Genomic DNA, 71,329 nt, shown 5'->3' with positions numbered 1-71,329 from the left:
ACAGCAGTTGTCAGAAAAGTAGAGCAGGTGACTTGAATAAAGCAACAAATGCCTGAAAAGTAGAGCAGGTGACTTAAATAAAACAATAAGGCTTCAATTGAAAAAAAAAAAAATCGAAAAGCCTTCACTAGCTCCTTCTACATAATTCAGTTAAATCTCATATCTAAAAAGTCTTAAAAACTAATTATGGAATACGATATTTTAGTTAGTGCATATGCCTGAGCAATCTTATTAGAAATCAACTCAAAGTGACCCAATAGATACCAATGTCTAATGACCTGATTTTTTATTGTTGCTCTGAGTGTTGTACAAACGCTGCGCGCATAAGAATGCTCTTGATTTCAGCCAACTTCAATATACAAACAAACAAACATAACAAAAGCTTTGTAACAAGTGAAAGAGTCGCCTGACATTGAAGAATAGCCACAAGGGACATACAAATGTTTGATCAGCATCTATTGTTGTCGATGGCAGGAATCTGGCCAAGTCACATCAGATGGCATTGTACATTAAACGCGGACATGCAACATAAGTCTTACTTCACCGTATATATGAGACTCGCATAGTAGAATGCTCAACGCAGCCAACATTGCCGTATAAATTTTTGATATGTCTGACATGGCAGTGATTTACTAATTTCACAATTCACGGAAATTTTCCAAGCAGTTACAAGTTGTTTCAGTTATTTGTATGAGTTTGTGTGTTTGCATATTTCTATGGTCCAGTAAGGCTATACAATACAGTAAGCTCGAAACACGAAATTTCTTTGTTCGCAAATATAGCAATAGTAGCATAAGGTGAATGGTGAAGGTGCAGGTCGGAATGTGAAATGAAGCACGAAGATTTGCTTATATCACATCGCTACCACCACCATTATTACCAACCAATTTCAAGAATGTCAGCCTGATATTGATGGCATTGTATGACAGACACGTTTTACAGCATTCGTACAAGACAAAAATTTATAAGTCAGCAAAGTAGCTAAGAAGCTTTCAGTTTAAGCTAATAGATACATTATACCTACGCGGGCTTTTGCGCACGATTTCAGCAAGTTATAACAAAGAGTATACAGTTAGCTGTCAGAAATTCTGTAGCTCTTTGCGATTCTTTGGTTTTCCAAACAATTCTATCACATTTTATTAAAAAGAAATTTTATAGAAATTTTTTATCTGCTTCTTATAAGGTACTGAAAGGAGATGAGTTGTTCCTATACCCATTTTATTGGCTAATTTGAATATATGTATATATATACTATATATACTATATATATGTATATATACTATGTATGTATATTAATTATATTGTCAAAAGTGTGTTCAATAATGTACAAAAGGTTCGAATAAAATTACTCAATCTTTATTGAAGAAATAAATTCGCAAAAAAGTCCTTTTTTACCTTGAAACCCTAACCCCTCGCTTAAACTTATTTAATTAATTTTTTCATTTTTGAAAAAATAAGTTATTAAAAATATGTTAATAATTAATTAATATAAATTTTAAAAAACGTGGCAGGAGGTGCAATAATAATTGTCTTAGGAGATCACATGCCAAAATTTATAATTAAGAAGGGTAATGTATGTGTTTTCACATTTTTTTAGTCTTTTGTTTAATTTTGTTTTATTATTTTTAAATAGGTGGCAACATTTTTTTCAAATCTTTATTAGACGTTTTTGTTTTTTTCCTGTAGCATTGATAACCATTTTTTATGTGCTAATTAGTTTTAGGTTCGTTTTTTTAATAGGTGGCAACATCTTTTTTTTAATATTTATTTTAAGCTTTTGTTTTTTCCTCTAGCATTGATAACCATTTTTTACGTGCTAATTCGTTTTAAGTTCATTTTTTTTAAATAGGTGGCAACATTTTTTAAAATTTTATTTTAAGCATTTTTAGGTTCATTTTTTTAATAGGTGGTCACATCTTTTTTTTAATATTTATTTTAAGCTTTTGTGTTTTCCTCTAGCATTGATAACCATTTTTTACGTGCTAATTAGTTTACAGGTTAGTTTTTTTAATAAGTGGCAACATTTTTTTTTAATTTTTATTTAGTGCTCAAGAGATCAAGAAATATAGTGCTTTTGGGTTACTAATTCCACTTTAGTTACATATGCATAATTATACTGTTCGATTATTCGAAACTTCTGTTCCAATAGCATACTTCACGGCGTATGAGTAACAGTGGTACTACATATGTTTGCTGGAGCTAGTTATACTTGGCGTATAAGCATTGTGAAAGTTAATGAAAGCATAAAGATATCTGTTAGTGCCTAAATTATATAAAACAAGAAAAGAACTGAATTTCAGTTGTGCCGCAGCTATAACAGGATTCACAAAAGAAGTTTTCCTTACAATAACCTGATTTTGATCGATCAGTTTGTATGGCAGCTACATGCTATAGTGGTTCGATCTAAGCAATTTTTTCATGATTGCACCGCAGCCGTGGATAATTTATCTATGCCTACTTTCAGAAATATATGTTTGTCAAATAAAAAGGTTTTCCATACAAGAACTTATGTTTTAGTGATCAGTTTGTATGGCAGCTATGCGCAATAGTGGTCCGATTTCAACAATTTCTCCAGAAATTGTACTGTTGTCTTGTAGAAGAATCCATGCCAAATTTCATGCCGATAACTCGTCGAATAAAAAAGTTTTCTATACAAGCCCATGAAAATCTGATATCAGCATATTCGGCTGAATCTAGAGTCCAATATAATAGCTAAAAGATGCGTATAATCGCTGAATCAGTCTGGATTTGCCATTCTACATTATAGTTAAACGATTTTTGTCCCTAAATCGAGAATATTCTGAGTTTAGTCCCACAATTTTAATACGAATAAAGATTCTGTTGCCTAAAAAAATTATTGAAACTTATAGATTGATTTAATAATAATATTTAAGGGCAAACACTGCAACTACACATACAACTATATTAACACTTGAATATCTAATGTAATTAGCTGCATTTAACTAATTACAGCTGTTTGCATTCACAGCAGCCGTTGGCGTTAAATGTCAATTATGTGCTTGAGCGCCAAAGGGTCGCTATAATTCAACCGAAAAACAGCCAACAACATAACCACTGACACATGTGGTGGCAACTATACACATACACACATGCCACTAAGTACACATTTCTTTATAAACACGCTCACACGTGCATATAAACAGCCGCGAGAGTGTGTGAACAAACATTCATGCGCCTTCGTGTATGTAAATGTAGAGCAAACAAAAGTCTAACACAAACAAATAATTTGTCCCACTTGACTTGTCAAAGCGGTGAAATGCGATAAATGAGCGCCGCCGCAAACTCAATTAAAAACCTACCGCTAAAGCACACTTGAACGCTACATCGAGAGCCGTAAAAATATAAGCAAACCTATTACCTCTGTATGTGTGTGTCGGTGTTTTCGCTTTGCTGCTGGCGATATACACAAGGTCAACAGTACCAATGTAGCACGCAGTGCGCTTAAACAGAGTTAACTTAGTACCTAGCATCGTTGTGTGCTCATGGAGAATGGCTTTATATGCCATCATTCCGAGCTTAGTCGTGTAGCTGCTGCTCTTTTATAAACTAATCATGTGTGATGCTGTGCACATTAGCATATACGTTCGTACATTTACATATGTACTTGTGTGTTTGTATGTATGAGTATTGAAACTATTTGCATTGATATAAAGTTGGAATGCCTACATACACACACATACAACCAACTACTTGACCTTAACGCGATGTCATACAATGCGTATGAGTAACGTTGGCAGGCATAGTAGTTGTACTTGGCGTATGAGCAACATGAATTGTACTCGTGGGTATTACCAATTCGGCTTGGCGTATGAGTAACATTCCACATACCAAACATTACATACATATGTATGTATGTGTTATATGCCTAAACCATATTCCACGAAGCAATTTGACCGAATGGTTAACATACATGGCGTATGAGTAACAATGTTGTTACGATATACATACATACATACGTGTCATATGAGCGACGTGGAAAATGATACCTAATGACGTATCGTTCGAAATAATCTAAAATAAATTCAACTGTGCCAGAATAGCCCCAAGGTTAGGTAGTTTTAATTTGGGTTAAGCTAAATATAGCAATTTTAATATGAATTAAGCGCGCACAATTTGCTTAAGGGGTTACATATAGTCAGAATTTTCAAAAATTCTATTATTATACCCTGAACAGGGTATATTAAGTTTGTCACGAAGTTTGTAACACCCAGAAGGAATCGTCGGAGAACCTATAAAGTATATATATAAATGATCAGTATGTCGAGCTGAGTCGATTTAGCCATGTCCGTCTGTCTGTCGGTGTCTGTCCTGTATATATATAGAACTAGTCTCTCAGTTTTAAGATATCGTTTTTGAAATTTTGCAAACGTCATTTTCTCCTCAAGAAGCTGCTCATTTGTCGGAACGGCCGATATCGGACCACTATAACATATAGCTGCCATACAAACTGAACGATCGGAATCAAATGCTTGTATGGACCACTTTCACATTTGACAAGATATATTCACGAAATTTGATATATGTTATTTTTTAAGGCAACAATGTAATCTCTAAAAAACTTGTTTAGAACGGATTACTATAGCATATAGCTTCCATACAAACTGAACACATAGATACTAACAGAAATACACCTGTGAAGGGTATTTAGCTTCGGTGCAACCGAAGTTAACGTTTTTTCTTGTTTTTTATTTTAATTTGTTAATGTACATATACATATTTAAGAATAAATACATAAAATTTCATATGGTTTCGGTGAATATTTTCGAAGTTACACGCAAATTTGAAAAGGCATTTCAGAGCGCTTGGAAATACAAAGCCAAATTTTAAACGCTTTTTCTTAAAATGAAGTTTTCAAAGTCAGTGACCATCATTAATCGAAAACGGCTAAACAGATTAGTCTCAAATTTTAACACGAGCTTCTTAAATATATTTTTCAGTAATTAATCGAAAATTTGTTCTCACCGATGAATATATACATATATAAATTTTTTGTTCAAGGCCGAAATTTTGGTAAAAAATCGATTTTTTTTTTGAAAAACCGCCATTTTATCAAAAAAATGTATTTTGCTTATTCCTTCGATTTAATTACTAGATTTAACACTACTTTAACGAAATCTGTTTTAAAGTTTTCTCAGAAAATTCGCTTTTTCGGCCTTCTAACTTCATACAACCCCTTAACTTAGTTTTAAATCACAAAGTTGACAAAATATTTTTTTAGAATTTTAATAAAAGTCAGCTTTATGCTTCAGTTTACATGATATCTAACGTAATATCAATTTGTTTGCGCTAATATTTCAACAGAATTCAGTAAGATGTTTATTGCTGCATTACGCAGACTGAATACTACTTTAGGTTCAAAATAATCATCTACATATTTCATCATTTCGTATTGAATTACTCTTCAAGTAAGAGCTAAGCGATTTTGTCGGTGAGGGGATCAAAGTTGCCTGTTTTCATTAACTCTAAAATTTCTCCTATGGAATTTGGAATTCCTGTCAACTTGGCTGCTAGATAACTCAATATGATATTTATTTTTTAAGGCTTCCATTTGTTGGAGTTTCTTTTACACATGTTATTGCTATTGCATCAGATACCTAAATATCTGTATAGAAGAAATGCTAAAATGCTTGTCAACAAAATCATCTATCTATAGGCTGAGATAGGTAGATGGTGGAGTATCACTTTAAACCGTTAGTAAAAGTCCTCGTACCGTCCGCTATGTTAGCTGGATGTCTAAAATGAAATAACTGAGAAATTTAAAACTTGATCTGACAAAGGCGCAGCATTCGAGAAATAAGTGTTAAGAAACTTTAACGGCGCTTATGCAACGAACATCAGATAAAATTGTTCGGAATGTCCCCTGACATCTCCTACAACTATACTTCAAAACTTTGTTTAGGAGCTCTTATGGTTCATTCTGGGTCAAAAGGACTTTATAATCGCACAGTTCCTACTACGTGCCTAGCACTTACCGAGTTCCTCTGGGCGCTGACGATCTAGTAGTGAATCGCAAGAAGTCAGTAGGCACCTAACTCATAAAGTAATCGGTTGTCAAAAGTATCGAGGTGAGACATCACTTTCCTACTCTACGGTCAGCCAGCTCAAGTCTAGTATCGCCGTCCTACTTTCAGAATGAATTGTCATAATTCTGTAAGATTATGTGCTCCGGTGCTGTGAGTATGCTACCTTAATGACAGCCACTTCCGCAACCTGAACCAGGAGTTGATAGTCATGCCAGTCTACTTCTCCACCAATCCTCACCGCAAGTTTTGATCTAACCGCAAAAAAGCCAACATTTCCTCTCCTCCAATGAATCATCCCCATCCACATCTTCCTAGAAAGTATGATGTGGAGAAAAGATTGGGAGAGCTAGCTTCGACAATTTGGTAATACAGAAAATTTGGAACCAATTTAAAGTATGCAAAGCAGAGTGCCATCCATGTATTCCATTTATCTACATATTATTTATTTGTTTTATTGGAATTGAAATCTTCGATCTTGAAGGGGTTTTGACATCCAAAATGACACCACTAAAAGACCACTATTTAACTCAAAAACTGTGACATTGTTTACTTTTGATGAACTCCCATGAGTCGTTAAGCAAATTTGGTTTTCGAAAACAATTTGTCTGCACTCGTGAAATTACTTTGCCCGCTATACATTCATTTGCTCATTTATGAAGCGTAATCGCTTAGCATTTCCCACTGCAGCGCCGAGTTTATTAATACTATCCGCTTGCGTCGCATCTTCCTTATATCCGACACTAGTCACTTCATACACACACTTTCATTTTTAAAGCATTTCCAAATTGACCTTTTTCTCTTGACCCCAATATGCACGCAGTTATCCATGCTTTAACGCTTTGCACTCCTTGCCGAGTCACCATTCACCAGTTGGCAGCAAAAAACACATTGACATTGTACTCAAAAGCTTACATGCGTCTGCAGAGTGTAACGCTACGTAAACAAATAAGTATATGTGTGTGTGCGAAGGCAGCCACGTGCGTAGTATCAGTGTCGCCCGCCTTAATCGCCAAACTGGCGCGGTCAACCAGCCGCAGAGACAACCAACAACACCACAGAGTCAACTGGAAATTTCCTCAACAATTTCTTGCGAATATATTTGCGTTGATTTCTTTCGTTTCCTTTCGCTATGAATTGTATATACATATATTTATGCCCTGAACAGGGTATATTAAGTTTGTCACGATGTTTGTAACACCCAGAAAGAAGCGTCGGAGACCCTATAAAGTATATATATAAATGTATGTTGAGCTAAGCCGATTTAACCATGTCCGTCTGTCTGTCTGTCCGTCCGTCCGTCCGCCTGTATATATACGAACTAGTCCCTCAGTTTTTAAGATATCGTTTTGAAATTTTGTAAACGTCATTTTCTCTTCAAGAAGCTGCTCATTTGTCGGAACGGCCGATATCGGACTACTATAACATATAGCTGCCATACAAACTGAACGATCGGAATCAAATTCTTGTATGGAAAACTTTCACATTTGACAATGTATCTTCACCAAATTTGGTACAGATTATTTTCTAAGGCAACAATGTAATCTCCGAAAAAATTGTTCAGATCGGATTATTATAGCATATAGCTTCCATACAAACTGAACACATAGTTACTAAAAGAAATGCACCTGTGAAGGGTATATTAGCTTCGGTGCAGCCGAAGTTAACGTTTTTTCTTGTTTTTTTTCACATTTCTTTATGCACTCAAACGCAAAAATCATTGCTTTGCCGGTCACAAAGCGGCCGCAATGTAGTAATACAACACACAACAACACAGAGGGATACGAGTTGAATGCGCAGGAAGTGCCGCTTACAAGAAAGATGATGTAAGGCATATTATAGGCTTTTAACTTAAGTGTCACTTTACTTTAGCATCCGCAAATTTATGATATTTTCGAAGCAAGTACAGAAGTTTGTTTACAAGGAAGCTTTTCGAAATTCGGCTTGAACGAGTTGTTGCCCGCTTCGGTGGGTTCAAGGCCAGTTCCAAATAAACAAAATAAAAAAGCAACCAAAAATTGTTGACGTCATATTGTGGCAATACTTGTTCATTATTTAAGCGTATGTACTGGGTGCTTTGAGAAATTGATGATGTTACCGTGAGCTTTGAGGATTTTTCCTAAACTATTGTACTCATGAGCGCATGTTTGCTAACAAAAGCTTACCTTTTGAAGTTGAACGGTTTATTTCGCATATGAAGAGCTATTACAGCTTTCCATTTATGGTGTAAATGGTAGAGTCCCCATTACAGATGATCACCATAACTTCGAATTTGATTGAAGTCTAAAGTGCACCTGAATCACCATTTCTTCCCAATACCGTCAGACTATTTGAATCAGCGAAAAAATATTTATTATTTTTTGTTGTTTTGTGAGAAAACATTTTTAACTGCACTCGCAGTCTCGACAACACCTACACTTCCATAAGTAAATGAATTGCATATGCAATTATATATATGTGACCTGGTCTACGGAAAGGGGGCTTAGGTGTCAAAAAAAAGGAGAACAATTAATGAGATAACGAGAAACTGACGATTATTTTTAACAGCTTTTCCCAGAAAACTAGTTTTTTTACACGTTAGCTCCCTTTTCGTAGACCAGGTCACATATATGCTGGAAACTCTAATCGATCTTATGCTGGGTATAAGCTCTCTCTCGATTACTTTCAGAGCTGGATCGTCCATGCCTCTGCACCATTTAGCAGGACGGAAATAATGAGTGACTTATAGAGTTTTGTGTTTGTTCGTCGAGAAAGAACTTTACTTCTCAATTGCTTACTCACTCCGAAGTAGCAGCTGTTGGTAAGAGATTGGTGTTAATGCTGGTTCCAAGATAGATGAAATTATCTACGACTTCGAAGTTATGACTGTCAACAGTGACGAGACAGCCAAGTCGCGACTGCGACGACAGTTTGTTTGATGATAAGAGATTTTTTGTTTACTACCAGACCCATTTGCTTTGCATCCTTACCCATTCTGGAGAAAGTAGAACTAACAGCGTGGTTATTAAGGCCAATGATATCAATATCATTGGCGAAAGCAAGCATCTATACACTCTTATAGAAAAATTGTACCTTCCCTTTTTAACTCTGCAGCTCGAATTATTTTTCCAAGAGTAGATTGAAGAAGTCACACCGTGTCTGAAACCTCCTTAGGTATCGAACGGTTCGTAGAGGTCCTTCCCGATCCTGACGGAGCTTTTTGTGTTGCTCTACGTCAGTTTGCACAGCCGTATTAGTTTCGCGGGAGCACCAAATTCAGGCATCTTCTTTTCTTGCTGTCAAAACCAGCTTTGAAATCGACGAAAAGGTGCTGGGTGTCGATTCTCTTTTCACTGGTCTTTTCCAAGATTTGGCGCATGGTGAATATCTGGACAGTTGTTGATTTTCCAGGTCTAAAGCCACACTGATTAGGTCCAATCAGTTTACTAACGGTGGGCTTTAATCTTTCACACAATATGCTCGATAAAACCTTATATGCGATGTTGAGGAGGCTCATTCCACGGTAGTTGGCGCAGATTGTGGGGTCTCCCTTTTCGCGGATTGGTCAAAGCACACTTAAATTCCAATCGTCGGGCATGCTTCGTCCGACCATATTCTACAAAGTAGCTGATGCATGCTGCTTAACAGTTTTTCGCCGCCATATTTGAATAGCTCAACCGGCAATCCATCGGTCACGGCCGCTTTGTTATTCTTGTGACGGGTAATTGCTATTCGAAGTTATTCATGATCGGACAATAGAACGTTTGCTTTATCGTCATCGATTGGGAATCAGGGTTCGCCGTCTTCTGATGGATCGATGACTGCTGCGATAAGATTATGGCGGCGAAAGAGCAAGAATTGTTGACAATTACGCAAATGCGAAAATCCGCCATCTTCCACGCTTTTTCAGTGCAAGACTATTTGAGCCAAATTTTGGCTAATATTTATATCAAACGGTCTCCGCAATATTGGATATGTTATTTCAAAACCCACCAATTCACTGAAATATTTCAACGATCACCTTTTTAAATATGTATTTAAGTAATTATTTAATATAGCTGACAAAATGAGCACGACCATGTTACCTTTCAGAACTACTATGTTTAAAAATACCATAAAGAGCAATGAGGTCATAGCAACATCCGCTTACAATACCGATCAAAGTTGGAACGGATACAGATTTCTACCGAGCTAAGAGCTCTTTATAATATAAAGTAGGCAAACTGATTCTTTGATTCTGATCAAAAATGACGACTGTGAGAGAAGAGTTGAGAGAGAGCTAATAAAGACTACATCAGAAATAAATACTTCATTTCTTTGGTTTTGTATTACAAATAATTTCATTTTCCAACACATTCTACTTGTTTAAACTTTTGCTAAGCTGTCCAACTGCCAACTCCGTAAATTGTAGTTATTTCAGTCGAGTGTGGGCTCCGTCACTAAAAACAAGGTCAGTCCTTATATTCAAGCACCACCACATGCCCCCTCTCTAAAAAAAAATTAGTGAGCAAAATACGAAACTCTGCTCGGATACTATATGCAAGCGTCAAAAGTTTCATAACAACAATGTTAATTTCTCCATTTGCCACACTCATTGCATTTATGAATTCTTATTTCATACAAACTGCTCCTTCTTTGAAAAGTTTAAGCTACATAAAACAAGAAAAAACTTTAACTTCGATTGCGCCGAAGCTATAATACCCTTCACCATTCAATTTGAAAAGGTTTCTGATAACAACTTTATTCCGATCGTTCAGTATGTATGGCACTAATGTTATCCAAACTGAACAATATCTTCGGAGTTCGCACCAATGACTTAGACAATAATCCGTGCCAAATTCAATGAAGATACCACGTTAAATGGAAAAGTTTTTTTTACAAGCACTTGATTCATGACATGTTCAGGGTATAAAAATATGGCATATAAAGTTGCCGCCACATTCAAAAACAAAATGCATCAAGCCGCAGAAGACGAAAGTTAATTAAGCAGCTGCAAGTGAAAAGTGTTAGCAAATAATCGCACTGAGCGTGGGTACTATCCTGTTAACATTTAACTCTGCTCTGCCCCCGCTCACTCGGAACGCCTTAGACACTCCATTGCGCTTTAAGCGCGACTTTACGCGCGCACTGCCAGTAGCGCCATTTAATTACACCGCATGAAATAACCACGAAATTAATTCAAAAACTTTGCAATTTATTTGCGCAACGGCGCGGCAAGAAAACCAAACGAGTGGGCTACCAGTGGCTCACCACTAAACCATGCATCGGATACTTTGCGCTCTTGACAACTACGGAGCGGAGTATGTTTATGTAAGCAACGCGGACGACGAGCCAACGAATAAAAGTAGTGCATTTAAAGACGTGAACTTTTCTGCTGATTTATTTATTTATTAACACATATGTACTACCTAGTAAGTTACGAGGTGTGTTCAAAAAGTATCGCGAATTTTGTGTTTTTTCAAAAATTATTTATTTATTCATGAATATCTATTTTGTCCCCTTCAAAGTAATCCCCATGAGATATTATACACTTGTGCCAACGGTTTTTCGAATCTTCGAAGCACTTCAAAAAATCATTTTTTTTTATCTTCTTCAGCTCCTCGTTCGATGCCGTCTTTATCTCGTCAAGAGAAGCGTTACGTCGTCCTTTCATGGGCCTCTTCAGTTTAGGGAACAAGAAAAAGTCACAGGGGGCCAGATCTGGGGAATACAGTGGCTGCGGCATCATTAGTGTGTTGTTTTGGCCAAAAAGTCGCGCACAAGCAATGATGTGTGAGCAGGGGCGTTAACGTGGTGCAAAAGCCAATTTTTGTTCTTCCACAAATCCGGCCGTTTCTGGCGGATTGCTTCGCGCAAATTGCGCATAACTTGCCAATCGATATGTTTAGGTCCTCAGCAACTTCTCTAAAGGTGATTCGACGATTGGCCAATACCATTTTCTCCACTTCATTAATTTTTTCGTCTGTTGTTGAAGTGCTCGGGCGTCCGGCACGCTCTTCGTCGTTCACATCTTCTCGGCCTTCTGAGAACATTTTGTACCACCGATAAACGTTGCTTCGGTCCAAGGTAGCTTCTCCGTATGCCACAGTCAACATTCGGAATGCATCCGCGCACTTAATTTCGTTTTTCACACGAAATGGATGATACAGGTTCTTTGATCCATTTTTTTGAATAGGTAAAAATCGAAGACGATCCAAAATACGTGCAAACAAAGCAGCTGTCAACAATTAAATGAACATTCAAAATGGCCGAGCTTGTCGGCATAAGTGAGAGACATGAGTACCAACATAACGCCACAAAAAATTCGAAATTCGAATATACGTAACCCGCGAAAATTCAAAATTCGCGATGCACTGTTCTCCTTATCTTCACCTCATTAGACTGTCTGAAAGACTCTTATGTCTGTCATTTTAAACTGCTGACTGATGTGCTGGACGCCTTTTTGTGTCGAATTTGTGCATTTTCCTCGCGTTATTTACTCTGCCTCTGATTCGTCTAAAAAATTTATAGCTTAGAAAGAGATAGTAGATTTATATTTTCATTGAAAGCTTCATTCTCGTTGTATCAGAGCATATACGGTCTCGATTAGTTTCTGCTTTTAGACCAGGTTGGACCAAGGAGCAGAAACAAATGTCGGGGTTATGCTAGTGAAAGAGAGAAAAATGAAATATTTTCTGTCATCAAACAAAAAGTCGTCGCATTCGTGACTTGGCTTTCACATCACTGTTGACAGTCAACATCGAAGTCGTAAATACCTTCGTCGATCTCAGCATTAACACCAAAAACAATGTCAGTCTCGAAATCCAACCCAGAATAACTCCTGTCAACAGGTGCTACTGCGTACTGAGTAGGCAATTGAAGCATAAAGTCATCTATCGACGAACATAAACTAAATTTTACAAGTCACTCATCATTCCCATCTTGCTAAATGGTACACAGACATGGATGACAAACATCTGATGAGTCGACGTTACGAGTTTTCGAGATAAAAGTTCTGCGGAAGATTTATGGTCCTTTGCGTATTGGCAACGCCGACTCCGCAGTTGATGGAACGATGAGCTGTACGAGATCTACGACGACATTGACATAGTACAGAGAATAAAGAGACAGCGGCTACGCTGGCTAGGTCATGTCGCCCGAATGGATGAAAATACTCTAGCTTTGAGAGCGTTTAACGCAGTACCCGCCGGGAGAAGCAGAGCTTGAAGGAGACCTCTACTCAGTTGGAAATACCATATGGAGAAGGACCTGGCTACACTTTGAATCTCCAATTGGTGCCAAACAGCGAAAAGGAAGAACGGTGCGGTGTTGTATACTCGGCTATAACCGCGTAAGTGGTGTCTACGCCAATAAGGAAGAAGATATACGAAAAAGTTGTGTGGTATCAAACTATTATAAAACATTTGAGATAACTTGTGTGATCAAGAGACACATTTCGATGACGATTTGTCGCACTGAAGACTACAAAAATGGGTTCCTTTTTTGGCAATATAAGCCAACCAACGTTTGATTAAATTTTCCCTACATTTGTAGGGCCGCCTCGGCGGTGTGGCCTCTGTACCTTCAATAAATTTTGATTTTTTCGGTTTCGCCTCGCTAGATTGTTGGACAATTTCGATTTATAAATCCATATCTCGTCACCAATAATATACCCGAAATACTGCGTTTGACGAATGAAGGGCTCCCAGCACTGTTGTCAAGCATCTCTCTTTGGCGACTTCTACCCGACGTCGATTTTGAAAAGGATTCAGATATTTTTGTACGAGTATAGCACTGATATGTGTACACTTCATTCCAAAAATATTTCTGAAAATACATATAATGAGACAACTCATAAGAGATTTTTATATCCTATGTTAACTCTCTCATGTCAACTGGACTATTTTGAAGAACTGTTCCTTTGACTTTTTCGATATTATCGTCATTAAAATAGGAGACGACGACTCGCATGAGAAGATTACATTGAAAATACAAAATTTCAAGCAAACTAATTTTTCCACATTTTTTGCATGGTAAAAATCGATTTGGTGTCGATAGGAACAACTCGGACCGACCTATGTAATAACGTCGAGATCTTACGCAGAAAGCATACAAAATACAACTTGTGCAAGAACTGAAGCCGCTCGACCTTCCCAAGCGACATCGCTTCGCTCTATGGGCTCTAGAAAAGTTCCAAGAGGATCCGAAGTTTTCGAGTCAAATTTTGTTCAGCGATGAGGCTCAATTCTGACTCAATAGGTATGTAAACAACCAAAAAATCCACAAACAGCAGTTTGGTGTGATTTGTGGGTCGGTGGAATCATCGATCATATTCGGTCAATGGCGACCATTTTCTTGTCATAATAACCGACTATTTGATGCCTAAAATTGAAGCTTGCGATCTTGGCGACATTTGGGTTCAATAAGGCGGCGCCATTTCCCACACATCGTATCAATCTGTTTGATATATGTGTTGAAAGAACACGATTTATTGACGTTTTCACGTTATGGGCTGGTCGATTGACCACCAGGAACGTGTGATATCATACCGTTAGACTTTTTCTTGTAGGGATATGTATAGTTTAAAGTCTATGCAGACAATCCCGTTTCGATTCAGGCCTTGGAGCAAAACATTACGCGTGTCATTCGCTAGCTACCAGTCGAAATGCTCGAACGAGTTATCTAAAATTGGACTCAATATTTTGCGGCCCAACCTGGATAGTATTCTCATCTTGATCCAGAATTCTTTTTCGTTAGTTTTACAGCTTCATCTCGAAAAATGATTAGAGCTTCAAGTGGAACAGCATTCGACTATGAAATATTGGAATTTCCCTAGTTGCTTAAATGAACTCTGAATAACGAACGCAAAACAAAAGAACCAAAAATATACCTACAATATACTGCAAGTGGATGTTAGCGCTTTGACCTGCTCGGGGAGCGCAGATTGAAACTTTTCATTTATACAGTTAACTCTACCCACGCATCATATACATACAAATGCACATATGTGTCACAGCAAATATGTATTTTAGGTTGAACATCAGCCGGCCCCTTAGAGGCGACACTCAGAGTGTGGCCGCCGGCAGTAAATTGCATAAACAGCAAAGTAACGCGTTGCCGCCACAGATGCTGTGCACACAAGCGCGTATAAATCTGTCGTCCATCGTGCAACATGACACCATAGTGCGTACTTTGTGCAACATATGGTGTTATTGGATGTGTCGCAACTTAAGTGAACGCCGGAAGAGGCGCTCTGATACTTAGAATTGTCAGTGTAGGCGTGTGTGTGCGTGAGATCTTTCATCGTTCGCTGCTCGCTGTATTAAGTGACACACATTTAATAAGTTTATTTTCTGTCAACATACCTACGCTTGACTACTACTACAGACAACGACAACAACAACAACAACAACAGAGGCAACAAGTTTCAACAAACAAACAACTTAAAATGCAATTAGTGCAACTTTCACACAAAACTGTTGACGTTGAAGGAGACTAACAGCGAGACTAAGTTTATGCCACAACTTGGCAGCAATGATGGTTTGCTCTCGTCTTTACTTGCTTTCGTCTTGTTTTACTTACACCCGCAGAGGTTCGCTGCAGCGGTTAAAATTGTCTCAAGTTAGGCATGTATACATATATACAAACACATATACTTGTATATACATTCATATAAAGAGCAGGTGTGCATAATGCCTGACTGTACTTGCTACCTCCTTGCGGTTTCGAAAGGTGGTGAACAATATTTTTCATACTTATACGTAAAAATTCAAAAAGATATAATGTAATATATATTCAAGAAAGTATGTGCATATAAGAGCACCTACACATATGTATACAAAACGTGTCGAAGAACTATTGCATTTCGAATTGGGTCAAGGATTTGCTTTATTTGTATTCATCGCCTCAATTGCTGAGTAACTCATCTTCCACCTCGAACTAATTCGCTCATAAAGTGGTTTGCATAAAAATGATTTTGTTGCCATATACTTTATACCATTTTGGGATATCATATAGATTTCTATTGAGCATTTTCCGTGCGATTTTTTCCAATGTTATATGTATTGCCTTTTCGTCAGTCGGAAAGAGGTATTTTTATAGTAAATGATTTACCAGAAGCTGTGGGAAAACCTACTCACGAGAGGGAGGCAACAAAGCGGCGAGGGAACAATACAGCGACCAGCACCAAATGTGCATAGACGACGACGAAAAACCTTGGGCAAGATAGCTAAGAAGAGGAATACGGGACGGTCTTCCGTAGGAGCAGTAAGATACTTAGATCCCTCCTACTCAAAGTCACTCCAAAACAACCAGACAAAACTGGAGAAAAGACAGCCTCAAGGGAAGCTCCGGCCACACAAGCGCAACCGGCAAAACAAGGAGAAGGGAAGAGCTACCCAGCTGCCACAAAAGAAGGGCCTCAGAACATCTCGAAATAACAATATATTACCCAAATGAGACAAGCAGAAGACGATGGACGGTAAGAACAGCACAGCTAGATGAAATTTTCAACGTCATCAAGAGTTACCGCAGAAACTGGTTCTTACAGAAAATTAGAAAAAAGATACACTTAAACATACGCATTCCGACCCCCGAGTCAATAACCTTGAAGCAGCGACAAGCCTCGAGAAACAGTGCGACCACGAAATGAAAACGACGGCTAGTGGGAAAATCTTTTGCTTAAGAAAGCAAGGAATACCCACGCAAACGAAGGAATGGTGAAGGAAGTGCAAGTTAGAGAGCGAATAATAGGCTCAAACGACAAACAGAGGATCATAAAGCCTGCAGAAGGTAATAGCTACGCTGTAGTCCTTAAGAATATCCGTAGCAAGGTAGATCTTAAAGAAGATCAAAGGAATCCGGATATTAGAATTGACAGTCTACAAAAGCCAGCTTCTCCGAGGCACTCAATATAACCCTTAAAGAATCTGCAACTGTGACTGACCTTCAAACAAAAGCTGCTATAGAGATTAGAGACCTCGATTCCCTGACAACAAAAGAGGAAGTAGCAGGAGCTGTAAAAGAAGCGCTACAGGATCCCATCGAAGACTTAGCATAAACATAACAGCACCTAACATAAGGGAGCAGGAAAGGGTACATATAACGCTCAATAGGATAAAGTTGATGTACTGATTTGTACCATCACGATTGTTGATGGTTTGAGTGTTCAAAAATACAGTTGTTTCAGTCGATGTGTGAGAACTCGCTTTATCGTGGTGAAGAGTGAAACGTCTTCGGCGGTTCGTTTTCCTGATTTTTGGAAAGACAACTGGCAATCTAATGGTTGTATACCACTCGGATTTAATGTTCTGTGTTATTCTAGTGGTATGGTTGCGTCGAGTTCGGTTTTTCCAAAGAAACGGGCAATTGCTTCTCAGACATGCTTCGTGTGCGAACAACTTCGGTTGGATTCGTCTCACCGCTATCATTTTTTTTAACCGCTAACAATTTTTTAAACGTTTGACAAATTGTATGGAATCCAAAGTTAAAAATTTTACATATGCTATATAGTTACTTCAATCTTACGATAGGCCACATGACGATCTTACAATATTAGTTTGCAAACATTTTCCGGAATAACAACTGATTTTGAACGACCGTTAAAAAAATTTACCTAGGAGTAATCTACGGTCTCGATTGAATTCATCACCAAAAATTTAATTAAGTTCATCGGAGTACTGTTGCTGAGATAAGCCGCATCGAAAGTTGTAAAAAATAATAGCACAAAAATGTTCATGTTTAAATTCCATTTTTTTTTTAGCAAAGACGAATATTTTAAATTACTGTAAAACACAAAAGTCGCTCGTATGAAAAAACGTTCTGAGATCGTCCAAAAAAAATATGTCAAACGGTACGATAAAGTTGTAAGTTGTCACATTGGAACACTAGGGCTGCTAAATCCCCAAATATAAAAGCCAACCTACGTATATTCTCGCTCGAATCACTCCGCCGTTTATATTTTCTACATTTGACGCTTCTGTGGTTGTTTTAGCGATAGAAAATATACATATCTCAAATACTTATGAGAAATGCTTCCGAGCTTGCAGTCTTCAACCGAATAAAAACTTGAAAGTGTTCCGGTTAAGTATATTCGAAAGAACGGATGCTTGACGCTATGTCATAACATCCATTAAACGTTCTGTGGCGGATCATTCATTTATAGGAGAGCAAAGCGAGTGCAACAAATTTGATTTTCTACAATATTCTATGTACTCAGTATACTATTTGAAAGGAGTAAGTCAGTCAAGCATTACAAAAATCTATTTTTGGGCGTAAAATATTAGTTCCTAAAAAGATAACTAAATTCTAGATTAAAAAAAAAATTTGGTCGTAAAATATACCATGGAATTCTAAAAACATAATTCCACTTTTCTATTGAAAATAGTAAAAAATATTTCACCTGTCTAATCCTGCGGCGTAGAAGTGTTTGGACCAGTCAAATCAACACGTGCACCTTTAACCTCGTTTTTCTCTAAAAATTACATTTTTCAAATCAACGAAGATGACACGCAGAGATCCATTTATTTGTTACCTGTAGCTTTACATTACGTCTGATAAATTGTATATACATATACTATATTTTGGTACTATTATTGCTACTTCTTCGTAAAGAATTTACTGCTTTTTTTGCTAACAAAAATGGAACCTTTTGCTTATATCAATTCTCGCTTATTATGTGCCTATTGAACAGTGTCCGACTAAAACTTTAACCATTGCGTTGAGAGGACTCTTACTATCAGCACATAGTTCAATATTCTCCTCCAATATTCCACCATGAAAGATCACAGCAGGCGCTGATTAATGACCAACTCTTGCTGGAAGCACGAAAGACGCATAAATCCAGGGCGGAAATGCATGCGGACAACGGAGTACCAACTCGTTCCCAGTCTGATGAAATTGAAGCAAGACTGCCTTCTCTAGCAAGCTCCTCAGTTTTGAATTTTTCGGCATTTCCGCTGTGATCAGTCATCCAAATAAGTCTTGGTATCCGGTAGTTTGATACTATTGCCAAATTTATTAGACACTAATTGACTGGTCTTGGTCATCGCTAGGTATTACCGCTCTGGTGTCGAAGTGACTACAAACTTCTTTGATGGCAAGCTTTGACTGAAGGTCAAGAAGCCAACGAAAACTTTCCTCATGCGAGTCGTCCATCTACCTCTGTTAATCATACATACATTGACAAAGTTAAAGAAACTTTGTTCCAAAGCCTTTGTGTTGGCATCAAAAAGATATTAAAAATTTCTTGGGAATCGACTCAACACATTTTGATTAATGTTTTGACCTGTATACCGTCACGTTTCAGCACGATTGTGACTGATCGTCATTTTCATATTACTATCGCTACTATTCGACCGTGATATTAAATTAATCTCGACTTTTTATTAACACACCCGTAGTAATAAAGAGAGAAACACATGCAAACATATAATCCCGTGAAATAACACCCGGTAAAAATCAAAGAATTTGTTAAGCGCATAAGCAATGTAACCAAGTTAAATGTTAGGCAAACTAACGAGCAAAGCTCATTAGCCAGTTGGTTGGAGGGGCCGCTGGTACTTTAATTAGCGCACTAAGCAATGAACTATCAGTCGCCGGCATTTACGATGGCAATACCTTGCGACTATATGTGTGTGTATAGGCTTTTCATGGCTAGCTGATGGCAGCGACAACGACTTTCTAATGATGTCACGTGTCGTTGGTGCTGTTAATTATAATCACCATCAAAGTGCATAAAAATATTTAGTTCACGGATGATAGGGGAGACTACCTAACTTATGCTAATAATTTTCACATTGCTCTTTCGTTCTTATTTCTCGTTTAACGCTCTGGTTATTACAGAATTTAATGCTAAGCAAATACCGCATGAACCTTGCTGGCCTCAACGTTGCCGCAAAGTCCTTGTGGCTTATGAAAATTTCATATTTGGCAGGTGGGCGGACTATCGGTGTGGTATGGTCACATCAAAAGTATATATGTATGAAGCAATTTATTTGAATTTGTTTTCTTTTCTTACATAAATGAAATTCACGCAAGTGAGGCAAGTTCTCTGTTCTTCTCAAAGGACCTCCGTTTGAAGGCGAGCTAAAGTGAGAAGGCGAACCAGGAGGGTTTGGCACCCACCACGTAAAAAACGCCCCCCATGAAAAGAAGGAGAAAGTTTCTTACGAGAGACCCTCATTTTAGTGACGAACACGGCAAACGCATTCAGGATTACGATTTAAGTGAATGTCCGGTCCCTTAATTGGGAAGGTGCCGCTGCCACAGTTCTTGAACATACCGCTGATTTGTGCGCATGCCCCGGCGGAAGAGTTGGACAAAGTGACCATAGATGCCCTCTATGAGTGCTTGGAGCGCCCCTGCTTCCGCCATGATGTTAAAAACGTGCTTGGCGACTTTAACGCTAGGATGGGCAAAAAAGGTATCTTTGGCACAAGGGTCGGTAAATTCAGCCTCAATGATGAAACATCCCCAAATGGGTTGAGGCTGATCGACTTCGATAGATTCCGAAATATTGGTAACTGTAGTAAAATATTCTAGCATAAGAAAATTCACCAAGTCACCAGGCTGTCTCCGGGTCAAAAAGCCACCAACCAGATCGATCATGTTGTGACAGAGGGAAGATACGTCTCCAGACACGTTTTAAACGTGCGTACGCTCCGCGGTCCTACATCGGCTCGGACGACTTGTTGCCCTTGTTGCAGCCAAAATTCGCACCCGCCTCTGTGCAGCAAGAAACGGACGTCAACAAACACAAGGAAGGTTCGACGTCGAGGAGCTGCAATCACAACAGACAGCCGAACGATTTTCTCCTCGACTTACACTCCTGCTCTCTGAGAGCAATTGTCAGCAACTCGGTATAAGGGAACCGTGGACGGCATTTCGCCTCCTTTACGTACAGCTGCAAACGAAACCATTGTTTTTCGGAAAATGCAAGAGAACAGCTGGTACGACGGAGTGCCATGTCGCAGCGGAGAGAAAACAGACTGCCTACTTCGCAACGTTACGATCGACCACAACACGTGCGGGATGGGATAGATACAGAGAGAGTTGAAGAGGGAAGCGAGACACATTTGCTGACTGGCGACGAACAGAAGGTTTCACGACCGTAGCATACACTTGTAGAGGTGATCTAGAGACTCATGCCTGGAGCATACGGAAATTATGGGGGGAACATAAGAGTTCAGAACAAGAAGCATTCGTTTTAAAAAACTGTTACTAAATTGAATCCAAATTCTGAACGAAATTTAAGGCGTTAATGGAAAATTGTTGCAGAAAATGCCACGTTCCAGTTCCAATTTCATCGGAAACACAATGACAAACGACTGTATTAGAACTTTTCAAATAACAAAAATACCATTTCCGTAATTAAACAATTCTATTTACGAACAATTTTTAGGCAAACCACAATACTTACTAATCCTCGATGGCATATACTATACATTGCAGCCGTATGGCAGCACTATGCCCGAATTGTAGTTTGTGGTTAAGTTAGCAAATTTAATCAAATCTGTTGTGCAGACAAAGTTGTTGTTTTCCTGTTCGTTGACGAATGAAATTACTGACAGTTTTTGTTGCTAGCACCAAACTTGTAAGGTTTTTCATAACACTGCATCTGTTATTGCTGTTGTTGGCAAATAAAATTTCACTTTACTATTCCCATGTCGACTGCATGCGAGGTTAAGAAGTGCAACATGAAAACACACAGCATCAGCGAAAATGGAAAAAGTCATGAAACATCTACAACTACAAGTGCCTGAGATGAGTATGTCGCAGTTGCCGTAGAAAACCCGTTGAAACTTTATTATAATCGTATTTAAGTCAGAAGTGGAATCCATATCAATGTAGAACAACAAACCGTCCGAAAATCTACATATATTCTAAAATCTTGAAGGTGGTAAACGGTTATTTGAAAAAGTACCTAAAACTTTTCTCTAACTAAAACTAAACATTTGTTCTACAAATAATACTTTAAAGATATTAGCTTGCAAGGTTCTGAAGGTATCGGGACAACTCCTACAAGTAAAGTTCTCTCTCAACGAAAAGAGACCAAATTCTACAAATCACTCATCGTCCTCGTCCTGCTATATGGTGTAGAGGTATGGACGATGACAACATCTGATGAGTTTTCGACAGAAAGGTTATGCGGAACGGCGGTTCAACGGCGAATACCGCAGTCGATCGAACGATGAGATATACGAGATATTAATGTCGTCGTGTATAGTTCAGCGAATTAAGAGACAGCGCCTAGACTGGCTAGGTCATATCGTCCGAATGGTAAAAAACACTACAGTATGAAAATTTAATGGACCAAATTAACATCTGCGATCCTATGCTGAAACGAAAAGAAATCGAACCATTTCTGAAACGAATGGTAACAAGAAACGAAAAATAGATCAAATACGATAATAATGTGCGATCATGGTCCAAGTGTGATGAAGTTCAACAAATGGTCGCAAAGCCAGGATTGACGCCTCGAAAGGTTATGCTGAGTGTTCGGTGGGATTGGAAAGCAATCATCCACTATGAGCTGCTCCAGCCTGGTCGAACGCTTGATCCTAGATTGAACTGTCAAGCAATCGAATGAGATTGAAGCAAGCAATCGAAAAAAAACAGCCAGAACTGATCAGCAGAAGGGCTTCGTCTTCCATCAGGACAACGCTAGAGCACACACATCTTTGATGACTCGGCAAAAACTGGGAGAACTTGGCTGGGAAGTTTTTATGCACCCACCATATAGGACTGACCTTGCTCCAACGGACTACCATTTGTTTCGGTCAATGCAGAACTCCCTTAATGGAGTAAAGTTGGCTTCAAGAGAAGCCTCTGAAAATTACTTGTTTCAGTTTTTCGCCAAGAAATCAGAAAAGTTTTACAATGATGGAATAATGTCTCTAGCGGAAAAATTACAAAAAGTGGTCGAAAAAGTGGTCGACCAAAATGGTACATATTTGGTTCATTAAAGTTCATATATAGAAATAAGTTGAAGCAAATTTTCTATGCTAGTCGAGCAAATTTTCTATGTAGACGAGGTTCAAATTCAGTTTGCCTCGTGAGACCACAATAATTAGCCGAAATTACCCGCTATTTATTGAGGGAAGCTCCACAGACTACACACTTCCTGGAGAAAAGAAACATTTAATTGTACAGTTTCGGAATTGCAACATCCAAAAATAGGTTTACCTTCAAAGTTCTGCGTTTGAGTATGTGCGCCTGTCGCTTGTGACAAATGTTCTTTTTTTCTAACTGCTGCATGTCAGGAAATCTCAAATTTGGATGTTTTAAACTCAAGCTACAGAGTTACATTTGCCAGCCAGTACATTGAGTTATATTTTTGTAGCAACTCTGTTGCTCTACGCCGGGCTGGCAGCAGCCGCTAACGGGCGGCAACAAAAACCGTCTGTCATGCCAGTAGTAAGCCATAAAACTAGGCCAAGCCAAGGCCAATGCAATGGCATAATCCACTTGCAACAATTTGTACCGCCATTCACATGTTACGTGAGCAAATATTCTATTTTTATTTCACTCTTCGGCTGTGAAAATTGTATCTTATTTCTGACTTTAATATTGCCTCTCTCATTGCCAATTCGAGTTGGTTTTTCGATCGCTTAAATTGTTTTCTTTTTACCACATGGTGGATATACGTGTATTTGCGTGGAAACTAATCTAACTGCAAATAAAACAGCCAAGGTGGAGCTAAGTTCAGGTTTAACAGAACATTTAATTCTCTTGCAACTTGCCAGAATTAAAGCCGGGATAATACTCTCAGATACATAAAGCTTGTTAATTATGATGATGAATTTTATCCTGAGATATGGGACTTCCAATCTTCTCCAATTTTGACCGCGGCTCCTTTAAAGCCTTCTCATGCCATCTCAGGGGTAAAATTTAATGTCTCTCGCGTATTTAGTTATTGATCCATCTCACTTTTAGCAGTTTTTAACAGCATCGTTATATGGTGAGTGGGCGGGGTTATCATCCAATTTAATCCACATCCCCACGCTTTCGGTGGGGGAATGGTAAAATAAGATAAATAGATGAGGATTGCGGAGAGACGGTGGCCCTATTTGGAAACATGGATCCAAAGCTCTTTTTCCTGCGTCTGCAGACTTCTATGCAATCAATGAGCTCCAGAACACCTGAGTTGTCGCAGAACCGGCGATAGACTGTTCAGCTGTTCTCTACACTCCTCCACCAAAGGTGATTTGATCTCGTAGGCAGAGACTATTATGGTATGGTTATACGTTATACGTTCATTGCGATAGTTAGGTTTTAGGTTTATCTCTACGCACCGACGTATGGCAAAGATCTCTGCTTGAAATATGATCGGAAAACTAGTCATGGAGAGTTTGGTGCGTAATCCGACAACTCCGTCTATGTACCATCTGATTGTACTATTTATCCCTAAGTAGTAGCTCGAGAGTGAAACCATTCCATTCAGCCTTACTGCTAGGGGCAACTTTGAACATCTTGGTGAACCTTACCTTTTTTGTAATGGAGAAGAGCGAATGGTATTACACCACTTAAGTCCTTCTTACGCTGGGATGATATTATCTTACCTCTGCCAAACCCTTCTGCTGCCATTTGAAGTAGTGTGTGTTTGGCTGCCTAATCGAAGACTAGGTAAAGTGGTGTGAGCTCAAGCTTTATTTCAAGTGCTGCCGTCGATTCCATAGGGACGGATTCACGCGAATTGAATATGTGAGATTGAACTTAAAGGTACTTGAGAACAAATTTAGGGTGACAGCTCATTGTGCAAACTGCTTTTGAACTTTTGTAATTTTTTAAATACTGACTTTCTTTAAAAAAAGGAAAGTTTGAAACTTTAGGTTCTATTCCTTTAGCATCACCAACTAAAGGTATTCTCGCATTGAATACTTTCAGAGCTAAAAGCTCTTAATAATGATAAGTCCGAGTTAATGAGGACGCTTATTAGCTCTTGATGACTCCGATGAAGTGGGTTAGCCAACGGAGGTCGAATTCTCCAACTGTAGAAACTAATATACCTCCATCGGGGTACGGACCTGAAGAAAAATTATCTCTTACATTGAACCACACAGCTCCGTAGCCACAAATTGGTTAAAGCAATCGATCGGTAGCCGATTTCGTTCATATAAAAGTCATTGTCTGTATCAGCAAACTACTAGTGCTCCAACCTGATGGGGCAGCCAGGAGAAATATCTGTGGTAAAGAGCAGCAAGAGAAGTAAAACTCGTTTTAATATTTACATATGCACATATGTATATATGAATATTTGTTCGAGCAAAATTTTCCAACCGCAACGCATTTAGCTTCGGCAATTCATTGCTTTCGAAGAATCTTCTGGAAACTTCGTTGCACTTGTGCAAAAAAAATAAATTTATCTTTTCATGTGGAGAGAATGTGTGCCATTTTAATTGCATATCGAGTGGAAGAATTGATCCCCTATGGCAATATAAATGTTTAAATGCATTGGAGGGATTATCTCTCCACATTTCATTCTGGCCTTTTACTGTTAGAATATACATATCTTCGACATATGGGCATGTAGATTTAGTTGGTGTCGTATTATATTGCTTTGTATCATATGATACGAGTATTAATGCATCATATGATAGTTTTTAAATGTGTGGGGTGCTGACTTGTATAAAGAGTTTAAAACATTATTTCATTGTTTTTCTCATCGCTAATGCTAATTAACACCGTTTCGCAATCTTAAATTAAATTAAATCTTCTGCGGGTGCCTTCTGCTGGTACTTCCTTGAATACTTACTTTCGCATCCACATTATTATTAAGCACAATTTCAGTTCAGCTTTCCTATATACTCCTCCATTAATAGCGATTTAACTTCATAAGCTGAGAGCTGAGCTTTTAGTGCCGCTTGACTATCGCGGAATATAGCGTTACAATAGTGTTGATAGGAATTGATTTCTGCACACTGCGCTCCCGCAATACCTGCTCCAATGCCTTCTTTTTCTTTTCGAGCCATCAGTGTAACACCGGATAGTGCTGCCCCTCAGTAGTAGATCGAGCATGAAATCACTCCACTCCGCTTTACTGCCGAGAGTAGCTCTAAACTTTTTTGTAACGCCGTCCCTTGAAGAAGAAGACGACATTACCTTCTCTTTGCCAAAACCCTCTGCTGCCATGTGCAGCGTGTTATGTTTCGCTGCCTCTTTGATCACTAGATGCAGCGGTGTGAGCTCCAACATGACAAGTGCGCATTGCCTTCGATCCCCAAGCAACCTCTCCATAAGGGACAATAGGCCTTACGACCATGGTATACAGCCACTTGATAATCAGCTCTATCACGTAATCCATCGTGTACTGTTTTTTCGGGAAAGATACGAAATTGCTATCATACAATTCGAACAATTCCGAATGTAAGTTCTAAATTTGTAGAGCGGCAGTTAGTGGATTCATATTTGATTCAGATTCTATTTAAACAATTTAAGTTTTATTTGTCAAAATTTAAATTTTTTGTTCTACCCAGCTTATTTCGAATTGTCAAAATTTAGTTTGGTAACAAAAGTTTCGGATTCACATGGATTCAGTGATATCAAATTATGCGTATGCGTAGCGATCATTCGTATTCTTTGATTTGCTAGAGCTGAATACCTGGCTTGCAGGTAGAGGATCTACCGGCTAGGTGTCTGCATATCATGTGTGCCTTCGTGGCTCTGGACATTGTTAATTTCACCGTAAGGTTGGGTCTAATGTGAGGCCTAGGAATTTGACCCCTTTAGGCATCTTGAACTCCCTGCCACCAAGAGATCTTCGCTTTATAAAAGGAACAACGGTTGTTTTTGAAGGATTGATATTTAAGCCTACGTTTTTGCACTATCCCTCGTGCAATATCCAAAGTCATTTTTCGGATCGAGTCACTATAGCATATAGCTGTCATACAAACTGAACGATTGGAATCTAGTGCTTGCTTGGAAATTTTTTTATTTTTCTTGTGAAGAAATAGCTTCGGTGCGGAGGAAGTAATTGTTTATTCTTGCTTTTTAGTATTATTGGTTGCCAGGCTTTCAGTGTACTGTTTCTTGATTATGCAATCTGCACAAATTCAATGCAATTTATATGAAATGTGTCATGTATGTATGTCTATGTATACTTTTTTTTGTATAAAACATGTTTATAAACATACATATATGCATGTGTGTCTTCTCCTCACAACCGAAAGTTATCACACAATGCACGCAGTCTGCCGTTTCCTAAACTTCTTTATAAATATTTATGTATATACCTAAGTACAATTATATTTTATTTATTAAATGTATATATACTAACTGTCTTGACACTGCACAATTTTTCAGTATTTAAGAAAAATTTCCATTTTTTGTTTTTTTTTCTATTTACTAGTTAAGTGTGTGTGAAAATTTTTCACAGAATTCACAAATCACTAACTTGAAATTTTCTATCTACTTTTTTATTTCTTTCTACTTTGTAGCTTGATGCTAACAAACAATAATCTTAAACGCAGTAGTTGAAAAGCTTAAACAAAGCAAACGAAAAGAAAAAAATATATATAAACTAACCAACACACACACCCACACTTACACACAAACACATGCACACAAATGCACCAATTATACGAGATTTGTTTGAAATTATTGGAAACACCGTAATTTGTAGTGAAAATTGAATTTATAATAGAGGCACACAATTCAAAGTACCGTTTACCGAGTAGGGTTGCCAACATAGAGCGAAATTTTAAAATTACAAAAAATTTTAGCACACTTTTAGGCACACAATACAAGCTGTTTTAATAATATTATAGACTATAGTCAGCAATTATTGTTAATAGACACAAAAACAACAACAGACACAACACAAGCGCATAAATATATACAAACATTCTCACCATTTGAAGCTCATTTTCAAAGCGCCTTAATTGATAAACGCTTACATAATACACACTCAACTTGCATCAAAATCACACATACACACACACACACACAGTCACACTAACACCACCGACTAAGCCGTACGAGCACATAAACCACACTATAACTGTCATATCTAACGAAGACCCGCCGACCGCACAGCACAGTTCCTTTTTTTTCGAACAATACAAAAACAACAACAAAAATTACCGAAACCACGAGCACTTCCACAAACTCAACACAAAAAACAGTTGCCGCAACCATAACCGCCACCACAACCGGACTCAAAAACATGAGCCTCAATAAGATCAAGAAACGTGACACCGACTTATGACTGGTAAAGACGCGGGTCGGTTTGGGCGTGGGTGGCGGTGGCGGCGGTAGTCACTACAAAGTGACTACGCGCTGCGTACCCGAAGTGAGCGTAACCTCACCGACCGATGGCCATTATCATGAATTACAGCCATACTCAACGGTATCAACAACATCATCATCATCATCAGCATCAACAACAAACACACCGCAGTCAGCAACAGTGGCCATAACAACAGCAACAACAACAACAACACATACGCATGCCAATCATCAGACAAGCGAACAGCAGCCATCAAAATCAGCAACACAACCACCACATCAACCACATCAACTACATCAACCACATCAACAACATCACCATCATCAACAACAGCAACACAAACCAAAAGAAAATCACAAACAACAAGCGCAACAACAGAAAGCACATAAGAAATCGAAAGCCAAGTCGAGTAGCCACGGCAACAGCAACAGCAATAGCCACTGCTATAGCAACTATAATTACAACAGCAATAACAACAACAATAATAATAATAGCAAGAACAGCATTAACCATAGCAACAGCCATAGCCAAAATAGTAGTAACAGTAAAACTTTTCTACAACGCAGTAAACACACTAACAACATTTATTCATCAGGAGCCACACTGGTGGAGGAGGAGGACTTCAATGAATTGACCGCCGTACCGACAGCAACCATTGTGATAGCAACAAATGTGAATGGCAAAGTGCGCATAAGTCCACAAGCGACCATCAACAACAGCAGTGCTGGTCCGGGCATTGGCAACGGCACCGGCAAAGAGTCGGTTCGCCAGCTGCCACCACCACTAAAACTGACCGCCAGCACAACAACGACGCCAACAAGACCGACAACAATTGCCGCGCCAACGAAAAATCTACTGCAACGCCAGAAGGCGACCCAGCAGCCACATCAGCAGCAACAGGCGAGTCCAACCAGAAGCACAGCTGAGAAATTGCTTGCACAAACTAGTGAGGAAAGTCAACCCACTGAATTGACACCGCTGGTGGAGACGCACGACGATATCACGCACGGTCACAGTTCGACAGCACACACACCTTCCTCGAATACAAACACCGCCAGCTCAACGCAACGCTCCAATAGTACCGCGATCGCCGCGTCTGTTTCGCCAACAGCTAGTGTTGGTTTAGCTACAGCAGCAACACAGTACATTGGCGACTTGTCGCCTGCCACATCGGCTGCCAGCATCATCTCCGCAGTAGGCGTTGCGAACGCGCCGAACATTTACGGTCAGCAAACTATCGTACCGGCTGCACCAACGGCACCACCGCCCACAGCTATCGCTGCTGCTGCTGCCGCCACCACCACAACTTACAGTCACAACTCGAAGACTACACGCTCCTGGCCGGTAATCTATAGGAATCCACACCATTACGACTACGAGGCACTCTACGTGCAGGCGTCTGGCGGTAGCACTAAACCGGTGGTTGGCGCAAATCATCACTACCACCATCAGCCGGCGAGTCACTTTCAAATCGGCAGTAGCGCTTTCAAGCAGAACTGTTATTCGAATCAATTTGCTCAATCCATTTTGTATACGTCAAGCAATGAGGACCTGAGCGCCATCAATGAGCACGGCGGCGATGGTGTTGGTGGCGGTACAACCGGTGGCAGCAGTAATTTCGGCGTTAGCAACGGTCCCAGCAATCACAATACGAAAAACAATACACAAACGACGTGCTACTACTTTGCGCCAAGTCGGCATAACAGCATTTATGAACATCCGTCGGCTGTGGTGCATAATTCCTCGTTTCAATTTGATCCGACTGCGGCAACAACTGCAGCCGCTGCAGCGGCTGTTGAGAGTTTAAGACGCAGCAATAGCATACTGTTGCGTAATAGCAGCTGCGCTAAGGCGCTGAATCAAAACGGTGACGGCACTGGCGGCGGTCTGGGCACACCCACATCACTCAATTCGGCTATGGATATGGGTAGTAGCTCGGGCGCGTCGGGTTGCTGCTCTAACTGTTGTGTTGGACCACCGCCAGTGCTATTTCTGTTTGTGACGCTGCTGATGACTACCAGCGCGACGGCAATGCTCTGTGCCGCCATTATGACTGATCACTGGGAGCATGTCACTTGGGATCGCAACAGTTTGGATCGCTACACGAATCGTTCGAGCATGCAGTTGGAGTGGATGTTGGACGATAAAGTGGCGATGCTGAAGCCCGACAAAAAAGGTAAATGAGAACGTTCAAGTTGAGTATTGCATGTACTTAGATACGTTATTATATTCTGACTAAATTCATACTACTATATCTTATGGCGTCAGGAATTAATTTTTCTTACAGAACGTCAAGCCTTTGCTTGTCTTACTTCGGCCGTAGTTCTGTATCTTTATTCGAAAGTGATTATGTGCTGATCGATAAAGATCTTATCTTTAATCTTTCGTAAATTTCCATTTGCTTCAAGCAGTTTTTTGGTTTCTGGCTTTCTGATAACTGCAGTTTCACTTATTTGATATCCGTTGAATAGAGACGAGTAGGACTGAGCTCTGATATATTGAAGTAAATATTTTCTGTGGTGTATAAAAGCTACAGCTTTAGCTACAGTATCGTTTAAGCTTCTTGGTTCATCGAGTTTAGAATGGGTAAGGCTTAATCTGAGTGAATATGTAGATTTCGGCGTTGGAATTGTAAATCATAGAACCAAAAAGTTAGATTTTTTGTTTTCTCCGGAGTAACAGGGTCTATTGTGCCCTCTCCTAAGTCACAACGTCTCAACTTGGTCCAGCAATTTGATAAATTTCAAGACACTGTTAAGTGCTATTGAGGCGATGTGATCCCTATTTGGAAACATGGATCCAAAGGCGTTTATCCTGCGCCTACAAACTGCGGTGTAGTCGATTAGCAGGTGTTCTAGTGTTTCAGACTCCAGGTCGTAATTCGCACAAGAAGCCCATATTAATAAGTGCTTCTTGAGCTTACAATGGGCAGTGAAGAAGGCTACAAGTAGCTTTGGAGTTTGATTACATATCTAAACCTTGAAAGATTGTAACCACCCATTAGCAACTTGGCATGGCACACGCCTAGAAGTTGTTGCCAATGTTTCTCCGAATCCTCTGCTTCACCATTTCGAAGCAACTCCTTTAAGGTGTAGGGAACGCTCCATATGTGATAATCGGTGGCACGATCATGATGTACAATCATCTGACAATCCTTGGCTTGCAACCGCAGGATCTACTAGCAAGCCGATTGCACCCTATAACTGAGTAATTTGATCATGATCAGATCAACATGCTGCTTCCACCGCAGAGTGGAGTTCAGAGTGAGACCGAGATAATTGACTATATTAGTCATCTCTATTTCTCTGCTCCCAAGTGTTAGGTTCCTGATATCAGGCCAGGCAGATACCTGCGTCTCGTAAACGGGACTATGGTCGTCTTCAAGGGGTTGATGCTGAGTCCAACAATCCTGCACCATCCCTTGGTTAGGCTTAGTCCTCTTTGTACGATATCGCAGAGAGCGTCCTCAAATTTTCTTCCATCCGCGCACCGGTGCCGCCACATTCCTTTTCTCCAGGGCTCTTGCTACGCTCGTGTGGGTCGTGTTGTCAAAGGCACCTTCGATGTCTAAGAAGGCACAATACATTACCTTCCCTTTTTCCAGAGAACGCTGTATCTCGGAATTTAGCTGGTACAGAGCAGTATTTATCGATCTGCCTGCTCTGTAAGCATGCTGGTTCGCATGCAGGGGTGATATTTTCTGCGCCTTCGACCTTATTTCGTGGCCCAAGATCTTTTCCATACTCTTTAGGTAGAAGGAAGTTAGACTAATCGGTCTGAAGGATTTAGCCTCTGAGTAGTATTTCCTTCCTACCTTCGGTATAAAGATCACCTTTGGTGTCCTCCATGGTTCAGAGATATAAGCCAGCGCCAAGCTATCTCTCATCAGCTGAACAAGGTAGGACAATATAACCTGCTCTTTTGGTATTGAGGAGATGTTTTCACAGAAGTTTCTGGAATTTTCCTGCTTTGCAGACCTAATCTCGTTATTGTAGGTTGCTTCTTTACTCCTTCCAGTTCCCAGTACGCTTGGCCTTGTTGATGAGCTCTGATCTGAGTACTGACAGTCTACCTGGTCACCACGAGCAGTTGCGTCTTTTGGTGATCGCCTTTAGGGGGCCGCTGCAGTGATATGCTCTTGTCCTCCTGCAGTAATCCGCTAGGCTCTGCACAGCCTCTGGGTGCGCAGTCTTTGAATCCCCTGGAAAGTAGGACGCTGCGAGGACAAAGTCCGCACCTTCGTCATCCTTAGCCTGCACAGCGACCAGGTTTTGTGTTAGGAACTCTGAAATACAGAAGTAATCAATATTGTTCCTAACTACTACACAAACTCTGGGTCTCACACTAGAGACATCACAGTTTACCTTATTCGAGTCCGAGTTAAGACCCCTGACTTCTCCTTTGTGGAGCAATGACTCATGGAATAATTAAGAATCAACCCTAAACAGAGGATAGAAGTTCTCCTTCTTGAAGAGAAGTAAAAATGCATTGATCTATATGACTCAAATCAAGGGGGTAAGATGCCTGTTTGCAGGGCTTCCTGGCTTGTCTATTGCTGGGCATAAGACTCAACCTGCCGAATTGGTATATCAGAGCCAATATAATATATAAAGACTGCAATTGTACCAAATATGCTCCGGTCATGAGTTACCTCGCTGCTCAACTGAAATCGGTGGTGATTTGACTAATATGTTGTTATTCCCTGAGTAGAAGAAGGTATGGAAATGCCATCGGTTAATACAAGACATCATAAATGGATTTTGGAGTAATTTACCAATATACATTTTTCATGAGCCTGTACTTATATAATAACTTCGTTTCCGTCTAACAAGGTACTGTATTTGGAACGGTAAGCTCGGTAGCTTTACTGAACTTAATTAGGTTAGGTTTTATAAAGCAGGAAAAAAGGAATTTTCTCCTCCGAAAAGCACTGATATCAACTCTAACTTCAGGCTTACTTTCCTATCGTATTTAACTCATTGTTTTCGCTTATAATTGCAGCAGAATATCGTTTTCGTCGTGAAACCGTTTTCCTCGTACCCATGCATGGTGGCATTTGGACTTTGTGCATAGACTTGCCAATGCAGGAATTGCAAGAGCTGCGAAGACATCCGAAGTTTCCACGCGGTGCACCGCCTTGCGTCAATTATCTAGCCGGTTCGATGGAGAATGCACGCGGCGAAGAACAACGCAACGATTGGCAACATAGTGAGTCCCAGACCTCATTGCAGCCCCATTTAAGTACGTATGGTACAATCTATGTGTATTTCTAAAACACATACACACACAGGAAAATACAACAACACAAAAATTTAGTATAATTTTAATTGCGAAAAAGTAAACAAAAAAAAAAAAAAAAATTGGTCGCACACACACATATAGCAAGAAATGTTCTCTCACTTGCAACTGCAATTTCTACGTCAAAATATTGAACTTTCATCTTTAACAAGCTACTAAATTCAACTGTCGTACTATCTGAAGTATCTTTTAGGCAGCAACTTTACTACTCGATTACATACATACGCGAATATTTATTTAATGCATTACATAGTATGTAGTAATCCAATAAGCCGTGCTACACAAATAATTGCATTAGACAATAGTTTCGTAATCATCGAATGCATATGTAGTCACTTTAATGCTACTCACTGTTAGTTACATACATATGTAGTTAAACATTCCGTACATACATATTTACATTTTATATACAAAGGAGTACTGAGAAAATGTTACGCTTATAGAGAATTTAGAAAATTTAAAATATTAGTGAAAACTAGTTTAGAATTCATTGTTATCTCGCTCAACTGATAACTGAAAATACTTTAACTTCGGTTGCACCGAAGCTTAATACACGTCAAAAATACAAAAGATGCCATACAACTCTTGATTTTGGTCGTTCAGTTTGTATGGCAGCCATACGCTATGGTGGTCCGATCTGATTGATTTTTTCGTAGATTATACCGTTACCTCGGGCAATAGTCCATGCCAAATTTCATGAAGGTATCTCGACAAATAAATTTTCAAAGCCATGCTGTTGGTGGTTTGCCGGACTCAACTGTCTTCACTACTGGGGAGAGGAGAGATATCGGACGATAGGACTCCCCTTTGTTGGCGGATTTACCAGGTTTCAGTAGTGGGACCACTCTTCCGATGGTTTGAGGCGAGCGTTCGCATAGGGCGCCAGATTTATGCTATTTAGCAGACCACCACTAGCGGTGGTAATATCGGGCGAGCTATTACATGTGCCCATAATTCTGGTGGGAACTTCATCATTCATTGTGCAAAATGTCGAATCCTCTTGTCTGATCCGCCAGCTCCTTCCCCCTACGGTCATTTGACAGGCAGGAATGCCAAAGATCGTGCCTGGTACCAACCGGTTTTCACCACGAAGTAGTCCACCTATATTCAGGTGATATCCTGTAGGGCAATATGAAAATAGGGTATTTAATATAAAAGGGATGTTGCCATCGAAAAGACGATATTGCACGGTGTTGTGTAGTATAAAGGCTAGGCCTCCACCATTATTTCGTTCGAAATCCTTACGTATAACTTCGAAACGTGCACACCTAAGAAGATCTGAGAGGTTGTTTAACTTGGTTTCTTGTCTTCTTATCTCCCCGATCTTACTCTGGAGGCCGTTGCAGTTGAATTGTAAAATTCGAGTTTGTCGGACTGATCATAATGGGAGTCATGCTGCCTTTTTGAGCTCCTATGGACCGGAGCGATCCTTTGTTGTTCACTAAGGTGCAGTGATGGCGCAGTGCGCGAACTTGGTGCAGATTGCAAGGCGGTAGAGCCTAAGGTCGCAGCAGTGCGTTGGCACCCTGTGCCAGAATAAATACATGCATACGTACAATTTTCGAATTTGCTTTCTACAACTCAAAAGCTAACGAATATTTTATTCGAAAATTGGCTTGAAAATCCGAAAATCGAGTTACAGAATATAAAAAATCCGAATTCGAGTAAACTTTTTTGCGAATCGAGTTACAGAATAGGCCCCTTGAGCAAATCTTAAGAGTGATCATCTTGTATGTATTGCGCCTAACCGGGCTAACCAGGGAGGAGTTTGGAAGAAGCCTTTTAGCGCAAACACAGCAGAAAAATTCATCTAGGTCTGGGTTGGACTCAACGCCAGCACTAGTTAGGAGGATACCGAGCAACCCTTTTGCGAGCCCCTTGGGCGAATAAAATGCGGGTCAATGATCAAATCTTAAGATAGCCCACCTTGCATGTATTGCACCGAACCGGGTGGAGTTTGGAAGAAGCCATTTAGCGCAGACGCAGCAGAAAAATTCCTCTAGGTCTGGGTTGGTCTCAATGCCAGCACGAGTCAGGAGGATACGGAGCAACCCTGTTGCGAGGCGTTGCTCCATTGATGACAAACTTAATCTAAAACTTACCGATCTAAACAAGGTAGGTGGCCTGATAAAATCCGGGCCAATTACAGTAACGTAGAACCGGCTGTCGTGGGAATTGTTAGTCTCATCGTCTCCTTTTGGTGCTTACAAGCATTATGGCAAACTTAAATTACCCTGTACAGGGTATGAATATTCTTAGAAAAAAATTGTTTTTGTAGGAATATTATTAATATATTTGATTGTTTAACTTAACACTACGCATTTTTTGTTGTGTTTTCTTACAGTAGGGGAGAGTAGTGTAGAAATGAGTTTGATAACAAACATTTGTGCCACAAAAAATAACAATACAAAAATTAGCAAGATAGACTATTAATTAGATAATTTAAGTATATATTTATATAAGTATGTATTTGCAATGTATATGCTTACAACTAAACGCTTTGTAGAGAAATTTAAGAAAATTCAACATTGAAAGTTGCGAAAGCGAAAAAACAAAATTATAAAATGGTAAGAATTGTGACTTCAATTGAATTAGTAAAAAACGCAAAACATAAAGAAACAAATTCGGAGTACTATAATAACAATTTGTCTTTTGAGTGTTGCGAAAAAATAAAAATAAATCTTGATTACGTAAAACAAAACAAAAAATTAAAAAATTTAACCAGTAGAAAAAAAAAACACAAAAAATACAAATAAAAATAACTAATTTTTAAAACTAAATGAGAACTCTTCGAACAAAAATTATGCTCTTCGTGCACATATAAACGAAATTGTCCTCTTTTGTTGCCATTAAAGAAACGAAAAAAGTTCATAAAATAAATAAAAAATAACACGGCAGCACGAAAAACATAAAATAATTAGGCAGTTGGTCGTTTGGCTGGAGACGCCCCAACCTCGGCTTCCGCGTTCTCACTCGGCTTCTTCCGTTTAATTAAATGTGAAATATCTGTCGGCTTGGCTGCACTCGAGGACGACGCGCCCGCTGCTGAGGCTGCTCCTGCGGCTGTGGAGGAACCTGCACCATTTGAATCCGTTGATGCGCCAATCGGCTTGATGTAACTATCCAGCGCAGCGCGTACCTCGGCCACGTTCTATGCAGAGCAAAACAAAATACATAAAAATTATTAGTAACTATTGTTGTTGTTTATTGTGGTACAATATTGCACCTGTGCTTGCGTCTCCTCGATTTCGGATATTTTCGCCCAAATCTCCTGTTTGGTTTCCTCCAAATCCTGTATTTTGTTCTTCCGCTTCTCGCTGAGCTCCTCTTCGCACTCTTGCATCTCCTTTATTTCACCATCGATTAGCTCACATGCAGCTTTCAGCGATTCAGCGCCCTCTTTGTTCATCTGTTGCATCAAATAGGTTAGACCGATTTTGTAATGTATTTCTGCCATGGCGCGGCGATAGTTTGGCGGCATTTCACGGTAAATTTTTAAGGCTTTCACTGCATGGTTGATAGATGAGAGCGACAGAGAGAGAGAAAGCAATAGATACAAAGAGAGGAAGAAAACCAAAACTGTATAAATGTGGGGTGCTTTTATTTGTACTGTTGTGTTTTATATTTACTGTAATCGTCACGTGCCGCCTCCGGCAAATTGTTCTCGAATTCGATATTAGCCAGTTCCGTTCGCACCTCAGCCAAGTTTGACATGCCTTCTCCGCCTTGACGTGAGAAAATTTTGTCAGCCAACTCAAGGATTTCCCAGGCCAATTGCAGATTCGAAGCCTAAAGGTCAAGTGGCAAAGAATTATGAAGACATTTTCTCGAATTAGAGAAAAAGAAAACAGAAACACAGCCGTTCAAAAAAATCATAATATAAATCCCACAGAGGAAAAAATAAAGATTTGCTGAGCTTTCGGAGTTTCAAACATGATTCTTGATATAATTCAAATCATTTAGTTGTAGACAGTTATGTATGTACGTATGTATGTATGTTTCTTTGTTTAATTTAAGTTTAATTTTTCGTTGAACATTTTAGATCATTATCATTTCGTTTTTAATTTTTTTAACTTTTTTATTTGATATTTATTTTTATTTTTTTGTTTTTATTGTAGTTTTATTTTTACTTTTTATTTTGTTCTTTTTATATTTATTTTTGTTGTTAATTTTATTTTTTTTATTTTTATTTATTTTTTTTATTTATTTATTTATTTTCTTTTTTAATTTTTATTTATAATATTTAATATATTTTATATATATTATTTGTTTTCCATTTTTTTTAAGTAGTTTATTAAATATTATTGTATTGTATTATTGTATTTTTTAATCTAATATAAAATCCAATCTTATCCCCCAAACTTCTTCAAAATTCGCACGTACATATACATATGTATATGTACATACGTTCGTCCCGTCCACAAAAAATTTAATTTGTAAAAGTCTACAAATACAACACTGCTTGTGTGTTTGGCAACTACATCGCACAGCCAGTTGATTGAGTGGCGTAAGGCACTCATTGTTTGCGACAATTCCCAAATTCAATTGAAATCATTTCGATTGCATTTGAAGCGCTCAAAACACGTACTTATTTCAAAATGAAATTAACTTCAAGTGGTACTCACCGCGTCATTATCTACATCCGGAATCTCCTCACCACTAGCATCGCCATTTGATGTGCTTGGCTTTTCATCATCCTCAACGGGCGTTGCGGCAACAGGTGCTTTAGCCGTTGAATCCACCTCCATTTCATCACTCTTCTCTTTGTTATCTTTTAAGGGGCCACTCGCCTCCGCCTCCGCCGCCGCACCGTTACTACCATTCTTGGCGGTTGGTGATGCATCGACGGCCATCTCGTCTCCATCATCATCATCATCGTCATCATCGTCATCATCATCATCGAGTTCCTCTTCGTCCGGCACATCGATGACTTTGTTTTCATCCAATGCTAAGGCAATCAGGGATTTTGCATAGCTATGAATGAAAGGAATAAAAGCAAAATTGCTACTTTTTAGTCTGCTTCTGCTTGTTGAACTCGCTTCAAGTGGCACTTACAGCAAATATGGCATGCCCAATTCATTGGACTGCTCGCCATACAATTCTTCATAGAGGGCACATGCTTGACTCAGCATATCAGCCGCATCGCTATAGTTTTTTAAAAGAAAATTTCGTGAACCATAACAGTACAATTCTTTGGCTTCAAGGAATTTCTTTGCTTGTTCCAGGTCGATAGACTCCATATCGTCCTCATTAAATCGGCTTTCTTTTGCAGCACTGCCATCATCGTTGGATACTACAGGATTTTGCTCATCTGTTGACATCTTTATATATATATATATATTTTCGTTTTAAGTATTGAAAATAAACTGCAATTAACGAGAAATTTATAAAAAATTATTGTAGCACATACACATATATGTATGTATGTATATGAATTTATGAATAGTAATAGTATATATGTAGCAAATGTAGGTTAGGTTTTTTTCATGTATTTCAAATTGGCTGCATATGCATTTAGATGAATTTCGTAAAACAAAAATAGTTTAAGTAACAAACAGAATATTCTCTGTAGTTTTACGCTGCATCAAATTCTTCGTCGCTCAATAGTCAACAACTCAAGATTCTTCCAATCACGTAGGTTGTACCTGCAAATCTTTGAGTAACTATTTCCGCATTTGGTTATATTTATAGTAGTGCTTAACAAACAATATTACGTACTTGCTTGTAGTCATGCATGATTTAGATTAGTTAAATAACTATTTAGCCAGCCATATGCTTATTTGATATATATTTTTATGCAAATATATAAATATTAGCATACCCATTCCGCTGCTAAATCATTTTTACTAAATTCATTTCCATTTCCATAATATTTTCGAATACTAATTTCCAAAACTACCAGAATTGCTTCAAAAAGCATTTTAAAAATGATGAAATAAGTAAGATAAGCTTAAAATTTATCATTTCATGGGAGATAATATAATAATTAACGATCTATCTATCGATGTCTCGTCAAAGGGAATATTTTCTTTAAGCACTTGATCCTGATTGCTGTTGTTGTTGTTGTTTTAACGGAATATCTAATCCCCGTTAGGATGGTAAGGGTCACTTGTGTTGTCGTCGACGTCATCCAACGGAAGGCCCAAGAAACGTGCTGTTTCGACGGGGTCGGACCAGAGGAGTAGCGTTCGTAGGGCACGCAAAGAGGTGGTCAGTATCATGCGGAGCCTCGTTGCTCAATTTATATGACTGCTATATTGCCGGTTCCGACAAATAAGCAGCTTCTGGGGGAGAAAGGACGTGTGAAAAATATCAGATTTTTTTGGTACCAGTAAACACGTTACAACTGTGAAAGTATTATAAAAATTAATAAATCCGCAGAGTTGATTTTTAAATCAAAAATATTTACTTGCTGACACTTTAAAACAACCAACCGAAGTGCATGAATAAATTATCAAATATGGAATATGCCGATGTGTGCAAGGATATGCAAATAGCACGTGAAATAAATTAAAAACAATGTCAGCTTGCGGCAGACAGCGCACTTACATACAAGTATATGTGCGTGTTCATTTCAATTTAAATATAAGTACATGTATGTAGTTTTTAGTTCGTTTGCTATGGTGATATTCCATCACAATCACATGGATGAGCACAATGCATTTCCTCGGCACTTCGGCTCTTCCGCCAATGTGTTGTGCATTAATGCGTGAACTTGGCAATGCCCTTCATTTCAAATTACAGATTTTTATTATGAAAATGAGTTGTAAATATTTTTGGTAGCAAGTATTACAGACGCGACATTTGTAGTTACATATATATGTATGTATGTATATATATAATATGTATATGAAAAAATGTTCGAATTTACATAAGTGTACATGTAGTTATCGAATAATCGGAATATAATGCTAATTAGTCGCAAAAATTATAAGCAATTTTTTATCAAATGCGCAATACATCAAGAGTTTTAAAATTCGCTTTTTAATAAATTCAACGGAAATAATTCTGCTAATTTTTTGAAAAAAAAACTTAATTTACAAATTGTAATAAGGAATAGAGTATTTCTCCTACAAAAGACTTGGGAGTTTTTATAATTGTTTTTCTCCTACAAAAAGCTTGCGAGTTTTTATTATTGTTTTTATCGATGTCCGAATGTTATACAAAATATATATTTTTAGTTTTCAATTCGTATTTCTATTTCATATTTTTTATTTTGCTTCAACCCGAATGCCGGCATGCCCACAGTCCTTTTCATTAGCTTGCCATCGATAATCTTCGTCTTGGAATCGGTATACGTACCGGGTTTTGGTTCTACGCCAACATTCAGACGTGGACGACCACTTTTGCACTTTTCAGCACTCACTATACCACTAGCTATCGCTGCAGCATTGTCATGGTTAAGACTGCCGACTTCGATTTCATGTGCATTCGCCATTATCAGCAATTTATAATAAATTATATAACTTTTGTATATGTTTGTGCTTTCTTTGCAATGATAACAAATTTTCTACTTTAATATTTCAAGATATTTTTTATAAATAAAATTAATTTTTATGGCTTTAAACTACACGAGAGCAGTTCGGGCGATGTGAGAACTGTTCGTTTAAGTTAACAGTTATGTGTGTACATACGACGGAAGGTCTTGAATGGTAGGCGGTCTTGAATGGTAGGAGCCGGCAGTTACATACATACATATATTGGCACACATTGCTAGTTTATGCTTATGCTGTTTATATACATATGCTGTTTTCGTGTTTTGGATATACATACATTTGGATTCATATTTTAGTGTTCCACAGAGCAGCATATATTTACATGCCGTTTTTTAAATACATATGTATGTAATAAATATTTTTCGGTATTTATGCCAATAATCCGTACACAATTTTCTTGTGCGTTTGAACGATGATTTTATAATATCTTATGTTTCAAACAGCGAATCCCGACCTAACGAAATAAAAAGTTAACTTCGGCTGTATCGAGGCTATATTACCGTCACCACAGGGCCATTTCTTCTAGTATAAAAGGGTATAAAAAATAGTTTATGTTCATTTTGAACGGACAATGTGTATGGCAGCTATATGCTATAAAAGTCCGATCTGATTAATTTTTTTCGGAGATTGTAACATTGTCTTGGGCAATTGTCCATGTTAAATTTCGTGAAGATATCTCTTCTAGTATAAAAGGGTATAAAAAAAAAATAGTGTATGTTCATTTTGAACGGACAATGTGTATGGCAGCTATATGCTATAAAAGTCCGATCTGATTAATTTTTTTCGGAGATTGTAACATTGTCTTGGGCAATTGTCCATGTTAAATTTCGTGAAGATATCTCTTCAAATAAAAAAGTTTACCATACAAGGACTTGATTTTGATCGTTCAGTTTGTATGAAAGCTATAAGCTATAGTGGTCCGATATTGGTGGTTTCGACAAGTGAGCAGGTTTTTGGGGAGAAAAGAACGTGTGCTAAATTTCAAATCGAAAAGTCAAAAGCTCAGGGACCAGTTCACGTATATACCGAGAGACAGAGGGACATGACTAAATTTAATCAACTCATTACTCTTTTAATGCATATATGGTATATATGTATATTCTTTATATATCTCCGACATTTCTTTCTGGATGCTACGAACTTCGTGGCAAACTTAATATACCCTTTTCGGAGCATAAAAGGAACCGATGCCGCGGTATATTAAATGCATAAGTACTGATGATGAAGTACCGACATTCGTTCCCAACACAGGCGGTTGTATATAACCCCAACAGAACTAGTTTCATATCCACCCAAGAACTCTTGCTTGCGTACCATTTTCCGAAACTATTTGTGATACCTTTTAGGCAGCTAAACAACTACGCCTACATTTAGATTTGTTTTCATATTTCATAAACATTTGTTTAGCGCACAGCTTAAGCTTTTTTATACACATAACCGCGCATATAACTAGATAACATTGCAATCATATTATATACATACATAACCATATTATATACCAACAATAATTAAAATAAAATCAGAAATTTTAATACGCTTTAAAGTAGTCAACATTTCACAAAATAAACCATATTTTTTAAGCTGTGCAAATATTACTCCAATTTACTACATAACCTTAAACCTTTATCTAACAAACAGTTTTAAATAAAATTTCGCCTACATAACAGCACAACTAAATGTTTAATATAACTGTAATCTTTCTCCACATAAACTAAAGGAATGCAAAACTTGTCAATTTCCTGCTCATTGGTCTGCCTAATTATACTGGGCAGCGCAGCATTGGTGGGCGCCTTCGGTGTTTGTCAGCGTCAAATAAGCGCCATACTAATCACAGGCGTCATGTATCTACTAGCGGGTAAGTTGAGACCGTAGAACGGCACTACGCAAGGAAATAGTATTGCTGCAGACAATTTTATATTTGAAGGCAACTGCCTGCCCACATACAAACTATTGTAACTTATTACTTTTTTGCTTGAAGAATATATTTACATACATATATACTTTTTGGTTTTCTTATTGCAGCACTCTTTGCGCTCTTCACGCTTATGATTATACATTTTAAACGGCAACAAGGACGGCCCATGTTGGATAGCGACTATGATGGCACCGTTGACGGTATTGTGGCGCGACCGGGCGGCGTAGCGATTATGGCTAAACCGTTATTGGGTGCACGCATATTTCTGACATCATGGAGTTTGGATTTGGGTTGGGGCGGTGTTGTCTTGTGCGGCATAACGTCAGTGTTATGGATTTTGCTGTCGAAAATTATGCGTTACAATCCATTTTCAGCGCTAATGATTTAGTCGATGGAGGTCGTCTAAGGTCGCACAAGGCCGTGCAGGTGCTGTAGGTGCGTATCGAGTGACAAAGCGACTACAATTGCAAGCTTCCGCATGCAAACGGTCGAGGACTTCGTGGAAATATGTATGTGTGTGTACAAATAAATGTACGGGTGAAATATTTTAGGAAATCCAGCTAATTACAAAGCGCTGCACTTGGTTAGTTATGCAATGTAATTAAAGAGTAAATGTAACCGTAACTTTAACTGTTGAACAAACAAATGTCAGACACAAAATAAACTGACTAAAACAGTGCTGCTTTGGCAAAGGATACGAGAAAATAATAACTCTAAATGATTATGTAATATTTCTACTAGTTACATAAAAATTTATAATGTTTATAAAAATTACAGTAAATAGTTTATCCTCATTTACAATTGTAAACAAAACCGCAAATTTCCTGATATTTTTTATATTTACTCTAAAAATCAGTAATGCAATTTATTAAGGAAAAGCTTTATACAAGAATTTTGGGTCTATGTACATATGTATGTATTTATGTATATAGGGCGTGCTGGGCATTTGAGAGCATTTGTAAGGCTATTTACTACTTAAATTTTTTTCTTCAGTAAGCGATTTTTTTTAAGTAAACGATTTGCCCTCTATTTGACAACACTTCTATTCTAAAAATGCGAGTTTAATAGTCTAAACTCTGTACTAACCTAAAAAATTATAATTATTTTTGCTTTTCTTTGAGAAACAGTTTGAGGTTCGCATAATTTTAACTACGCAAAATCAGTTATCTGCTGAATAATAGAGACAATGAGAGTAAAAGTTAACTTTTTGGTCTTCCTTGCTACAAAAGTTATAATAATATGGATATGTCTCACTTCACACGACTTCCGAAACCGTAGGATCAGCAGATAAGACTGTCTGCAGTTCTGGAGGACGATGCTAAGATGAAGGCTATAAATCCAAGCCAGTGTTGTGAATTTTATAATTCAAAAATTGTGGAAATAAATTCGATTTTCAATTTTGTCAACTTTTTTTTTCTTAAATTGAGAGTTGAAGTAAAACAGGGAAAATGTACATATTTCTAACTGGAAAACTATAATTAAAAGTAACTAAATATAAATAAGACAAAAGGCGCTAAACTATGCAGATATTTTATTAGGTTAGGTTGATCTGGGAGGTCCATAAGCCACGCATAGACCAGTTTGGTCCATTGCCATGAGAGATGGAGTTCAATTGCTAAGTTCAAGGGGAGTAGTCATCGTTTAGGACGCAGCCTAACTATCAATACCTTGTCCAGTGTATCATGCCGTGAAGACTCCAGGTGCTTACAGCCTAGTCTTCCTAATGCGGAACAAGTGCACAAGAGATGCTCCATTGTTTGACTAATGCCCTGCTCTAGGCAATTCCTGCAGTCTTCTCAATCTGTCAACCCAACATCTGCCACCAGACAGTGACCAGTTAGTATTCCCTGATATTTTATTAAGAATAAGCTTTTCTTTCAAAAACAAAATACTAATAATAATGGTAGAACATGAAGTAGACCGTTCCCTCGACAGTTGGGTCTAAGTAAGCGCAACGGACACGGATTTTTGTCCGAATAAGAACTGTCAAGTCGGCACAATTTCTCGAAATTACTTTAGGAAAGTTGTTTGCCGCTACAACAACAATAACACTCCGAAATTATAAAAAAAAATTCTTTCTTTCTAAAAAACTCTATTTTAAGCCGATTTTTGGGATTAAACCTTTTCTTTGAATCCGGTACTTGGGATTAAAAATGTTTTTTTTTTTGCTGTCAATAAATCATTTAAATGAAATTCAATTATTTTATTTAATTCTTTCCAATTCGGAAATTCACACTAGTTTATGTTAGATTGTAATCAAATACCTGATGCACCCTTATAAGCTCGCCTTGTTATTTAATTTGCCTATAATTGCTGCGGAATAAAATTTAGTAGCATCTAGTTTATAAATATACCCTGCAAATGAGTGTCATGCACAAAATCTTAAATATTATTATATAACAAAATTCAAGTTTTTTGATTCAATATAAAAGCCACGCTTATATTCTTATATATGTATATCTATATAACTATTTTTTTACAAAAAAAAATAATATGAATAGAATTTACACCTACAGATAACTGTCTAAACACACATATGTATGTATATTTACAAAAATATGCTGAATAAACCGATTCACTTATGTAAAAATTTACTTTATACAAAACAAATGTGCGTTAAAAATATAATTATTTAATTTTACACTAAGTCATAAGAGTAAAAAAGTTTTTCTATAAAAAATAAAATGCACCTTTACAATGTTATAGCGCTGCTTGTAGCCTTAAATTAGACAAATTGTTAGTTAATTATAATCATTGTAGAAAAAAGCAAAATATTCAAAATATTATAAATTCATATGCAGCTAAAGTCTGATTAAGACTCAACTACCCGCCAATTGAAAAGAAACAAAAACTCTACTACCACATGCATATGTATTTAGCTAAAACGTTTCGCCTTTAACACACCATTTCAAACTGAGCCTAATCTAAATTACGTATTTAACTTTCATATTTAAGTTTAGTACCACAGATTCATTGTGGTGTTTTAATTTTCAAAATAAACTCAATATTCATTAGTTACAGATATATGTATGTTCTTTTACGGAAAACCTCTCAGTTGACGAGATTTCTTCACGAAATTTGGCGTAGATTATTGTCCGAGGCAACGCTACAATATCCGAAGAAATTGTTCAGATCGGAATACTATAGATTATAGCTACCATGCAATCCGAACGAACAAAATGAAGATTAAGATATTTTTTTTTTGCCCCTATGAAGGGTATAATAGTCTGGGTAACCGAAGTTAACGGTTTTATTATTTTGGTATTATGTTTTAATATTAAGATTTATTCCAAACAAACTTCTTTAGCTTGATGATTTTCATTATTGATTTTTGAATAGTAAAAACAAGTTCCAACGGTCCATACATTGTACATACATATATACAATTGCAAAAAATAAATCAACAATAGAAATAATACATTGATGGATTGTTTTAAAAACATAATTATCCTTACCGGAGTTGAAGAAAATGCTTTATCAAAACAACTTAATTATAAAACAATAAAAAAATGCTAATGAAATTACGTAACCAGCAAGAAAATGGCAAATAAATTGTAAAATTGTAAAAAAAATAAACTACTTTTACATATGCATATATGTTATATGTACGTGCAATATACATATGGTATATAATGAAAATTATATATTATATACTAGAAGCTACATTATTTTTATGTAAACGCTTTGCCTTAAAATTTAAAATTATATTAAATACAAAAATTAATAAAAAAAATATATTTAAACAGCAATCGGTTGTTTAGTTTTCCATATTTCAGGTAAGCAAAGAAATTAACGATTAACTAGTTTAACAATCGCAAGCTGCAGATATTGTGTCTTTGTGGTAGCTGTCTTAGATATTTGAATGTATGTACAACTTTGTTCAAAATAAAAGCACTGCCATAACCAGAAATTTAAATGCATAAAGTGCCACTTTAATTAGGTAAAAAAAATTAAATAAAAGTTTCAGCTGTGATTAATAATAGTAGTATTGCGGATTTTACATTAAAAATCAACAGTTTACTGTAATAATTCGAAATAAAGTTTAAATGATGCGCATTTCATGGGCATGGAGTCACCATAACGCCTGCGTTTTTCGAGAGGAATGGCCTTCCGCGCCTTTTTCACAACACTTCATAATTGCTTCGTATTTGACGGATTATCTTTCCCTACAAAGATTCTCAACTGGATTAAGGTCCGGTTACTAGGCCGGTCAACGAATATAACCTCAACTCCATTTAGACAAATCAATTTTTTGCCAACCTGCTGATATGCTTGTGGTCGTTATCCTGTTGATAGACGATTTCAACGGCATTTTCAATTAGGCGTGACTCCATTATTTTAACATACAATTTGGCATCCATGTTTTCTTTAATCCAAAATAACGACCTATACCATAGTATGAGAAGCACTCCCATACATTAATTTTGGCCCCTCCGTGTTTTACAGTTCCTGAAACATCAAATGAAGCGTTTACTGGCCTCCGTACATACTGTCGGCGTCCTCGGGAACCATATCAAACAATTTTTGTTTCGTCGGACCACAATATGTTTCGCCATTCTTCGACTAGTCAATGCGGGTGCTTGCTCTTCATCAAATTTAACTCTGGCCTGCACCTGTCGGGGTTTAAGTAATGCCACCTTTCTTGTGCGCTTGCCATACAGTATAGCTGTTATCAACTTTCTTATTGCTAAGATTTAACCATCTTTAATTTTTTATTTTTGCAAAAGAAATATGTTTTAAAATTTAAAGGGCGATGTATTCACTAAAGAACTATGTATAAAATTTTGGCATTTCAATCAAATTCAACTACGCAAAAACATAACGGGACTCCAAGAAGTGATTAAAAATCAATTTAAGCCCAGAGTGACAATATTTGGGCTATTTTGTGGCATATAAAACATTAAATGAACAGAATTTTTTAAGTGTAAAAATATAATTGTTTTTATTTTCACAAGCCGCTGATATTGTTTCGAACACAGTTGTGTGTACATAGATAAATTGAGTGTTGAAGTTATTGTTGTTGTAACGGTCTATCGGGACATTATTTGGAGGGGCGAGAGATGTTTCGATTAGGTTGTATCATAGGGAAGCGAACTGAAATCTCCGCCTATTAATAAAAAATAAATAATTCTAATTATATTCGAATTAAGTTTTAAGCAAACCTTGGTGACTATGGTGCGTTTCATCTACCAGAAATTATCAGAGCACTGTTACGATATATGTACATATGTATGTGAGGCCAATCACTGCGATTTGATTGCATTTATCTAGTTTTTCTATCAAAAAGTGATTAATTTCCTTAAATTAATTAACAATTAAACGTTATTTGCAGACGAAAAAGTCTTTTGAACCTTTTAAAAAATAATGCAATCCTTAAAAATTATAAGTAAGTCATAAAACACTTTATGAATATGTCACAGCAGCAACCGACAATTATTATCTTATACATGTATTTTCATTTCAAGAAATTACTTCTCATTTTTTATTCTTAATAAAATTTTAATATGTGTGCATTAGAAAATTGCCATTATTATTTACATGAATGAGAAATTGGTAACCAAATATAAAACGAACCTTATCCCTTTTTAAGAAAACCTGCTTTTTAGAGAAAATTAACAAGTTCATTGAAGATCATATTTGGAGTTCATCAACATTTCATAAATGCGAATGAACTCCATACGTTCCATTGGAATTATTTTTGCAAACGATTTTTAAATGCATATATTACGAATATTTGTTGTTGTTGCCAGAAACAGATGTTAAAAGAAAAAAAAATTAAATTCTGTTCCATCGAAGCTATAATACCCTTCACAAACACAAAAAATTCCACATAACAACCCAATCCGTAAAGATAAACATGTTTTCCACACAAGGACATGATTTCGACTTTGTTTGTTGGGCAGCTATATGCAATAGTGGTCCGATATCGATACCGACAAACGAGCACCTTTTTCGGGAATAAATGAAGCCTGCTAAAATTTAAGACCGGTAGCTCAAAACAGAGGGAATTCGTATGTATACAGACAGACGGACATAGCTAAATTGATTTAGCTTGTCATGCGGATAATTTTTCTCTTTTTCGTCTGGATGTTATAAAAGTAGATACAAATTTAATATACCCTATTCAGGGTATAAAAATATATATACATTAAAAACGTGTTTTTATGCGCCTCGTGCAAGGTCGATACACCGCTATTTTTTGCAAACAAATGAAACACTTTATAGGTACAATTCAAAATGCATATATGTACATATATACTAATTTACAAATAAATATATACGCAAGTTTTAGTTAATGATATTCATGCGCTATTTAGTTTAGTTATTCCATTAATGTGCCATTTTAAGCAGTACGTAGCATAATGTAAGTTAAGGCGGGTAAAATCTATATAACAAATTCGCCCGCCAATATCAATGTTTTGGATCGCATTGAAAATGCACAAAGCGTGTACATAGGTAGGTAGGTATGTAAAAATACGCAGAGTTAATATGCAAAAGCAAAAAATGAAGGGAAATCCAGCTGCAGATTACTAAACGACGTAGGAAGGTTCATTCACCCACCTCACCATCTTCTCTCCAGCTCTTTTTGACGCGTGCTAAGCTCTGTATTTCAAGAATCACATATTTCCCAATGTAATAGCAAAATACACAAATTCACACATTACATGACTACGTGCAATTATTTTATATTATGATGTCAACTTATTAATCACAAGTGAAAACAAATGACACAAAACGCTTGGTGACCACACAACAAAAGTCTGCTGCTAAACACAATCCAATGCTTACCTTTGTAAAAACTGTTTGCGGTCAACTGTTAAAACAACTCTCCAATTATGTTATATTTTTAAATATTGTGTATATTCCAATTAAAAGTAAGCAAGTGCAATAATCGTCCGCACACTTAAATTTTCGTAAGTATAATGGAATCTGGATGCGTTTTGATTACTGCTGGCCAAAATGCCGCTTAATTCCGTTGTTAAATGTTAGCTGGCGTTCTTCTCTTTCGTACCTTTTATTTAGCATGCTGACAGCTGTTTGTATAAAAAGAGATAGAAAGCATGTGTTGTGAAAAATTTTGCGCGCGACGACTGTGTCAATTGCACTGTATCATTCGCAATAAGCGAAAAAATTCCAATTATTTCTTATTGCCACCGGAAATGCATTTATTTCATTAAACTTTTTTTTTGGATATATCGTGTAAAATATTATGGTCTTACTGTCAACTATTGCAAAGTACTACACAAAACAACTTTTATATTATATTTGTTGTCTTCAAATTGTCAAAAAATTATGTTATATTTGGTAAATGCCCTTCTTTTACTCTATAAACTTAAAATTTAATTAATTCATATACATACTTAAGGATAAAGTTAAGTTGTCCTCCTTAAACCTCCTCCTTAAAAATGAACGTAACATAACTAATTTAAAATTTCCATTATGGGCAAAGGAGACGGAGCAAAAGAAAAAATTAACAAAAACTGTTTTAGCTAGAAATTGTAAAATTAAGATAGTTTTTTTTTTCAAAAAAGCTTAAAAACATTCTGGTGCATATATACTATATTTAAAAAAATATGTTTAAACTATTTCTATCGTAATTGCATATTCAGCGAATGTTTGATCTATATCGTTCATATGAGTTTCCAAATTTACATTTTCTGGATCAATTATGTTTTCTGGTGCAATTACGCTCTCTGATTCAATTATATTTTCTGTTTCAATAAAGTTTTCTGTTTCAATTAAGTTTTCTGTTTCAATTAGGTTCTCTGTTTCAATTAAATTTTCTGTTTCTATTATATTTTCTGTTTCAATTAAATGTTCTGTTTCAATTAAGTTTTCTGTTTCTATTATATTTTCTGTTTCAATTAAGTTTTCTGTTTCAATTAAATTTAATGGATCAATTATATTCTCTCTTTCCACCATATCAATTACTTTTTCTGTTGCAGTTATGTTTTCCGCGTCATTTACATCTTTTTTCGGGTCGATTTTATGACGCCACATCCATCTCTGTAAAGTGCGCACTGATGGCATAGGGAAACCATTATCGTAAAGCAACTTATATGTTTTGCCACTTGATCTATACAGGATTAAGGATTTGGCAATATCCTCTTCATCCCATTGATAATTAAGTTTTAAGTTTTTCATTTTGTTAATTTGCCCACTGGTGAAAATAGAGTTTAGCTTTTCCTCTAGATTTTTACATTCCTGAGTTTTATTTTTTAATCGCACATTCACTCTACTAATCCTGTTTGCATAACGAATATCCTTCTCTATATTTAGTCTTTTCCACTTTTCAAGCTTCTTGCACAGTCCCTTATTGATTCGGCGCTGACAAATATTATCCTTTCGCAAAAGTGTGCTGTCGGTACATAAAATAAATTCATTTATATATGCTTGTTTATAGTTAACTAAGAATGAATGCACTAACATCTGTTCCCGTAGCTCATCCACTTCCTCAAACACATTAACAGGATAGTCCCTTTTGTTCCCCATCATTACTTCCTCAAACTGAACTTCATTGTGGATATAGTCTTCAGATATTGTGTCTTCTTTGTCATTACTTACGGTAAAGTAAAGTAAAGAAGTATTGTCTGTAACTAGCCCTAAGTCTTTGGTGGCTTGAATACTTATTTCATCATATCCATTAGCATTTATTTCTATTTGCTCTACGGGGTCTTCCTTGTTTGTAACTGGCGCTGAGTCTTTAGTGGCTTGAGTGCTTATTTCGTCAAATCCATTAGCAATTAACTCTATTTGCTCACCGGTATCTTTTTTGCCATTTATATTGTTTACGACTGGCGCTGAGCCCTTGGTAGATTGAGAGCTGCATATTTCGTCAAACTCACTAGCAGCTAACTTTATTTTCACTAAAATTAAGTCAAAGTTATATTCATTAAATACAGTTGCCACTTTGATTAATGGTATTAAAGAATACCTTTCTGTTCCTGGTTATACTTTCGTAATAGATCATTGACAATTTGTTTTTGGTTCCTCCGTTGAATACGTAGCTCCCGTATTGTTGGTCCAGTCGATATTCGCCGGATAGTGGGCACCGCATCGCGCTTTATTTTCAGTCGCAGTGCAAAACCTTAATATATTATGTAAACTTCCGTGCAAATAATGTTTTTGCATTGATTTAAAAGCATATATTTACCCATTTTAAATTGTGCAATATTTAGGAAGTCGTCGTCCTTAAAGTGGTCTCTGCAAATATACTTACCCCGATAGTTAAATTCTTTCGGTTGCTGGCAAAATAAAACCCATTTATGAGCAACAGCTGCGTCGGTTGGAAAGCCATAGAAGGGTTTTTTCAATGGATTTTTCATATAATCACTACTACAGCCCATCACTGAACATTTCATTTTTAAATTATTGAAATTTTATACGCTTATTTTCCAAATATGTAAGTCTGCGGCTCTTGTTTATGTTGCAATTCCTCTTCTTGCTTATGACGTCATTCACACTGTAAATTCTGTGGGGATAAGTAAGAGCAAAGCTGTCGCTTTTTTAGCTGTCATTTCAGACAGTTTTAATGTAAAAATGTTTTTGTTTTCCTGAGGTAATTTCGAAGTGCCGAGTTAACAGTCTTTTCTGTATAAAATCTGGGTCCGTTCCGGTTACTTAGACCCTACTGACGTAGGAATGTAATTGTCTCCGCTGTATCTACGGTATGATAGTGTAACACTAAACTGAAAAACAGAATTCTGATACAAAATTCGAATATATTGCGTATGCTTTAAACACATTTATTTTAATTTTTAATTCTATAATTATAATTAATTATTCGCACTAACTATTTTTCATAAATGATTTCCGAAGTGCCTCCTGTGTCCGTTTCTACAATTGGCGATCGGGCGGATATCGTAACGGTCGTTGTTGTGCCGGTGTTGTAGAGGCCCATATCGGCGTCAAACAAAATTTGTGCAATTTGATGTTCTATTACGTTTTTGACATGATCACTATATTTTCGATGCTTTGTAGAAATATATTCTCCGAATATATCACTAGAATCTCGCCTTTTGAATTCGGCAGCGTTTCTGTTAATACAGTAGGAGTTTGTACTCTCTTTTTCTTTAGTCATTACAGGGTGCGTTACATCAAATGTTACACTTCTTCGCGGACTTTCCTTCTCATTTGGTCTCATACGCTTCGAATTAATCTCATAGGAGTCCTGACTGTGAGAACCATCTTTTTGTAATATTTCGTCCAAAGGATCATGATGCTATAAAAGTAATTTTTATACCATTAGACATTATTTCCACTATTTTAATTTTACATACATACTATATCGTGTATGGGTCTTCTATCAAATGATCTGTCAGCCATAAAACTCATAGCATTAAACGCGAACCACTTTGAAATATACTCTTTGTCCGCATGAGAACCGCTTAGAGCTAATTCATATTTTTTACGCTCTCGACGATATGAAGCAAGGAGCGATTCCATCTTTTTCTTAGTTTCAATGGCACTCCTTCCCAACTCATCGCTGATGTTATTCCAAGCCCTGTCTTTAACGTTGCTTTTCTTATAGTTTCTATCTTTAGGATCCCAGAGGCAGCGATTTTTTTTAAAAAGCTCAATGAGTCGTAATAGCATGTCTGTTGGCCAATCCATTGGAGAAATAAACAAAACAAACTTGTTTGTAAACAAAATTCTTGTCAAATTTACTTTAATGAAGATTTTTTCGTTCAGTACTAAAATATAGCGAATGAACAAAAGTAATTTGTTCTTACAACTGACCATTCACAGTAAATACTTTTGACGAAATAGAAGTAATCCTACAAGGCAAGTGACAATCAATTTGCCGATAATTTGACAGTCATAGTTGAAAAAATTTTGTCAACACATCCGTACTATATAACATCTTGGGGCGGCAAAACGATCGTCGCTGTTTTTTAATATTCAGAAAAATACTTCAACAAATTTTTTACAAAATTTATTTTAAAAGATAAAGAGTTGTACACTCTCCAAATTTTCAAAAATGGTATTTAAAAACTCCAATTCGGGCAAAAATTCCTGCAAATTGTGTCAAAAGTGTACAAGATGTAGGGCGAAAATGGTTTTTTTCTATGGCTTTTAATAAGATGTCTGGTAAATTTACTATCAATTTCCTCAAAAACCGCATTGTGAGAATTTTGGAACTTCAGAATTTGCGTGGCTTCTAGTTCCTAAATTTTATGTACTTAATATCGAAGATATTCTGTAAAAATTCACTTTTGTTCGAACCACCTCATGAAACTTCTAGGTAGGTAGATAAAGGGGGGCGGCAGAACATCCTTGGCCCCGGGCGCCCGAAGTTGTAGCTATGCCACTGAGATTGACAGTTATTTTCTGTAAAAAGTTATCAACGGCCAGTGGGGATTTTTTGTGAAAGTCGTAATATTAATATGTTTTATCAATTTTGTAATTGTGATTTGCAGAATAAATATTAAATATTAAATTTATTTTGATTTTATGTATTCCAAACTTTTTAAATTAAATATTCGCAAATCTTGATATAATTTATTGTTATGCACCATCATTTAAAGAAATTTTCCTTGAAATTGACACACCCTAGTGCAAAATAAAAGGTAATCTAGAATTGTTAATGCATTCCATTATATTCGAATGCAACGCTACAATTCTTTGACATTTTCTTTCCAATAATTTTCAGTGGATTCATACAAAAGAACTTATAAACTTTTCACTGAAGTTAAAAGTGTAAATTTAATATTTTGTGCAGCAGTTTGTTACAGTTTTTTTACACGCGTTGTGCGTGTTACTTCAATGATATATATTAGAACTTGTATCCGTAGACAATATAGTCCGTAGTCAGCAATAAGTACTGAAATTGATTCGTGGCCGAAATTGACAATTGTATGACATACAGTCATTCTCCTTGCTGCCGTTGTATTTGTACTCTGTTGTTCCTTCGCTCTTTCGGTGTTTTGTGGAAAAATCGAAAAGGATCTCTTGTACCTGCAACTGCAACGAGGTGCTGCATTAATAGCGGTTTAATTAAGTATTAAAAATAATTATTCTGTGGTCGACAAAAACAACTGTGAAGCTCAAAATATCCACATAAAGTTTGTCCATCAATAAATTGCCACCTTTAGGAGACGCAGTGAGAGTCGTTATTTTGATTAAGTATACTATATTCTAATAGTACCTTAAACAGAAAAAAATCAAATGGCCGAACGTCCAAGTAATCTTTTTGCAGGTTAGTCAAGCATAATTAATAATTTGATTGAAATTATATACGTTTTATATTACACATAAATTAAGCTGGAAGTAGCCGTCCTCGCAATCCGCCAAGTGAATTGAATTTGGGCAGTTTTAATGGTCGCCAACCGCCTTCATTTTCTTCAACTTCATCCGGTTCAGCTTCGTCCAATTTGTCTACATCGTCAGCCTCCAGTTCCTCTTCACACAATTTGGTGCAACGATTTTGTGCGCCACCAGCACCAGCACCAGCACCAGTAGTGGCACCGGTAGCACCGCCGGCTGCAACAACAAACAATCAAGGTAAATATAAGTACATCCAATTTTTTTTTTAACTAAGATAAAAAAACAACAACATTTTTTTAACTAAGAGATACCGGGAACTTCATTTTGATCGATTAGCTTGTAATGGCAGTTATATGCTATAGTGGTCCGATTTAAAAAATTCCTTTGAATATTGAATTGTTGAGCTATAACCATTCGAAATTTCTTGAAAATATTTTGTCAAATAGTTTTTTTTTTTATAAAAGCTTAATTTTGATCGCTCAGTTTGTATGTGAGCTATATTTACTTATTTATTTATTGCACTACAATTATATTTAATCACTTTTACAGAACGCACCCGTGAACGCATAAAACAACAAGCCTGCGGAAAGCTACTCATCGATGAAGAATGCTATCACTTTACTTCGGATGATTTAACTGATCTTGGTGAAATTGGCCGCGGTGCTTTTGGCACTGTAAACAAGATGATATTTAAAGCAGGCAAGGTAATGGCTGTGAAACGCATACGATCCACTGTCGATGAAAAAGAACAAAAACAATTGTTAATGGATTTGGAAGTGGTGATGAATTCAAACGAATGCCCCTACATAGTACAGTTTTATGGTGCGCTCTTTAAGGAAGGTGATTGCTGGATATGCATGGAGTTAATGGATACCTCATTGGATAAATTCTACAAATACATTTACGAACGTAAACAACAACGTATACCAGAGTCGATATTAGCTAAAATTACCGTGGCCACTGTGCAAGCGTTAAACTACTTAAAAGAAGAGTTATCGATCATTCATCGTGATGTTAAACCCAGCAATATTTTGTTGCATCGCCGTGGCGATATCAAGCTATGTGATTTCGGTATTTGTGGCAAATTAGTGGATTCGATTGCGGAGACCAAGGATGCCGGTTGCAGGCCATATATGGCGGTAAGTTTGTATTAGCGTTTAAAAATGTGATTGCAGTTATGAAATTGTATAACTTTTTTTTCATAGCCTGAACGCATTGATCCCGAGCGCGCTAAGGGTTACGATGTACGTAGTGATGTCTGGTCGTTGGGTATAACGCTGATGGAGGTCGCTACCGGTTTGTTTCCCTATCCGAAATGGGATTCAGTTTTCGAACAGTTGTATCAAGTGAGTATATTGATATATGTCAGTTGTCTGATTTTGGATGGGTGAGCTAAATCGCTAAAGAAGGCGGCAGAGGTTTTTGCTATTGTAACAGCATAAAACAAAACTTAAAATCTTAGTGGGAGATGCTGCTGTAGTTCTTGTACTTAGGCGCCTATTTTTACACCATTTCGGTTTTCCTGCGGTCTTTATAAATCAAACGGTGGGAGAATATAAAATTTATTGTTTATTTTATTAATTTTCAGGTTGTGAAAGGTGATCCCCCACGCCTACAGACTTCCTACAATGGCATGGAGTTCTCACAGGAATTTGTAGATTTTGTGAATACATGGTAAGCACAGCAGTACTGTGTAGATATATAGATTATATATATTTTTTATTTCTCTTTAATATTTCAACCCGTTAGTTTAAACAAAGATGAGAGAGAACGACCCAAGTACGGTCCATTGCTGGAAATGCCTTTTATATTGCGTGGCCAGCGCAGCCACACCGATGTAGCTGTCTACGTAACGGATATTTTGGAGAAGATGGTCAAAGATGGCATAACCGAGTTCACAACAAATCAGCCGGCTGAAAGTTAATGGGCATTCCAGTTAATGTATTAAATGCCATTTACCGTTTTTAGCAATACAGAGCAATGGTAATGTGAAATTTTGATAGATTTGATAGACGAGTAACGTTAGTAGCAGAATGGTATGCAAATTGTATGCAAAATGTGTGTGCGTGATTAATTGTTGAGACACCTCCGGTTAGCTGTTGTGTTGCTAAAAAAAAAATTTACGATATATAACAAAAACAAAAAAAAGAAAACAAATAACGAAAATTCGAAAAAAAATAAATAAAAATATGTAAAACCATATTATTTAGTGGAAAGTGAAACATAAAATATAGTACGATAAGCAAACACTTAGCGCTTTGCATAAATGTTAGTCATAAATATTTTGTTGTTTAGAATTGTAAGAAGAAAGCGTTTATTTTTTTAGCAAAACGAAAATAATAATAATAATTTTTTTTTTGTATACAATTAAGTTCATATTAGCACTTTTGCATTGTTATGTCATACGTTGCTGTTCATACTTGTGTTGGAAATGTAACGCTTTTCTATAGTCAACATATTTTGCGCCTTCGATTTGAAAATACAAATACAAAAAAAAATAATATTAATAATATAGACAGAGTAAATTTTCTAAGAAAAGAAACAAAAAAATAAAATAAAAAGTGAAGTAAAACTAATCAAAAAAGTAAAAAAACGCAGTAATTATTTGCAATAAATACGAAAATTGCATTTTATGTAAAAATAATAGTATTCAACATTTATATACACTTCAAATAAGACAAGAAAAAAAAAAACAAAACGACAACATTTAAATACCCACACGCAAGCATCAAAGTATTTTAAATATGATAAAAGAATTGTTTAGCAATTTGGGTAGAACTCGTAAAAATACTAAAGTGAAAAAAATATGAAATACTGCATATTGTAAAAGCAAATAATAAACTTAAAAATTAAGTAGAATATCGATAAAGAAATATAAAATGTGTAGTGTGTAGTGCAAGAATCAGGGTTGCGATTTTTTTCTAACACAGTTTTTGTATTAAAAATAGATTTTCAATATTTAAATCCGATTTTGAAAATCTTATTTTTAGCACATGGTGTTGTAATTACAAATAAAATTTAAATTTCTCTTAAATTAATTTTTTAATTTTAATTTTAAATTATTTTTATTTTTAATTTTAATTTGTACATTTTTTTTTCAATTTAACTTTAAAAATTTTTTTTTAAATAAATTTTATTTTTAAAAGCTTAATCTTAATCTTAATATTTTTCAATTTTAATTTATTTTATTTTCAATTTACATTTTTTAATTTTAGTTTTTAAATAATGATTAATATTAAAATTATTCAAAATATTTTTGTTTTAATTTAAGTTCTTAATATTTTTTATTTTAGTTTTTTTTTTTTAATTTTAATAATATAATATTTTAATTGATATGGCCACGGCGATAATTTTAGTTCTTAATTTTTTTAATTTTGGTTTTTTTTTAATTTTTATTAAAATTATTAAATTATATAATATTATAATAATTATATAAAAAATTGATCTTAATTTTGATAAAAATTTAATTTACTTAAAAAATTATCACAAAATTCGGATTAAAAAAATAAAAATAAATTTTAAAGCGATTTTTCGCAAATTAAAAAAAAAAAAAAATTATAATACGGTTTTTGGGATTATTTTTTCAATCCGTTATTTGGTATAAAATATTATTTTTAATCAATTCTATGTTTAAGTTAAATGTAAATTCAATTATTTTAATGCATTAATTGCAACCCTGGTTGCAAGCACGCATAATTATAACATTACACAACAAAAATGAAATAAAATTTAACTTTAAAGTGAAAATATGCCGTAAAAATTATACAATTATTTTAAGCCAATGTGAAATGTTCAATCATAAGCAATAATTGCGCGCTATTTTTTAAGTGCATGTATAATTATAAGATACGAACCGTAGTTGACCCAACAATGCAGCAGCGAATAAGCCATATGAGTGTACTACTCACACCATACATACATACAAGCCAATTTAGGCCAAACACACAGCACGTAATATTTCTTTGAGAATACAAAAAACAATTATAAAAACAAAAACAAATAGAAAATATAAGTTAAAGTTAAAGAATACACATAAAATATAAGCTAACCTAAAAATTTTGTTAAAATTAGTAGTGGCTTGTGAATATACATACATACCAATAACGATACATACACAATTACATGTGGTAATTACAGTAGCATATCCCAAATAGTAGCCGGCTTACAAAATTTATTAGTAAACACCATATAGAAATAAAAATTAAATACAATAAATAAAAGTAAATATCAAAGAGTTGCGCAATTTTTGGTTTGCCATTGGAGCTAGATAAAAACGTTGAAATTGGTGCAAAGAAAATTTGTATTATTTTTTACAATTCGTATAAGCAGTGATTTGCGGTCTAAAGTGATTTTAATTAGGTGAATTTTATGTTTGTAATATATTTACAAATACATAATGTATGTATATGTTTAAAAAACAACAACAACAACAAAGAAACAGGTAACAAAAACGCATAACACCACTGATATTTGCAATAAATTGATCAATTTTAGTAGTGTAATTGAAACCATAACCATAAATGCATAACCGAATGCTAATAAGTCGGTTAGTGTATTGAAAATCAAATAATAAACATTACTGATTAACAAGCGTTTACTGTGCCTACAATTACGAGTATTGTTCACACAGCAAAAAAATTAAAATAAAAAAATTTTAACATTCTTTATTAAAAAAAATAATATAAAATAAAATAAAAGGTAAAAGGTTAAATTAAATACAAATATAAATAAAGGCAAAAAATTAATAAAAACTGAAACTAAAATTACATAAATAAAAAATATAATAAATAAAAAAAGTTAAATTTAAATTTAGAATACAAAATAAATTAAAATAATAAAAATATAAAACAAATTAAATAAAAAATATTAAAAATACAATAAAATACAATAAAACAAAAGTTATATAAATAAAATAAAAATATAAATATAGAAAAAATTTAATACAAATAAATAATAAAAATATATAAAATAAAATAAACAGTGGTTATAAATTAGATAAAAAGATAATTTAAGGCCAAAAATGAATACAAAACTAACAATTCATATTCAATTAAACAAACTATTATTAATTTAAAAGTCGTAATAGTTTTATTTTAAATAAAAAAAAAACACGAAAACTAAAAAATTTATCGAAAATAAAAGTTTATAGCATTTTACTGTTAAAGAAAATGAAAATAAAAAATAAACTATGCAAATTGTAAATAAAACAAATAACAAAAATAAAAATATAAAATCAAATAAATAAGCTAAAATAAAGTAAACAAAAACAATTAGTGAAATTGGAAACCGCAAAACGAAAGTTTAAAGTCTACTTATAACGAAAAAAATAAAAAATAATAAAAGTGAAGTTTTAAAAATCAATAATAATAAATAAAGAAAATATTCCAACTAAAAAACTTAAAAAAAAAACGAGTAAAAAAAAACTGAATAAAATATCATAACAAAAAAATTACAAAAATATAAAACAAGTATTAAAGAAATAAATAAATTATGCCGATTTAACAAATAAAACTATTAAAATAATTACAATTATAGCAATTTAATAAACAAATTAAAATTAGAAGAAATAACATAAAAACAACAACAACCAAACATTTTGAATGGACTAAAACCAAGAGCTTGTGCATTTGATTACTTATCAAGCAAAGAATAATATGGTTTACTTTGCCATACCTTGTTAAAAAAAACTTAAAAAACCAAACAAAAAAATATAAAAAATATTTTTTCGCCTATTGTGAACGAATTTATAACTTTTTGTAGACTTTTTTACTGTAAATTAGTTATTGTAAATTTTTTGTAATTTTTACATAATAATTCGTGATGTTTTGGCAGTTTTTACAAAAACTCGTTTTTTATCAATCATAAAAAATCGAAAATGTGAGTTACTAAAACTAATTTTATTTAAAAATAACATATAGTTGAACTTTCTTAACTCGAATGACCACAAACTACAAAAAAACTTTGAGTTATGGAAAGAAATTTGTATAACTTCCATTGCTAATTCTGGAATTCGAGTTTTGAAAAAAGAAAATATTTTTTCTCAAACTTGTATTTGCTATAAACATTAAATATTTAAACAATTTTTTTTTCTCCAATTTGTTTTTGCTATAAACTTTAATTATTTTTGATAAAAAAAATCTAAAATTTCTTTTTCTAAAAAAAAAAGTTTTATTTTCCGATTAGTTTTATTGCAAAGTTTAATAATTAAAAAGAAATACAATTTTTTCCTCAATTTTTTTTTGCTATAAACATTCACTATTTTCGAAAAAAATTTAATATTACACAATAAATGCTACAAAACAAAACTAAAAAGCACCGTCACTAGCACCGTTACCGTCACAACAGCTCACCGTCGTACATGAAAATATGTCTGTCTACGATAAACAAAATATTTATACCAAGCTGCACACCTACACATACATATGTATACATACATATTATCTATTTGTATGTGTGTGTGTAAGCATAATTAAAGCCTAAAAACGCCACAAATGCAATCAGCGTCCACTTTTTGAAATGCCTATTAAGCGTATAAAAAAATATATGTACATACATACATAAATGCACACATACATGCGTACGTATGTGTACAGCTAAAATTACTTTGCTAAAACAATATTTGCATATTTTTACACGAACAAAAATACTTGGAGACTATTTAATAAGCTAATGAGCGTTGCATACGAAGCTTTATGACAGCAGATGGAAAACAAAAACAAAAAAAAACAAAAAGATTCAATATTTATACAAAAACCAAGAATAAAGCTTTCAAGTCAGTGAATAATAGCTGCGCCTAAAAGCATGCTTTTTATAATTAAAACTTTTCAAAGTCACAATTACAGCAATGAAATTACACTGCAACAAATAAAGTAAAAAACGAAGAAAAATAATTGAAATAGATTAAAAAAAAAACAAAAACTAAGCAGCATGTTGTATGAGTAAATTAAACAAAAAAAAAAAAAATAAATACAAAAATACATTAAAATATTAAATACATACTTACACACAACTCTTTAACAATGTAATTTTTAACAGTGTGGATCACGCTAACACAACTACTAAGCATAGCTGGGAGCCTTAAAAAGAAAAAGGATCTATTAAATTTTTCTACAACTTTCTACACACCTTTACTCTTAAAAAAAACATCACTTCACGCCCTTAGATTAATTCGCCTAACTTTACTTTTTGAGTTTCATCTAAAACCTTTAATCCATTCTTTAAACATAACTATAAAAATAATACGTTTTGTCTAATCTAGTTACCTGAAATTGAATTTCAAGCGAAATCTTGGTAGCAGATCACTAGATTGCTGTCAGTACGGCTAGATTTCTGCTAGGTTGCTGAAAGTAACGGATTATAACGAAGAGAGAACCGCCATAACAGATGTCTTTGCTAAAAATAATGGATTATAATGAAGAGAAAACCGAAGCGCATTCGTCTTTATCGCTCTAAACTTTAATTAATCAACAGTTTAAGCATATAAACACATTTTTTGGTTCCATGTGCTTTGAGAACCTTATCCTGATTTTGGTAGTGGCTGGACGCAAGATAGGATTCTTTTTGACCACAACCTTACGCCTGTTTTCCTTTTTAAGCACGTCTGCCCAGATCTCAGCTCCGTATAGTAGGACGGCATTAGGAGCTTTCTCTTTTATTGGCTAGGGCCTCCAGTGTTGACCATTGGTCTGTTCAGTTGGGAGCTGATCTTCGCTGTCTTTCCTACTTATTTGTTAGAAGTAAAAGCTCTGATTTTTTCCCTAATGAGCTGGAGGTTGTGTGAAAAGAGCCATGCTTGCGTCCAGGTCATGACCTGATTAAACTTTCTTCTCGCTTCTTCTGTGTCTCTTGCTGTAGTTATTGCTGAAATATCGTCCGCGTAGTCAATTAAGTACGATTCGTCTGGCAATTCGAGTTTTAGTATAGCGTCGTAACGGATATTCCACAAGTCTGGGCCTAGATAAGATCCTTGTGCGGCTCCTGACGTGACCGCTATCTGTCGTGATCCCTCTCTAGTTTTATACAGAAATTTTCTTTTACTAAGGTAGTTCCGCTCCACAGCTCTGAGATAGCCGGGAATTTTAAAGGTTTTTTCGAGAGCGTCAATCATATTCTCTCATCTATCGCTGTTTAAGGCGTTTCGCACATCTAAAGTCGCCAGCAACACTATTCTTTTGTATTTATGCTATCTATGCTGCGCGGCTTCTACATTTTCAATTACGCATTTTATAGCTCCTAGAGTTGATCTACCGAGTCTAAAACCGGGTTGTCTACGGAGAGTCCTTCAGCTTCGTTGATAGCCGCTTCGAGTCTGGGTTTAAGTAGCATTACATAGAGCTTTCCCGCTGTGTCAAACATGCATAATGGACGTCATGCTGATAACAAGTTGGGATTATTCTTTTCCCTTCCCACCAGCCGTTGGAACAGGGAACATTCCGACTTCGATGCAGGCGTTGTAAAAGTTCAGTAGTACTGCAGCGATTATTTTCAGGATCACCGTTGGATTCCCGTCCGGTCCGGGTGACTTGTTGGCCTTGAGCTTACCAGTGGTTAGTTTCAGTTCTTCGAGGGTACACTGGGAAATTTGTGGGTATCTTAGAGTGTGTTCTGGATCACTAATCCTTTTTTCACGTGTGGGAAAAAGTGCGTTTACGATGTGATCTATTTTGGTTATGTCAGGTGGCTTTGCTCGAACGCCGAGTTTCTTCATTACTATATTTTTTTGTTAAAATCCTCTCGTAGTTTTCCCATTTTTTTATTTTTGTTATGCTGCTTTGGATTGCTCGGCTTCTCGAGATGCGACTCTTCTGCGCCTGGAGCTAGTGTAGGATTTGCGAAGGCGGGGGCATGTGCGAATGAGTTGGGCGAAGTTTTCAGTACACCAGTAAACGGCAAGTCTTTTCAATTTCTCCCGGCTCCCGGCACTTATTCAGCTGAAGAGACTGATAGCTGCACAAAGCGCTGAAAAGCTTAGTATGGAGTCGAACTGTAGTACTATATGTATAAAGCTTACCCGGTATGATCTTGTATGACGAACTTGCCCATGCGTTGCAGTGGGGTACCACAATTTTTATGAAGATGGAGGAGAGAGTGCGAAGAGAACAGCATTTGCAGCAGGAATGCGCCATGCCAAGCTGCTTCTGGGTGGATACAATTTAGTAAGATTTTAGGTAATGATCAACCTCCCCAGAGACAAATTCCGCTTCCTTGTCGCGCTCTATATAGGACACTGCAGGCTCAGGAAGCACTTGTCCAACATGGGAAAAGTCTCTGGCAGAAACTGCCGGTTTTACGACTTGTAACAGGAAACTTCAGAACACCTGATTCTGGATTGCCCAGCAAATGGAAAAAGGAGGCTAAAGGCCCTAGATACCATCTGCGCGGACAGGCATGACATCACCTCAGTCGCGCCCAGTAGGCTCCTGGAATGCTGGACTTTGGAGACCATATGTGATATAGAGGAGGGCACAATAGACCGTAGGACCGAAAGAAATTTCAGCCGGATTCGTGACTACATTCAAGTGTCTTTTACCAAGCTTTTATGTTTACAGGCATAACATACAGGCTTCAAGTCTTCAGTGAATCACCGTAATCCTTGAAATCACCGCTTGGCACATAAATGAGTGGATTTTAGAGAGCGTCGATCTTAAAGCAACTTGTAAAGGCACACTTTTTCAAGGGACCTTCTAGAGTCGTAAACATCTTTTTGTGGTTTTAGGTAGCTGAAGGGTTATGCCGATATAAATAATAAATAGAACGACGCTTTTTTTGGATTGCCTTGTGAACTTTTGTTGCATAAAGAGCTTTTATATAAACGGCAACAAACGCTTCATTACTGCAGCTGTGTGCTTTATTGGTCCCAGGGTTGTGTTTACTGTTGTTCTCTTTTGTATTTCTTCTCAGCTTTTCTTCTAAAACATTACATCCACAGATTTTGTTAAAACACTTACGTAAGTTATTAAGTACACAGTATTTTTAAAGAGCAAATTTTTTATAGAAAATAAATTATGTACAGTTGTGAGCATATAGTCATAAATAAGCTGCAGGAAAGGCTTGAAAACTTTTTTACTTTAATAAAGAAATATCTAAGCGCAAACTACCATAAACTCGCCCAAATTCACCAAACACTTAACCAAACTGTAGGAAAAAATTGACTTCTAAAAAAATGAATTGATTTTCATTAAATTTTATTTTTTAAACAAAATTAATAATAAAATAGTAGTGTAAGTGAAGAAAAATTTAAATTGAATTGAGAATTAAATAAAATTCATTCAATCAACGTAGTGAAACTAACCGAAATAGTCGTTATTAGCAGAAACAATATCGAACAAAATTTAATTATAAAATAATTGAACTTACAAGTAAAAATTATCAATTATAAATAGTTAATCTACAACAACAATTCACATTGGAAAATTGTGCACACACACTAATACTTACTCACGGGCCTCAAGTGTTGTGCACTAGGCGCATACAAACGCAAACTAAAGCAGAAAAGTCCACAAAAAACAAAAAAAAAAATTAAGAAATTAAAAAAAATCAAGAAAACAAAAATGAAAAATCCAAAATTAAAAAATATACATACATATTGTAAGAAAGTAAACGCTAAGCGCAAATGTAGGAGTAGCCGTAAGGAAAAGCAGCTTGTGAATATTACAAAAACAAACAGATAACGGATAACAACAATTTTAACAATTTTGATTAAAAATAAATAAATATTATTAATAAAAAACCAAAAAAAAAAACAAATTTGTACATTTTTGTTTTCAACTAAGGCGTTCAGAGCGCCAAGCTTTCCTCTCTCTCTCTCTCTCTCTCACTTTTATTTATTGTTCCCGCATGCCAATCGTTCTCTGTAAAATCTAATAATAAACCCAACCCCTCAACTGCTACGCGCCTCCAGCTGACACAACGGATATTCGGCCAATTTCAACGATATGGTACCCTTGACGATCAGCTGATCGAGTGTTGCTTCGGTCTTTAAACGGTATTGTCGGAATATCTTCGCCACGAACACCTTCATCAGCATCAGTGCATAACGATAACCGATACACATGCGTAAACCTTTTGTGAAGGGTATAAAACCGAATGCATGTCGTTTTGTCGCATTCGGTCCGAAGTGTGCCTCCGGTTTGAAGTGTTTCGCATCTGGTCCCCAAATACGTTCATCGCGTTGCATGTTGTAAATGTCGATACCGATTTGTGTGCCACGCGGTATCAGAACGCCATTACGTAGACGAAAATCATCGGCTGCGCTACGTAGCACCATCGGTACGGGTGCGTAGAGACGTAGCGCTTCGTTGATGATCATCTCGGTGTAAGGCATACGCTCCAGGTGCTCATAGTCTACGTCTGGTGATGCATTTTCTGGGAAGATTGTGCTGAGTTCGTCGTATAGTTTTTCTTGGTATTCGGGATGCATGGCGAGACACAAGCAAACGATATATAGCGCTGTCGAAGTGGTTTCGAAGGTCTAGAAAATAGAAATAAAGAAAGAGAAGATTGAGAAGGTTACTTGAAAAAAAAATTAAAAAGTAAGAGTATCAAACTGGCGGTGTTTCTCAACTACCGTTGTTATTCCTGTTGAAGTTGGATAAAATATTCCTAAAATGATTTTTTACTCCGTGAAAATCCGTGTCCGCTTCGGCTACGTAGAACCAAGAGAAGCAGTGAGCTTCATACATATCGTGCTTAGAAGTATTATTGGTTTCAAGACTAACTGGTTTCTATGAAATAAATCGGATTCGTGTATATTTTTCGGAATATGCCTAGTATTGAGTACTCTGCTTTTTCTTTTAGAACTACTAAGTCAAAGCCTTTCAAGTGTCCGGGTGCTAATGTCATATCTTGTGAAATTAAACTATGTTCCGAATGCCTGGAGACTGGTTAAGGTTGAGTTTCTACAGCAGGCCAGAAAGAGATCTCATGCCAGTGCCGAGGCCCATTAGCCAGTCTCCGTTTCTTTTGAAAACGTTGGGGAGACTCATGGATCTGTATATTTGAAGTAGAATACCGATGGGTAAACTGTTAAAAGCCCAGCATGTTTACATCAATGGTTGGCCGGTCGGCACTACTTTGCACGACGTAGTGTCATGGCTGGAGGGAGCACAAGGAATTTGCTGTAGGTACCTTTCTCGACATCGAGGTGGCCTTTAACAAAGTGCGGTTGGAGCCTGTGGTGAAAGCTCTCGAAAAGAAGAATCGAACCTCAAACACTTTATATTTAGTCTTCTCTGGCACAGAACAGTCGTGGCGGAGTGGAATGCGAAGACATCCCGAAAGGTTAACAGGAGCACCCCGCAGGGTATGGTACTTCTCCAACTGCCGTTTTACACATAGCACCCGTGGATGTTAGCGGCATATGCAGGACGCGCCGAAATTATTGAGCTTTTTCACGGATGAGCTTTTTCACGGATGGGCCGAAGCTAGGAAGGATTCTGCAAGGAGTTCTCCGCCAATCTTAGCTTCAAGCTACAGGACCCCTCTAGGGTTTTTGAAGCATAAGTGGAAGGTATTAAGGTGACGGTAGATGTACTGCTACGAAGTACAGCCTCTTTCTTTGGATCTTCGTTGTCATCTTGAATTCAGGTCCAGTGGACCTCGCATGTGCTTAACAGGTCAACGAACCGCTCCTCTTAAACTGCAAGATCCTTTTGGCTTATACTAAAACGAAGATCTACTGAACTACTTGCTCTTAGCAAAGTTTATCTCGCCGCCATCGAAGAGTTTCTTACTGGACATTGTCTAATAAGCGCTTATGCGGTAAAAATCTTGTTCGACGCTAGTTGCCAAAGTTCTATGAAGGAGGGTGGAGATGGAAGACCACATATCGGTAGTTTTGTCACCGGCGAACCAGGAAACGAAACTGACATTAGCCGTCTCAAAAAATTTGCGATAGGCTCAAACCGCTTTTCGAGTTGTAAGGGTGTTATGATCAATTATATAGGAGTTTTAGGTAGCACAACGGAGCGACGTTCTAAGTTGTCCAAGTGAGCTCCCTGTTAGGATCGAGCTCTTAACATAATCTAACCTAGAGCCCAATATGTGTAAATTAGGAAGAAAGGTTGATCCTCATAGTCAAAAGAGGAACTAAGAGAAAACATCTGACTTTTGTTGTAAGGCTCCTAAAATAATTATTTTTCCGGAATCCAAAGTTACCGCTATTATTGCTACTCACCGCCGCTATGATGACATTTGCCTCGGCGCGCACATCCTCCCATGACAGTTGACCTTGCTCCACATGCGTACGAACTTGCTCCACAAATATGGCTTTCGACTTCCGTATGGCCGCTGAAGCATCCGCATTCACATCCGTTACTGCATCCACACCCACTTTGCCACTTATATGCTTTCTCCCACTTATACACTCATTCTCATTAGCAGACTCTGAGCAATTTTCACTTTTCTTTACATTCATTGATGCGTGTTGTTGCGCTTGTTGTTGCCCTATGCCATTTGCAACTGATTTATTATTTTTGCGCTGCAGCAACTAGAGAAAAAGGAGAGGAAGAAGAAAAACGGAATTAAAAGAAATTAGCCGCAAGCGTCAAAGGAACAATCACTTTAATAGTTGATGAGATGAGCAGACTTCCACCCAGTCGCCAAGTAATGAGCGCGAGTGTGAATAGTTTCTTTATATGAGTGTGTGTCTGCATAACTTACACTATCAATGAAGCTGAAGAGCACTTGAACGACCTGCTGCTGGCGCACGAACTGCGACGAGTGGCGATAGAGCACATCCGGATAAAGCCAGGGCGACAACATGCGGCGCACACACACCTCGGTTATGCTATATACATATGAACATACATACATATTAGGTTAGTTAAGTGTTAAGTGAAAAGAAGCGATGAAAAAGAAATAAAATTAAAGAAAAACGAGTGCATGTGGGTGCGTGTGTATGGTATGTCTGTGGGCATTTAATGCAGACAAAAGCGAAACTTTTGAAACGACATTGAAAGCACAACTGGCAAATGAGTCGGAATAGCGTGAAACAATTGAGACGGCAAAGCTGTCGGTAGCACATGAAAAGCACTGTGGAACAAAGTGGGAACATTTTGTTGCGAAAAAACGTTAAGAGTCCAGTACAAATAAAAAAATTTTCCTTGCAAGAATTTGATTTTGATCGTTCAGTTATATGCTGTAGTGAACCGATGTCGGCGGTTCCAACCAATGATCAGCTTCTTGTAGTGAAAAGATTTCAGAGCGGGATCTCTTGAACCGAGGTACTACAGACAGACGAACGTAGACATTTATATACACAGCTCATATATATTTTTTAGAGTCTGCAAAGTTCCGAACTTAGACCAAGTATCTCCTGGGTAGCCAAAGAACATCCGTTTGAAGGCGAGCTGGAGTGAAAAGGCGAACCATTCCTCCCCAGAGTTGTGCGCTGGTTTTGGGACCCACCATGTAATCAAAGCCCCAAATAAAAAGGAAACAACTCGGACAAGAGACCCGCCTTTTCATGAAGATCATGGCAAACGTATTAAGGATTACGATTTAAGGACATACTCTTGGAATGTCCGGTCCCTTAATTGGAAAGGTGCCGCTGCCCAGCTGGTTGATGTCCTCGTAAGAGTAAAGTCTGACATGATCGCCGTCCAAGAAGTGCGATGGACAAGACAAGGACTGAGACGAGTATCTGCTTGTGGCATTTACTACAGTGGTCATATAAAAGAGCGCAAATTCGGTGTGGGATCCGAGATGGGAAGAAGACTTCGTCGCCGAGTCTTGGCACTCACCCCGGTGGATGAACATCTAGCCACATTCCGTATCAAAATGAAGTTCTTCAACATATCGCCGGAAGGGAAGGAGGAAGTGACCAAAGATGTCCTAGGAGAGCTGCCCCCGCCACGATGTCAAAATCGTACTTGGTGGGCAATAAAGGAATATTTGGCACAACGGTCGGTAAATACAGCCAGCATGATGAAACATCCCCAAATGAGTTGAGGCTGATCGACTTCACCGGGACCCGAAATATGGTTTTATGAAGTACTAGATTCCATTACACAAGTATAAAAATTCATCAAGCTACCTCCGGATCGAAAAGCCACCAACCAGATCGATCATGTTGTGATAGATGGAAGAGACGTTTCCAATGTTTTACACGTGCGAACGCTCCGAGGTCCTAACATTGACTCGACCACAATCTTGTTGCAGACAAGATACATACCCGCCCTCTGTGCAGCAAAAATGCACATTAACAAATATGTATAAGGATTGTTCAAGACTCTTTTACGATTTTCTACTCGACTTGCACTCGCTCTTCTCTGACAGCACGCGTCAGAAACTCGGTATAAGGCAAAAGAGCAGCTGGTAGCATGATGAGTGCCGTGTCGCAGTGGTGAGTATACAGACTACCCACCTCGTAACGTTACAATCGATCACAACACGTGCGAGATGGGACAGATACCGAGAGTTAAAGATAGAAGCGAGACGCCGAAATGCGTGAGGCGAAGCCGGCCGGCAAGGGTAATGGAAATTGGGGAGTAAGGTCCTCTCTCGACGAATTAAAACCAATCTCTACAAGTCACTCATCATACCAGTCCTACTATATGGTGTAGAGGCATGGACGATGACAACAACTGATGAGATTAACAACTTTTGAGAGAAAGGTTCTGCGGAAGATGTATGGTCCTTTGCGCAGATATGAGAAATCTACTGCGTTAGAAAGATCAGGTCGAGAAGGACCTGACTACACTTGGAATCTCCAATTCGCCCCAAACAGCGAAAAGAAGAACGACTGGCTCGTCGCCTTCCTCCAAGCCAGCCAAAATGCTTCCCAGAAAAACGAGATGAATTCGAGATTGAATTACTCTTGAAGGAAAATCATAAATGATTTCAAAATTTTTCAGAAGACACTCATTTCAACAACATTCTTGGATCTGAAATGTTCGGCCTTCTGGAATAAACAAAAAGTAAGTATTTAATTGCTTTATAGTGTCCGGCATTGCCAAGGAACTGCACGGACTGTCGGTTCAAAATCCGTCCGAAGCTTTTGATACCCATTATTAGTATTATTAGTAGGTTATGGAATGGTTTGGAAATTAATCTACAATACGACAAATCTTAATTCACGCCTCTTAAAGGTTTTGTCCGTATATTTTCTTAGTTTAAGTATACTGCTCCA

The 71,329-nt window shown here is 36.7% G+C and overlaps 7 protein-coding genes across 8 annotated transcripts in view; 3 read left to right on the top strand and 4 right to left on the bottom strand.

Moving 5' to 3' along the window:
* Positions 1–24,322: 24,322 nt before the first annotated feature.
* Positions 24,323–30,074, top strand: LOC120766236 (myb-like protein P). The gene is made up of 3 exons (XM_040091614.1): positions 24,323–24,391; positions 28,213–30,018; positions 30,066–30,074. The coding sequence occupies exons 1-3, from the start codon at positions 24,323–24,325 to the stop codon at positions 30,072–30,074; spliced, it is 1,884 nt and encodes a 627-aa protein (XP_039947548.1).
* LOC120782891 lies at positions 28,218–44,333 on the top strand. 2 transcript variants are annotated; one of them, XM_040115440.1, is made up of 4 exons: positions 28,218–30,400; positions 33,226–33,432; positions 42,736–42,873; positions 43,041–44,333. In XM_040115440.1, the coding sequence occupies exons 1-4, from the start codon at positions 30,142–30,144 to the stop codon at positions 43,319–43,321; spliced, it is 885 nt and encodes a 294-aa protein (XP_039971374.1). In that variant the 5' UTR covers positions 28,218–30,141; the 3' UTR covers positions 43,322–44,333. The 2 variants fall into 2 exon arrangements, with proteins under 2 accessions (XP_039971374.1, XP_039971375.1); XM_040115441.1 differs by having other exon boundaries at positions 30,327–30,399; positions 33,224–33,465.
* LOC120782893 (protein NASP homolog) lies at positions 35,825–49,891 on the bottom strand. The gene is made up of 6 exons (XM_040091506.1): positions 49,723–49,891; positions 38,578–38,888; positions 38,148–38,496; positions 37,152–37,311; positions 36,749–37,029; positions 35,825–36,673 (listed from the first exon to the last, which is right to left on the bottom strand). The coding sequence occupies exons 2-6, from the start codon at positions 38,841–38,843 to the stop codon at positions 36,440–36,442; spliced, it is 1,290 nt and encodes a 429-aa protein (XP_039947440.1). The 5' UTR covers positions 38,844–38,888; positions 49,723–49,891; the 3' UTR covers positions 35,825–36,439.
* A 567-nt stretch (positions 49,892–50,458) lies between these two features.
* LOC120782892 lies at positions 50,459–52,579 on the bottom strand. The gene is made up of 4 exons (XM_040115442.1): positions 52,088–52,579; positions 51,869–52,021; positions 51,362–51,800; positions 50,459–51,292 (listed from the first exon to the last, which is right to left on the bottom strand). Exons 1-4 carry the CDS (start codon positions 52,293–52,295, stop codon positions 50,512–50,514), a joined length of 1,581 nt encoding a protein of 526 aa, XP_039971376.1. The 5' UTR covers positions 52,296–52,579; the 3' UTR covers positions 50,459–50,511.
* Positions 52,580–52,653: 74 nt separating this feature from the next.
* Positions 52,654–53,688, bottom strand: LOC120766161. Its single transcript, XM_040091507.1, has 2 exons — positions 53,218–53,688; positions 52,654–53,155 (listed from the first exon to the last, which is right to left on the bottom strand). Exons 1-2 carry the CDS (start codon positions 53,674–53,676, stop codon positions 52,727–52,729), a joined length of 888 nt encoding a protein of 295 aa, XP_039947441.1. The 5' UTR covers positions 53,677–53,688; the 3' UTR covers positions 52,654–52,726.
* Positions 53,689–54,564: 876 nt separating this feature from the next.
* On the top strand, positions 54,565–57,712 carry LOC120782613 (dual specificity mitogen-activated protein kinase kinase 4). The gene is made up of 7 exons (XM_040114981.1): positions 54,565–55,036; positions 55,091–55,132; positions 55,198–55,437; positions 55,750–56,339; positions 56,406–56,546; positions 56,789–56,874; positions 56,950–57,712. The coding sequence occupies exons 2-7, from the start codon at positions 55,102–55,104 to the stop codon at positions 57,122–57,124; spliced, it is 1,263 nt and encodes a 420-aa protein (XP_039970915.1). The 5' UTR covers positions 54,565–55,036; positions 55,091–55,101; the 3' UTR covers positions 57,125–57,712.
* A 7,523-nt stretch (positions 57,713–65,235) lies between these two features.
* Positions 65,236–71,329, bottom strand: part of LOC120776450 (probable cytochrome P450 313b1) — a 10,635-nt gene continuing 4,541 nt past the window's right edge. Inside the window, exons 5-7 of the mRNA XM_040107111.1 lie at positions 68,860–68,986; positions 68,375–68,686; positions 65,236–66,670 (exon numbers count right to left, since the gene is read on the bottom strand). Coding sequence (XP_039963045.1) covers positions 66,080–66,670; positions 68,375–68,686; positions 68,860–68,986 — 1,030 coding nt within the window. The 3' untranslated portion in view covers positions 65,236–66,079. The remainder of the gene's footprint in view (positions 66,671–68,374; positions 68,687–68,859; positions 68,987–71,329) is intronic.

Source organism: Bactrocera tryoni, chromosome 1 (genome assembly GCF_016617805.1).
Source record: "Bactrocera tryoni isolate S06 chromosome 1, CSIRO_BtryS06_freeze2, whole genome shotgun sequence".
Classification (NCBI taxonomy): Eukaryota; Metazoa; Arthropoda; class Insecta; order Diptera; family Tephritidae; genus Bactrocera; species Bactrocera tryoni.
The sequence above is the reverse complement of the archived record's forward strand: the minus strand, read 5'-3'. Positions and strand labels throughout refer to the sequence as shown.

What these genes read in the sequence shown, in the direction of transcription:
- LOC120766161 (XM_040091507.1), bottom strand. Translation starts at nt 53,676, where the DNA reads ATGGTCAGTTGTAAGAACAAATTACTTTTGTTCATTCGCTATATTTTA. An exon ending in GAAGACCCATACACGATATA is followed by an intron (nt 53,156 to 53,217) that starts GTATGTATGTAA and finishes TTACTTTTATAG; the next exon opens with CATCATGATCCTTTGGACGA.
- LOC120782893 (XM_040091506.1), bottom strand. Translation starts at nt 38,843, where the DNA reads ATGTCAACAGATGAGCAAAATCCTGTAGTATCCAACGATGATGGCAGT. An exon ending in TTGGGCATGCCATATTTGCT is followed by an intron (nt 38,497 to 38,577) that starts GTAAGTGCCACT and finishes TTTCATTCATAG; the next exon opens with CTATGCAAAATCCCTGATTG. An exon ending in CGGATGTAGATAATGACGCG is followed by an intron (nt 37,312 to 38,147) that starts GTGAGTACCACT and finishes CTTGACCTTTAG; the next exon opens with GCTTCGAATCTGCAATTGGC.
- LOC120782892 (XM_040115442.1), bottom strand. Translation starts at nt 52,295, where the DNA reads ATGAAATGTTCAGTGATGGGCTGTAGTAGTGATTATATGAAAAATCCA. An exon ending in GTATAACCAGGAACAGAAAG is followed by an intron (nt 51,801 to 51,868) that starts GTATTCTTTAAT and finishes ACTTAATTTTAG; the next exon opens with TGAAAATAAAGTTAGCTGCT. An exon ending in GATGAGCTACGGGAACAGAT is followed by an intron (nt 51,293 to 51,361) that starts GTTAGTGCATTC and finishes ATGTACCGACAG; the next exon opens with CACACTTTTGCGAAAGGATA.
- LOC120782891 (XM_040115440.1), top strand. Translation starts at nt 30,142, where the DNA reads ATGGATATGGGTAGTAGCTCGGGCGCGTCGGGTTGCTGCTCTAACTGT. An exon ending in GCTGAAGCCCGACAAAAAAG is followed by an intron (nt 30,401 to 33,225) that starts GTAAATGAGAAC and finishes TTATAATTGCAG; the next exon opens with CAGAATATCGTTTTCGTCGT. An exon ending in ACGCAACGATTGGCAACATA is followed by an intron (nt 33,433 to 42,735) that starts GTGAGTCCCAGA and finishes CATAAACTAAAG; the next exon opens with GAATGCAAAACTTGTCAATT.
- LOC120782613 (XM_040114981.1), top strand. Translation starts at nt 55,102, where the DNA reads ATGGCCGAACGTCCAAGTAATCTTTTTGCAG. An exon ending in TCCAAGTAATCTTTTTGCAG is followed by an intron (nt 55,133 to 55,197) that starts GTTAGTCAAGCA and finishes ACATAAATTAAG; the next exon opens with CTGGAAGTAGCCGTCCTCGC. An exon ending in TTTTCGAACAGTTGTATCAA is followed by an intron (nt 56,547 to 56,788) that starts GTGAGTATATTG and finishes ATTAATTTTCAG; the next exon opens with GTTGTGAAAGGTGATCCCCC.
- LOC120766236 (XM_040091614.1), top strand. Translation starts at nt 24,323, where the DNA reads ATGATCGGAAAACTAGTCATGGAGAGTTTGGTGCGTAATCCGACAACT. An exon ending in CGTCTATGTACCATCTGATT is followed by an intron (nt 24,392 to 28,212) that starts GTACTATTTATC and finishes TGACTGGTAAAG; the next exon opens with ACGCGGGTCGGTTTGGGCGT.